This window comes from Musca domestica, unplaced genomic scaffold (assembly GCF_030504385.1).
Source record: "Musca domestica strain aabys unplaced genomic scaffold, Musca_domestica.polishedcontigs.V.1.1 20, whole genome shotgun sequence".
Classification (NCBI taxonomy): domain Eukaryota; kingdom Metazoa; phylum Arthropoda; class Insecta; order Diptera; family Muscidae; genus Musca; species Musca domestica.
In genome coordinates, this window is record NW_026712250.1 from 390,742 (window position 1) to 450,033 (window position 59,292).

Sequence of the window (59,292 nt, forward strand, 5' to 3'; positions counted from 1 at the left end):
CCCACAATTAGGACAATTTTTTGGAGAACTTCGAAAACAATTTTAAATATTCAACCAAAATACCCCACTGTCCTAAATGCCACATTTATCCGCAATAATATTAAGATATATACGTACACATAAACATGTATTTATATACATATACATATTATTTATTTTAGAGACATTCTTATTATTATTATTTTCCCATTATGAAATTAAACAAAAAAAAAACACCAGATTTTTGGCAGCATTTCGGACAAAGAACAACAAAAACCCCGCAACAAATCGTCAATAAAAAGAAACCACAGCAACGACGCCAAAACAAATGACGTAAATTAGCGACAAAGATCAAATCGTTAAGCGAAATGAATTTTTCATTCAGAAAATATGTGAAACGGAAAACCGAACTAAAAAGAAATTCTTTGATTTTTTTTCATTTCCAATTGTATTGCCACCAACCATCCCGCCGAATAAAGGAGCAGTAAATAACTTGAACTCAATCATATAATGCATTTTAAATGTTACGCATACGCCGAGTATTCCACAAACCTAATTGTGAAGAGAGAGAGAGAGAGAGTGAGAGAGAGAGAGTGAGAGAGAGTAGACGCAATTTGGAGTGTTTGACAACCCAATAATTTGTAACAAAATGTTATTTGATGTAGTTTAATCGTTAACATTATGGTCCTTTGAATGAAGACAACATTTTTCTGGTACAAGTTTTATCAGCTGAATCCAAATAATATCAAGCCGAAATTTAAATATTTCCAATTGAGGTTTTTAGTTTTTAATCATTTACCTTCTTAGCTATAAGCTCAAATTTCTTTCAAGAAATCTTTCAGAGTCGAAGTGTGTATACGGTATACGTAAAGAGTACCATGGAGAAGAAAAACGTACACCAAACTACATGAAAAGCAATTGTGTCAAGGCCTACATAAGGTCGGACAAGAGGACTACTTTTGACCACAATGTGACTTTTTTTGTGATTTGACGTTAACTTCGTTGTCAGAAGGGCTTTCTGGCCGACCTTATATAGGACATACAGCTCTCTTACATATATCTTTGTTTACTCATGTTTGTATTTAATAATTAAAAAAATCATTTCTTTTGTAACAAAATATGTGCTTTTATCGGGTCTGTTTTGGTTACAGAGCAATTTTTATTAACAGGTATAACTTCTTTTTGAATTTAGATTCCAAACATTTTGGACGGTTGTAAGATTTTGTTGCTATTCTCAGACGCAGCAACTCCAGATTTTGACGATTGCACAAGCAAGCTACTCATTATTTGCTGCTACACATATGGGACAAAGATTAAAATTGTATTAGACTTGTATTAGACAAATTAAGAACACCCTCTGGTATATATCAAGAGTGAAGTCTTTAATTCAATTGGGTATATGGGGATACACAGTCCCATCAGCGGACTAAAAACAATTTACTCAATTAACTCGGCTGACGTATTGTTTTGGAAGAATTATCAGCAGTTTTGGCTTTTTCATAGTTCTGCATAGTTCTTCTTTCCACAGAGCAAGTTTCACACTTTCCCCAATCTCCCGCCATCATCTACCCACACATCCATTTAAAATTTACACTACGCCAGAAAGCACTTCCTTCCTCTCTTCTGCGCTGCGATCTTTTCTTTTTAACGGAAATGTTCAATCTCAGCACTTCCGAAGAGAGAATTGTTCGAAACAAAAGTCAAATCATGCCGTTGGTATGCGCCCTGCTGCCGTGTTGTTTTGTTTTCTCTGCTGAAATGTGGAATTGTTGTTGCTGTGTGTGTGTGTGTTCACCATCATCTCAGCTGCATATTGGCCAAAATAAGAGAAAGAAAGAAGAAAGTGGTTGGAGCAATTGAGAAAGAAGAGAAAAAACAACAGCTGTTGGGAATTTGTGATGTCTTCGGCTGTGCAGAGAGAGGGGGCCGTTGTCATTTTGGTTCATAGTTTTTGTTAGCCAAACAGCCAGTATGGATTGATCTTTTTTCGACTTTTTCTTCTTCGTCTCATTTTTTTGGGGGGTATAAATGAAAATCTGTTTTCAATGTTAGGCTCACTCTTGTCCCGTTTACTCAACAGAAAATAAGTGCTTTTCCTACATCGTAGGTTTTTCCCCGATCGAGAACAGGGCGTTTGCAAAGAAAATTCGGTGACAATAAAGAGACACAGAGAAACACGTGAATCAGGAAAAACCACAACAGCTACAGCTGAAAATAAAAATAAAGAATTTCTGCTTGTGAAAATTTTCAATGAATGAATGAATCTGTTCCGAAAATATTTGGTCTTCTTCCCGGTATAAAAATCAAAAAACACAGGCACACACAACCGTACCCCACACACACAGAGACCAAGGGGATATCGTACATGTGAATAATATATACATACGTAACATATGTCTGTAGCTATATCTGTGTGAGCTATACTCGATATGCAAGCAATTCTGGCAAAGTATGAAAATCTGAAAACTTATTAATAAAAGCCATCCACAACATTTGAAAAGACATCATTTGCGGAACGGTCGTCAAAGTGAAAAGATATTAATCTCTTAAAGAAAACCAAAAAAGAAAGGAAAAGAAAAATAACAAAAATACCTAAAAAAGAACAAAAAGTAGAAGCAAACATTCAAATAACATAAAGACAATAAATCTATTTTTCGTGAGACAATAAAACGCTCCTAAAAGAAACTGAAAACGAAATAGGTACCTACCTACCTACCAATCACATTTAGGAAAGTGCTGTGTTACCAACAAAGAAAGCATCCAACCTGCGCACAGCCAGAGCTCCCATTGACTGTCGACGACATCGGTTTAAGTGATATAATTTTTCGGTGCTTTTCTAAGTCGCGCGCACAGCGCCAGCCAACCGCACCAAAATAGAAATAGAAACCGAGCGACCGACCGGCCAACCTACCGACAGCAGCGGGCATCATTGTGATTGTTGCTGGCAGAGTACAATTATAACGGTTTTAATTTCTTTGCCCATTAACGACGACTCTATTCGACAGTCGCCAGCGAGTGTCTGCAGCAAGTTACATTTAACCGTGAGCGATTTAACGCACAAGCGCCCCTTACTTGTGTCGCATAGTGAAGAGCTGTTCCGAAGAGTCTAGTGTGCGTGTCGTATCTGACAGCTTGTCGTCATTCTTGAGACTAAGTTGCATTTATTACAAAAAAAAAAAAAAAAAAACGAAAAAACAAATAAAAACACTAGCAACAAAAACATTGTAAAGACACACAAACCAACTATTACACAAAGATTTCCGAAGTAGTCTTTTGTCAATTTCTGGTGGTGATTTTCTAAAGCAGAGATCTTAACAATGGCGGACTTATCACACGAATTGGGTGCATTGCGTTTTGTTATGGTAAGTTTATGCCAACTTTGCATTGATTCGCCTTTTCATTTGAAAAATTTTGGGTAAAATATTCTCGAATAGAAATGTTTAACCACTGGTAATTAAATAGAAATGTGTGGCATAGATGTCAATCATTGTCAGAATTTATTTTACAAAATAATTAAACAACAAAATCAATATTGATTAATCTATATTTATGATGGGCAGATGACTCCGAATCAATGCCATACAACAAATAAATACCGCATTGTGTTTGTCGACCTTTACCTTTTTTAAATATTAATTAACGGCTAAGGTCGATATGAATTTTCATTTGGGCGCCCACTGATGCATCATAGGGTGGATTTTCTACCTTATGTCGATTATCGAGAATAAAAATCTGATATTGAAGGTACATGGTTTTAGTTCGAAAATTTTGTAGCACATCGAAATAATGGTCGTGACCCACTCTTTATGCATATCAAAATTAATTAAGACCCTGTGATTACGCTACATCTTTCAGTTGTGATCGAAATGTCATGAAATTTTAATAGAAGGTGGGATTCTCACATTTGTCAATTCTTTGATAAATTAGCATATCATATTATATATCATATTATAAAAATAGGTACAAATTGAGTTCTTACGTGAGATCTTAAACTTATTGACAACAAAGCTATTACGAAAATTGTGTATTTTTCCAATGTTCTTTGGATTGACAGGGAGAACTCAAGGAATAGTCCCTCTCCAAATGAGTTGTTCAATAGTTTTTTTTTTTTTTTTAATTTAAGAAAAAATTGGAGTGGGGTTTTTCTTTCGTATAGTGATATAGGAGCATACCCAATATATTTTTTGAAAATAACTTTAAGAAAACTACTCGAGATAGGCTAAAAGAAGGAAGTTTTCTAAACACCTACTATTTTTTAAGTAATTGCCAGTTAGTCCGTTGATGTTGCAACTTCAACAAAAATAATGTTATCCTTGGTGGAATATAAGAGAGTAGAGACATAGGTATAACCAAATGAAAGCTCGATTTTGGGTATTTGCGCTTCAAACGAACTTACATGGCACGTCTGACCTCCTAGAAAATACGTTGTCAAAAAAAAAGTTTAAGCCTAAACGTAGCTCATCTTCGCAGTCGCACAAAAATACCTGTCCATTTTTTGTTTTCTAAATATAAACATACAAGATTGCTAACTAAGTGGCCATACTCGATATCGAATAATTCTATTATTTGGTTTCCATATAAGTTTCGTTTGGTGGCTTCTGTCAATTTTCCTATTCAGTTTTTAATGAAGTGAAGTTGGTCAAAAACAATAAATAAATACATGCTTTCTTCTCTTGGTCAAATTGGCAAATGTCATCAACTGGTTTGGTTCTGGACACACTTAACCCATTGGTCTACATTGGACAAGCTTTGCTTAATGGCCAGCTTCTAAGTCATCAACACGTTGTGGTTATTAAAATGAAATAATTCTGGCAAACAGGAATTTCTTTTGTCGTTGTGACACTCTCTCCAAACGCTCTATGCCCATAAACGCTTCCCATTTGCACAAACACAAACATGTTAATGTGTATTGTTGGTGTGGCTTGGAACATTTGGGAAATGTAACCTGTTGGCTGTGATGCAGCCAAGATATTCATTCTTTTTGAAATTAATGTAGGAAAATGGCTTTATTTTTCAACATTTTATGAGCCTAACTTTAAACAGGTCTACTCACCCCCCCCCCCCCTCCCTCCTTCTACCAAGTACACGAAATGCCCCAACAACTTTCGACCTTGATTAATTATGATGTCTGTTATCCACCGTTTCCATCGTGTCAGTCTTGTGCCGATTAATCCAAAGAGAAAGTGACCTGGCTGTGGCTTGGGTAATTAATTAGTGGAAACCCTCCAACAAAGCCAACAACACCTGTTGTTCGAAACAATGGTTGGAAATGGAACTGTTCACAGCCCTTTTAACTGTCATGCAATGGGAATCCCACCTTCATCAGAGATGCAGATGAGAAAATTCATAGACAGACATTGTTTTCTTTTGCCTCTGGGTCGATGAAATCTGGGGAATTTTCTTTGGAAAAGAAATGAATGAATAAATTATGAGAGATTTTGTGCAGTGGGATTGGTTACAGTTAGATTTGAGAATAAAGATAAGTGAGCGAAGAGATGTTTCAAATTGTACATCGCTTGATATTAGGTAAAAACTGGTTAGTGGAGCCGTTGAAAATATGAACATAAACTACGCAGATGAATAACTGCCAACGAAGATACATAGATGCCAAACTGTGCTGTGCACAAACCTAGAGATACATAATTGTAAAGGCACTGATCATGGATTATGATTCAAATATCGGAAGTAAATAATCGGAGCCTTTTTTTATTGTTATTCTGACCTCAAACCAAAAAAAGAACATTTTTACCGGAAGCACTCTTCATTATTTTTATGACAGCTAAGAAAATAACAACAAATCATCAGAGAGACTAAACAGTTTGTCAACAAAAATCTCACTGCAAAACATGTTGTCCAGTTTGGCCAGCCATGTTCTGACGCCATCAATATCCATGGGAGAATCATAAACACTATTCAATGATCCGATTTCATTAAGAAAACACCAATTCCCCTATACTGTATGTGTCTGCAGATATGTATGTATACTGCATATATCATCGGAAAACATTTTTTATCCAAAACAAATTGCGATCCCCCATTTCGTCGAGTATTTATAACTTGTTGTTTTTGTTGCTAGACAATCAAAATATACACTTGGTTGGTAAATAGAAGAAATAATAAAAAAAGAACGCTAAAAGTTGCCGCCGGCAAGATCAACGACGCCATTCCGTTCCGAGCCATATACTCGGATGGACACACAATGTTGTACATTTATAGCCTCGTTGACGGTCAATGCCAAGTGAACAGGAACAGCATTAGAGGCAAACGCCAACGGTGTGTGTTCGCTCACTCACTCGCTCGCAGTTTCATTAAAAAGTGTGCGACACTTTTTGGCCGGCTGTTGTTTTGACATGAAAAGTGGTAGCGATGTGCAGATTGTCCGACGAGTGTTGTGTGCCAAATAAACGGGAACAAATCTCGGTACCACTAGAGGCATTTGTCGATATGAAATCTCTGTTAGAGGTAGCAGTGCCAAGGGACAACCAGCCCTAGTAATATTTTTTGTTTTGTATTAAATCTAGTCTTGTATTAAATTCTACCAAAGCCCAGTTTACACATCACATTAGAGTCGTATTTTTGAAAAATACTCTACTATATAAAATATATAGTAGTATTATATAATACACTTATGCCATAAACATATCCAATTTTGCTGTACTGCACTCTAAATCGCTACTAATGGCTTACAAATCGTAGAGAGAAAGCCCTTGAGTGTGCTAAAATATGCCAAAAATAGAGGTGGAATTCGATTCGATTTACAAGTGACTCTAACATTATGCGTAAACTAGTCCTTATTTCCAATTCGACTGACTAATTGTTTGATCTTAAAGACGAGATTTGGGGCCTAATCAAGAACACTGGTATATCTGAAAGGAAGTTGTTGTAAAAAGATATTTTTTTTTTTTGTTTTTTTTTGAAAATTCATTCCAGATTGGTTATAAAGGGAAAAGAAAGTGTATAAAGTGTGTTAGTTTTCTTTTCTTATCAAGCGAATGGGTGGCTGTCTCAGAAGCATACTTTTGGGCGGTAAACTTACTACCTATTACATGTCATACTTGAGTAGAATGGCCGATACTGGAATATACTTTCAGTTATAATATAAATTGAAAGAGTTTATTCATTCATTAGGATGTGCAATTGACATCTAGATTAGGCTTAAATGAATGGTCGAACATATTTCTTTTGAAAAACCCCACCTAATGTCCCAAGACAACAAAAACAAATACGTTTCTTTCTTTCATGTGGCAAATTGCTTTCAATGTTGAAGACACCCAGCATTTGGCTCTGACTAACGTTAGTTAATATGTGCAAATATTTTCTTGGCATTGTCGTCAACACATGTGCGGCGTCTATGGCGGAAAAATTGAAGACACAGCAACAAAAAATGAAAATATTTTAATTCACTCAACCCCTAACGGCCGCCCACTCAGCCCCCTTTCTCTCGACTCATCTAAAGAATTCAAGTGATTTGCTTGCTCTTTAGCCACTCGGGCAAACAACAATAACAAGGAACTAAGAATGTGTGTGTGTATGTTTGTATGTATGTGCGACGCCAGTACATTAAAAACAATACGTAAACCGTAAACAGCAACAACAACAGCCAAAAAATAAATAGAATATTTCAAAAATTGATATGAAATGGTCAAGTGTTTTCCTTTTTCTGGTTATTATTCAAACAAAGGAAGAACGAAAAACCAAAGAAAAAAAAACAAGAAGAAGAATAAAACAAAACTATTTTATATGATTTGCAGATCTACATACACAGGGATACATATCTATGTGTGCATGTATATACATGCCACGCTCTTGATTTGTAAGGAATTCCCAATGATTTATTGAAAAACATTTGGAAATTCTTGAAATTCCGCAGATTAAAAAAGCTGCAAAATAAAAACACGAGAAAAACTGGGTTGACAGAAAAAGAAATGAATGTATTGGAAATCTTGCTCTTATCTCGGAAAAGCAATGGATCATTTTGAAAGACAATTCTCAATTACCGTGATAAAAATAAACCAACCCGGTTAATTGCAGCAATTTGAAAACGTTGACCCATTCTTTATAAGGACTGTGTTTATAACCTGAAATAAATTGGTAATATATATATATAAAAATCTGAAAGAAATCTTAAGCGCAAATATAAATGTTTGACGGACAAGCTCAGTTGTAAGCGGCCGAAACACATATGGATCGATTCAAATAGTCTTTAAATATGTCGATCTCCTCCTCAGTGGGAAAAATTAACGTCATTGTTTCTATCGTTTGGTCTTTATATTGATCTGTTCCAGAACTGCAAGAATGTAAAAGTTTTTACTACGATAACCGATTTTTCTTTTTATGAAATCGAAAAAAAATGCAAAAATAGCAGATTTTTGTAGGTTCTGGAACAGAGCATTTATTTTCTTCGCTAACTTGCCCACAAAATTCGTTAATTACATTAAATTATATGCCAATGCAAATTTGATGTTATCGATTAATGTCTGTAATACTGTTATTGTCTATCGCACTGCTGATAATAAGCTGGGAATACAACTAGAGATTGACAAATCAGAAATATTTCTAGGTCGGCATGGCCACTTTGTATCGAAAGAAAACCAATCACTTGCAGGCATTTATTTAAATATCTACCGGCGCCAGTACTTGTTTTTGTTTTTGTTTTTTTTTTTTTTCTTTCTTTTTGTCCCGATCATTGTTTTAACATCCAATCACAAATGTTGATATGATATATTGGCTCGTCGCTTCCCAAGTAAATAGCAATGATTGAAATATTTGGACAAAGGCCAAAACGATAACGAAAAAATCAAGCCATTAAACAAATAAGAATGCAAAAATATATTCTCACCTAGAAATGATGCCAGAAGTCAAAGTTTTACAAACCATTCTTAAGTTTGGAGCAAAAATGTAATATCTATGCTACAACATCTCCCATTAAGGCTGTTTTGCGAGTTGAAACAAACAATATCAATGATTTCATCCTCAGCGCGAACATTTAATTCCATTTGATTTGATTTTATCATCTCTTCGCCGTAATCATGTTAAACGCTCTCACATCCACACATAGCTCTGTGCTAACTGTCGCCAAATTTTCTGCATTTTTATTTGTTTTTGTCCGGCCATTCATTCATTCATGATGTCTAAAATAGAACATTTGGCTCTAGAAAGATTCAACTGAATCCCAAGCTCCCAAGTGTTATGGCATTGTAACGGCCAACACGCTTCGTACCATTGTTGCTGGCTGGCTAGTGTCGTGCCAACATCTATAAAGGATATGCACCTACCCATACGTACGATATGCACGGTACGTGTGAACCATTTTGTTTACCATTCACTTCAAGTGAAAAGAATTTGATTTATTTACGTCGTATTTGAGCGAGTGGACCGACACTCTTAGTCAAGCAGAAAAATTTGCCAATTTCATCGTCAGTCGAAAACTAAAGTAGATTCTCTTTTAGTTGGTGCAGGTTTCAAATCGGCAACGGTTTAAAATCAGACAAATATCTCAGATTTTACAAGTAGGTGGCTAAAAGTGTAGCTCTGCATGGGTAAAAATATTTGTGCGTAAAAATGCAAAGCAATGATTTAAAATTCAGTTGAACCAAATTTAAATCTACTTCTCCAAAGCGGTATCTTGTGATAAAGTGGGTTGTTCTCAGTTGTCCCGGATCATGAGCTCGTTAGCATCCCTTTAGAGCTGCTAAATATTGCATTTCATTTTTGGGTTGACATGCCAACCATCACATCAACGTAATCATATTGACAAATGAAACGTAATTACATTTTTAATTAAAATATTTATTTTATGACGCGGCCCCAAAACATCATCTCACGCCGTTTGTGAAGGTTATCTAATTCACGTTATTTTCTAAATGTTGCAGATTATGTATGTACCTACATGCATCTGCACTTTTGAATAGACAATACGCATAATGAATTGTATCCACATGCCTGGATTGTGATGGAATAGAAGCATCGAGTTACGATGAAACACACGGTGCTACCGCAACATAAAAATAGAAATCTGTAATCAGTTACCTACTTAGCAAATATTATTATTATTATTTTCTTTTTTTTTTTTTTTTTTTGAAAAATATTCGTCTTTCTTTTTTTGGGGTTTTCTTTATCAAAATCACATCTGTTAATTTTGCCAAATCTTTCAAATGGAACAATTTGTATTACCCCACTCTGTAGTCATCTCCATAATATTCTTAATTGTTTTCCCTTTTTCTACATTACAGGACTCGCCGCTCTCCTCAAAAGTAGCCATGTTTAATAATCAGGTCAATCAACACAAGCAATCGCAGCTGTTAAACCCCTTCTCTCAGACGGATGGCCGTTCTTCACCAAAGCCCACCTTTTCCAAGGATGAGTACGGCAAGTAAGTTAGAAACATCAGTGCAAAGCCCACCACGCGCGATACTAATCAAAGATAGCATTTTTTACAGACCCCTGGCAGGTAGTTTAACCGAAATGAGAGGACAGAAGGCCAACATCCACGTATTAAAGGAAATGTTGGAGCTTTGTCAAATTATTGATTCGGAGGGCTACAATGTTAAGGATGAACCAAGTATGCGGGTTATACCCTTCGGAGAGCTATTCAATGTAAGTTCAAACAAGGTCACACTTCGAAATGTTTCCAATAATTGTTCTTCCACAGATTTACAACTACATATCCGACAAAGTTGTGGGAATTCTGCTCAGAGCCCGAAAACACAAACTGGTCGAATTCGAGGGTGAAATGCTTTTCCAAAGACGTGACGATGATGTTCCGATTTTCCTGTTGAAACCCATTGCTGAGATACGTCGTGAATTGAATGACAAAATTGAAAGTATTAAACGATCGGGTAGTCCAGCTCCCCAAGCCACATCGGTGTTGTTGGATAAGAAAGCTCATGGCCTAGATGTTCCCAGAGGTGCTACGCCCGTATCACGTACGCCAACTCCCCAGTCTTCGAAGGCTGCATCGCCTGTGCGTGAACCCAAAAAGACAAACAATACGGCTCCTGCTGCTGCGCCATTGGAAGTACCAAAAATCCAACTAAGCGGTGAACCAGAGGCAAAAGAGGTATCCAGTCCAGAACCACATCCGCCACAGAATAATAACAATAACACCGAAACCCAACAACAAACTCAAGTTCCTGTCACTCAAGCGGATGCTCCCACTCAGGCAGAGGTTCCTGCAGCACAGACTGAAACAGCATCACTTCCAGCCCAAGAAACCGAACAGCACCCAACAGAGGAGTCGGCAAACAAAAGTGACGTGAACAATAACCCAGCCGATCTGCCAGTCGTCGAAGTCATTGAAGCTACTGCAATCCATGTCCGATCGACAAACAACGAAAATGCCCCTCCAGCCAGCAACGCTGAAACTGTGACGACGCCGGCGGCTTAAAGTCAGCAACACTAGTGTATTCCCCCCCTCATCTGAATAGCCTATCGAAAAGTACATTAGCTCCTAGGTAAACTAACTTTGCATGTAATGCTCGCACGCAAACCAGGCGAAGAGGCCGCAGAACGGTTGTATACTTCGCGGGTCCGCAGGGTGCAGTATTTAAGACAGGTGTAAATAGCTAATGAGTAGCAACGTAGCTGTATTAATAATAAGTTTGTAACCCCTAACCCTCCATCTGTTCCCTCCGTAGTAGATAATCGCCTCATATCATGTTCCATTAAGCTCAGATATAAAAAATATGTTTAATACATACATTCATCATAGTTATATAACGGATATTTATTTATATACTTCAATAGTGATATCGAAATTAATAAAATGTAAACGTGTAAAGAAACAAGTAAGAAGTGTACTGGTCTTTTCCTTCCCTTTTTCGACAAAGGGAAAAACGTAAAGGTATCGAAAATTACAATGAGACTGGATTCAAAGGTGGAAATCTCTATGGAAGAGTTTTCCAAAGGTGCATTATACCGACTGAAGTAAATTTCCATGAAAAAGGGCAACTGAAAAGGAATGAAACGAGTCTGCAATATTTGTCATATTTTCAATAACTATCACTTACCGAAATATTAATTTTATTTTGTATTGATCCATTTCATTTATATATTATACAGCGAAATACAACGAATACCATAAGGAGGCCCATAACATATTTCATTACTCACTACCGTACCCTAATTAACAACTGAAATCTTCAAGTAAACTATGGTAGAAACTGGGCAAGGCCCGATCGCAACACCACTATTTGCCCTCCCTAATTAAAGGAATGTCTGGCGAGCCAGTGCGAAAGTGTTTTTAATGAACTCATTCACAGCAACTAAAAAAATAGCCCGGTTGTAAACGAGTGCTATTCAAAAAACCAGTAAAGAAACTCTTAAAGTCGGGCGGGGCCGACTTCATGATACCCACTATGCATACTTAATAGAGCTTTACATAACAAATAAAAGTTTTTATGGGGAATTTGTGAGAATTAAATCATACCAACTATGATTGTAGTTATAATTTAAAGTCCAAAGCAACTAATCCTCCTCTGAATCGGCAAGCCAAGGCATTTGTGCCTGTTCAATTCGGGCGTGTATTACCCATTTGACGCACAATTAATTTGAAATCGGACGAAGATATGATATATATGGGAGCTATATTCAAATCTGAACTGATAAAATGTATCAAAGGTATTTCTGAGCTGTATTTGATATATTTCTCCCAATATTGTTGTTGCAGATTGCATATTACGGCGGCGGAGGACAAAAATAACAAATCGGATGAACAATATGTATGGAAGCTATAGCTATATCTGAACCGATTTCGATCAAACTTGCTACACTTGTTTTCAGGCCTAAGTTGGTCGTATGTGTAAAATTTTGGTTTGGTGCATAATAAAAGGCAAATCCGACGAAGATATATATGGGAGCTATGTCTAAATTTTGATCGATTATCTCCAATTTCAATAGGGTTCGTCCTTGGGTCAAACAAATGATTTGTGCAAAATTTCATCTGGATCAGACTCTAACTGCGACCTGAACTTTGTTTACAAGAAAATATGGACATAAGGACGAACATGCAGAAATCGACACAGAATGTAATTCTATGCAGATCATCAAAAGGAACCGTGGGTCTATCTCGTTTCTTTTTGCCTGTTACAAACAAATCCACAAAGACATAATACCCTGACACCTTGTGGGGTAGGGTATAATAAAAAGTGTCTACAACGCCATGGTGCAACTCTTTAACTATGGGATATCAAATCCGATACTAATGGATAGACTAGAATAACAGAAAACGACTTAGGTGTAGTTTATTTGGGATTCAGTTTTGTGTTTGAAAGCACTAATCTTTCACTGAGGCTTGGTTCTCGAACATTGCAATATTATGGACAATGACCCCATTAAGGATAAAATTCTAAGTCTTTTGAAAACAAGGTGCGCCTTGTGCATAGTGTAATAGATGGCCTGTCAGAAATTGTAACGTATATGACATACTTTTTCGACGTATAATACATGTGTCGAAAAAGTCGTAAACCTATGCAAATAATAAAGTTTTTTTTTGACAGAAACACGGTAATTGAGTATTTATGAAGCTTTTTATAAATTTTAATTAATGCCCGAACGTCTATCATCTGAGAAATCGTTCCATACTTTTCATAGACAGTGATCTTAAACCTGGCTATTTGGCAACAACAAAACACAGGTGCTCCATTCGTATTCTATGAAAAACTCAAATTAAAACTTTAAATATAGGCGCCAATTGTCAAATGAGATCCATATTAATAGATCAAGAATAATTTGGGCATGGAACACCTTGTAGGGCAAACTCTCGTATAAAACGACAATTCCGAAATGTTTCCCATTAACCCACAACAGCAGAATTAAGTCTTAAATGTGCTGCATCCCCCAGACATGTACCGTGTAAGAATAAAAAAACACATTTTATTTTATTTATTTTTTTACTTTGCTGCAAAAATCCAAATTTTATTGATTCCATTATCATAGTTGATTTCTTAAACGGATCGCATAGAGTATCGATCCGTTAAGAAATATTCAATAGTTCAGAGAGTTTTTCTTTTTCTTTTTTTTTTTTTTTCATTCGTTCACAGTGTGTGTGTGACACAAGTTTTCTTTGTGGATTCTAAAACGAATCCAGCAAACGCAGCTGTAAGAAAAATCTTTATAAAAGATATGTATTGAATTAAAAATTATAATGTATAATTAATTTACAATAGTAAAAAATAATTATGATAAGAACAAACAAAAGTGGTACAACAATTTAAAAATTAAGAAAACAAAAAATGATAATAGTAATAATTAGAGGTACAACAAAAAAAAAAAAAAAACAATAATTATTATAAGTGTGTAGAAAAAGAGATGCGATCGAAAATAATCTAATTAAGGCACAATCTTAAGATGTCAGAAATACGCGATTGATTGGTTGATAGACGACTGGTAAGACACATTGTTGTGTTCACACAGCTAAAGCTAAAACGTTAGTTGGAAAAGACGTTTTCGCAAAGGAAATTATTAAATCAAGACAATAGAAATTATTATTATGTGTGTGTGTATATATATATATATTCTAGAGGGCGGATTCTCAAGGAGAGGGAAAGTACTGCTAGGCATATAACAGAGAAAATTCTTAAAGATTCTTATTTTTTTCATGTTTTAAATTAGATCGTCTTAAAATTGTGGAAAATATGTATGTTTTGTGGTTTGGTCTGGGTGTAAGTGTAAATGCAAATATCACAATAATTTTCTTGTTGTTGTTGTTTTCATGGTTGATTTGTACGAATAAATAAATTTCATAATTTTTGTTGTCTCTTTTGTTTTAAGATCTAAAAGTTTTGTTTGTGTGTTCTCTTTTTGTACAGTTGTTTCATAAATTCAGGGATTTAAAATGTGAAAAATTAAAAGTTTTAAATAAAAATCACAGTTAATTTGTCAAGTTGCTTTCATTTGGTTTCAAAAAGAGGTTATTAAGTTTAAATATTATAATGTGTAATAGAAGTTTGCTTTTATTTATTAATAATAATTTTTGTTTTTCTTTAAGTTATTGTTATTATCATTATTATTGATATAATCATTTTGTAACTTGTCCATGTACTATATTAAATATTTTATATCTTTAATCGCAACAATAAATGTCTTTCTTTAATATAATTAAAAGATGAAAAGAAAATACGTTAAAGAAGCAAATTACTTAGACAAGCATTACGAGCGGTCTTTTAGGTTGTTGTTGTTTCTTGTGGTGGTGTCTACAAGCATCCTATCCAAGATATTAGTAGTAAGCTATAATAATTGATAGTTTGTTACAATTTTACATTCTCAGAGTTTAACTCACATCTACACGCTACATCTCTCTCTCTATCTCTTCCGAATTCTAATATCAGATCTTTCACATCTAATTTGATATAAATTTAGAAAAATTGTAATGTACCGTTAGTCTAAATTAGCATTCAACATGAAAGTAGTTTCGTTTAGGCTTCTTTGATTGCCTACCCTTCTCCGTTACAACACTATTTGTACATAATTCAGAGAATATACTTTCGGATTGATTAACTTTGAAGGTTTCTTTTGTGGTTATCATCAAGCCATTAAGTACATTATTAATCTTAAAGTAAATTCTTCCGTAAATTATATTGTAATAATAATTGGTTAATTATCGGGTAAATATGGAAATACTATTGAAGACAAAACAAATACAAAATCTTACAAATAGATTTTTATCTCATCGTCTAAATACAAGAGAATACAAATCTTGTTGATTTTAGTTATATGACATATGATGATTCCCATTTAGATTTATTTCCTTTTTTGTTTTTCTTTTTATTATATTTATATATGTATTTAAAAATAAATGTATTATATTACAATACACAATAGTCGGGGGGGGGGGGGGGGGGGCCAAAATAATTTTAGATCATGGGGGTTTGTTTATTGAGTTGGTTTAATTAATATGTGCTTGTGTTTGAAGCCAAGCAATCACTTTTTATGCTTTTGGGTTTTCTTACAGGCTAAGGGAGATGAATGTGTTGAATGAATCCTTAAGTCTAATAATAAAATGATTGGTTAATTTAACTTATCGGCTATAACTTAAATCTAGACATATTCTAAAATTATGGCTTAAAATATGCATCAACTTACAACTATCAAATTAAAAAAAAAAAAGAATAAATCAAAACAGATTAAAATTGAATATATCAAATAAAATGTATCATATATTGGTGGCTTGCCTTTATTTGGGGAAAAAAAACATTTGTGAAATTCTTTTGCAGACAAGGTGGCAAAAGCAATTTTTATGCGAAACAAAATGCATTGCTAGTCCATTAGCAAGACATAATATATATATATATATACTCTAAGGGCAAAGGTCTTAGGATTATTCGTAAATGGCAATAATACAGTTATATGTGATCTTTTTTATACTTAATTTAAGAGAAAATATTCAAAAGTCAAGTAAACATTTTACAAAGCCTTCAAAAAACAAAGGAATATAATTTCATTTTTTTTTTTTTTGCAATTGTGGTCAAGGTTTCTCTATGGTCAAAGCTATAGATAGGAGTTTGTCAAATTTGCTGAAAAAACACTTAAGATAAAGTAGTTAAAAAAGGCATAAAAATCAAAACAAAAACACATTCTCATGTAAAAGTTAAAAAAAAGAAAAACAATAATTTTAAAAATAAATTCATTAAAAAAATATTACATATATCCTTATGTAAAAAATATATTAAGATTACAAACAATTCTGAGAGCTGCTAATTCTCCCTATCATATGTTTTTATATCATGAATGCAAGTTTAATTGTGTAAGGCGAGGAATATGTCCATGACGACATTGGTCGAAAATATAATTTCGAAAAAAAAAACTGCCATTGTAAAGGTATTGAAAAAGATTTTGAACTTGAAAAGCGGCATGGCTTAATATATATGCCTTTGAAAAACATTTTGTGTATGTGTGTGTGTGTGTCTGTTCCCGTACATAGATCTACTAAACTTTTCAATTTATTTAAGCAAAATTTTTAAAAATGGCATATCTAATAGATTTTTGCATGTTTTGGAAATGAGCTTTCCATGTTTTCCTAAGCGGCTCAAATGTCTAAATGCTATGCCTTTCATATTTAACAAACAAATTTAATTGTGTGTTCTAAGAAATTTCATTGGCTTACTCATACATACATCTTTCAACTTGGCATTCATTCATTCATTCAATATTACGACATACAAATTATATAATATATATATATATGTGTGTGTGTGTTTGTGAAAAATCTGTCTGCTTAAGTAACGAATTATTTCTGTTTACAATTTATTTGCAAATTGCTAAATACACATAAGTCTTTGTTAGCAGTACGGTCTTCTTCCATTCTTTACTTTTCGTTAAAACTTTGTTTGTAATTTCTTTACAATTTGATGTATGTAATAGAGTTTGATTGTTTATAGGCTGATACATTTAAAGCATGTTTCGTTTATAAATATTTGTTAAAAGTGTTGGGAAAGTAAAGCGAAAACTAATTGCTCCCAAGAGCAGAGGGATGAACAGAGAGATTTGGAGAGAAAAAAAGATTATCAGATAGTGCAAGGTTTACGCTTAGTCATGCTTTAAAATTATTCTTTGTGGCTTGCGCTTCGAATCTGCACTGGAGCCACCGCCACCGCCGCCGCCTCCATGTGCCGGCGATTGCTGCCTACTGCCACTGCTACCATGATTGCGCACATCCAAACGATCAAGAATGACTCTGCGTGAGTTTCCATTACCATTTCCCGAGATGTTAGCGCCGCCTCTGTTACCTGTAGATGAAGACGTCGACGTGGTGTTGGATGAAGTTTTCAAAACTATTCTGCGGTTGGAGGAACTTAAGCTTTGCTTGGATGTTCCACCGCCACCACCACTATTACTATTGCCACCGCTGCCGCGCACTTGGAAATGCCTTCTAGACAATGCTTTGGCAGCTGGCTCAGGTGATGGTGTGCGTGAGATGTCTCTTCTTTTGCTCAACGCATCTCTAGGCGGCGATGCTTCCGGCTCCGAAGCTAATAAATCATCCTCGTCAAGCAAGAGATCATCCTCATCGTAGTCCAATTGCACTTCGTCTTCACAGCGTGAGGATAAACGCCTTGGAGGTTGATGGTGATTTTGTGGTTGCGGCCTGATAGCTGCAACGGTTGCCGACGAAGACGACGAGGACGATGTATCTTTAATGAGGACTGGCTTTATGACAGCCGTGTTATTTGCGAGACTACTTGAATGTTCTCTGGCCGAACCCGACGATACATTGTTAGCTAAATGGTCGGTCAAAGTTTTCTTGGCTTCGGGCAATATTTTTGCCGTAGGTATAGTTTTTCTTTGCGTATTCGCGTGTTCATCAAAACCGTCTGTGGACTGCGTTTGTGGACGTTTTTTCAAAGAAATTATTTTACGTTCTGGCACAACTTCCTTAAATTTTTGGGGTGGCTGCTGCTGCTGTTGTGTCTGTGATTGTGGCTGTTGTTGTGTTTGATCGTCCTTATGAGGATGAGATGAATTGCCACGTTTTTCCTAAAGAGTTTGTTGAGAATAAATTAAATGTATCGCAATTTCTTAGTATTAGTGAATATAGTGAAGAAGTTCGCCGACATGACACGATTTGTTTCCGGCATAAAGGAATATTTTTTGTATAATGAAATTATGAATAGTTAAGTAACAAATCACGTTAAGAAAATAAATACACAAGTGTTCATTCATTTAAAAAACAATACATTAAATAAAAATAAAACAAACTAAACCTCAATTCGGAAGTTGTTTTTCTTATTTTCCCTTCGCTTAAATCGTATTCCTATCAACTGTTTATCCTTGATTTAGTCACTCACCTCGTATTGTTTTTCTTCAGCTGCACGACGACGTTTCATTTCTTTGTCTCGCATTATTTGCTCTCTTAGCGCCTTCTGTTTTTCAATTTGCAAACGGTAAGCACGGGTCTCCTCATCCTCATCAACCTACGAAATGGATACATTTATTTAACATAATATTGTATTGGTGATTTTTGAACTTTGCATTAAAATGATGAGTTTGACAAACAATTTTCCTAAACAATTCTTGGTTAACACTCACCTCCGCTTTATCACGATCATTGTTATACCGTCCCCGGTTATTGCCGAAATTACCAGCTCTGTTGCCAGGCGAGGGAGATTTACTACGACGACGTTTGCCATAGTTGCCACCTCCTCCGCTTCCTTGATAATCACGATCTCTGCTGTTGCCACGTCTGAAACGATTACCGCCCCCGCCTGCTTGTCGATTATTGTATGCTGGTCCTGGACGATTACGGTCTCTTTCACGGTCATCTCTATCACGACTTCCGGCACGGCCTGGTCTCATGTTGCCATCGTTATTTCCGGACCGATCACGATCTCTTTCTCGGTCTCTTTCACGTTCCCTGTCACGATCTCGCTCACGATCGAAACGATCATTTCGATTGTTGTTTGGGCCCCCATTCGGATGGCGTTTTGGTGGAGTATAACTTCGTTCCCGAGACATGCTGCGTGATCTAGTCCTTGAGCGACTCCGTGGCGACCGGGTGCGCGAACGTCGGGTCGGTGAAGTTTCTCTAGCATGGCGTCGTTTTTCAATATGCTCCCGATTTTTATTAATGAACTCTTCTTGCTGACGCAGCAACTCCTCGTCGCTTTGTATGCGCGGAACCTGTCCACCACTATTTATTCCCATATACTGAGTCTCCTGTATAAATTTACTTGTGGCTGCTTCAACACCTCCCTTAAAGTTGGGATTTATTAAAACCTTCCTTGGAGCTATCGCCGATGCTGGGGCTGGCTGTGCAGGAATTTGCGGCACAGGTTGTGGATTGCTCCCTGCAACTGCCGATTGGTTAGTTCCAGGTTGAGGTTGTGGCCCGGGCACCGCTTGTGGCCGTATTTGCAATGAAGAAGCATTCATAAAACTAACTTGTCCGGCCATAGCGTGAGGCGGTAGTGCTTGTAATGGTGGTCTTTGCATTCGCATCCCCGGTCGCATACCTGGCGGGGCATTACCGATTGGACCATCTGGTCGAAACAAGTTTCTTGGTGCGCCATATGGATGGTTGAAGGCTGCAGGGCCTTGATTAGGATTGTACTCATTTGGTGCTTGCGCATACATGCCACCGGGGTTAGGATGTCGAAAACCTCCCATTGGCCCCGGTCGGAAGCCAAATGGATGACGAGGTCGTTGATGGGGATTGTTGTGATCTAGGTTGGGGGGTAAGGGACCATGAGTGGGATTGTGCATTGTATTGGGAGGGGGTTGTGAGCCAAAGGGATTAGGATTGGTTTGCTGTGGAGCTAAGAATTGTTGACCTGGAATAAGAGGATTCGTGGTAGCGTGTGTTAACGTAACTGTTGCTAAGTTGCCCAAAGGCGAGAAGTGTGCTGGTGACAGCAAGGATATATTACCATGGTGGGGGAATCGCAGGGGAGGGCGGGGAAATAGGGGAGAGGGACCTCGCATAGGATGACCTCGAATCAGTGGGGCACCATTTCGTTTCTGATGAGGAACATAGCGACTCATGGATTTTTCTAGAAAATAATATGAATTATAAGTTAGTTAAATAATAAAAATAACAATAAAAATAATAATAATAACAAAAATGGCTTATGCTCAAACGTAGTTTTTACAGACCCTGATTGAACGTATCGCTCATTGACGCAAAGTGTCATTTTGCGATGTTTCAATGGAAAAATGACACCATGGATTATTAAGATGATAAACTATTAATATTTTTAGGTCTTTTCTTTACGTGAAATAGTACAATCCCGCATCGATATGAGCGATGTGTTCATTCAGTGCTGGAGAGTTAGGAACAATTGAATGGCTTCCCCAAACGATATTTGGTCCTACCTGGTGACTGTTCATTGCTTTGCTCAAATGTTTCTCTTTCATTCGTCGTCTTAATATTGGTTCGCTCTTCGCGTTCTTCCTCGAAGTCTTCACGCGGATCAGAAATATCACCATGGCTCAAGGTAACACTAGCACTTTCTTGGGAACTTGGTATGGCTGATGAAGCACTCGAGTCATTTGCCAAGCCGCATGTGGTTGAGTTCGACACCGTCGATGATTGCTCCACATCCAATTCCTTGTTTGAGCTTGACGATACCTCTGCGGTAAGCAAGGTATCATTGGGTACAGATGTGGTCGGTATGTTTTCATTGCACGCCGTGACATCTTCATGTTCACATTTTTGGGCTAGCGCTGTATCAATTTCGGCATTGCTCTGCCCTTGTTTCTTATTTGTGACAGCCGTTTGTAATTGGGGAGATTCTTTTAGTTTAGCTCCAACGGCATTATTTTCATCCGCACTTTCTAATGTCTTCTTATTCTTATCTTTAATTTGAGATTTGACCCATTCTTCGGCTTCAGATTTTATTTTTTGTTTTTCCTCCTTTGAAACGTCCTTTTCAAGATCTAGAAAGAAATTCGGTTAGTACTAATGCCATATAAAAAAAACAAAGCTGAGTAGGGTGGTGGGCGGTAAACGCTCACCGCCACACACAAACACACGATTGCACTTACCTTCATCTGAAAGCAATAGCTCGTCCTCATCGGCACCATACAAAACTTGATCATCTATAACATCTCCTATTTCATAATTTAATAGGTCATCACTATAAATAAAAAAAATTGCATAGAAATATGAAGAAATCTCTTTTTCACTTCTATCCTTGTTAGGTATATATAGAAAAAATCATTGACACGCAGAAAACACTGTATGCAGTCAGATTTTTCACAATTTTCATAGCTGATTTTTTCTCACTATCACATAAAAAGTTGCAAAATGTTATTGTGTTCCTAAAATTCGGTATGTCAATCACACATTTCTTTACAAAATAATTATTTTATTAAATGATTTTGAGCCAGAAAATAAATAAATAAAATGTAAAATATTTTACACAACTCACTTTAAGTCAGACATTTTGATAATGCTGGCTAAAGGTGGCAAACAATCGATGGCAAAATCGATACTTTGTTTTATAAATAGGTATGGATTGATAATATTTTCTATCGATATTATCGAACGAACTGATCGTACCAATGGCAATGACAGATGCCCTGCCGCAGAACATGCAAGAATCTGCAATTTTCTGATATTTTTATGGAAAAATCGGTTATGGGTTTTTATGAATTTTTACATTTTTGCAGGTTCTGAAAGCAGGGCATGTATGATTATGTGGAGAAAAACAATCACTTCGACATGATAACTTATTTTAAATGTTAAGAAACTGTGGTCATTTAGGCCGTATTTACACGTACAACATTTTCCAGAAACAATGCCAATAAGAAAATGAAAGAAACTTTTCTTTCCCTCGAACATTGTATGGGTGAATTGGTGTATCCCAGCGCACTCACACTAATTTTCTACAATTCTTTTTTAAAGCATTAATAAGAACTTTTATTATTACCGTCGTTTTGGTGAAATTTTGATAGGCATTGTTAAGAGCTTAAAGAATGCTGAATCAAAACACAATACAAGTTAATCGATGAAAATGAAACGGGGACTCAAAATCAAAAATGGATTACAAATATACGTGTTTGCTTCTGAAAAATATTAATTTCTATTACGGTGGGATTTTTTTAGGAATATATATAGAGGAATATATAGTCTAAAACATGCCTCAACTTTAAGAACTACCCGAATTCGCCAGTCCATATATTAAAATCTACCAGGTTATAACGTTGTAAAAATTGTTAGATTTTAAACTTCATGCAATTGTTATATTTTGCAATAATATTATAATATTTATATTATTTTAAAAACTCTGAATTTCATATGGCCAACGTATTTGTGAAAAATGCCTATGAATACATGCGCCTTATTTGTGTGGTGGAAAACGTCGATGAGTGCGTCGAATTTTAGGTAACGCTGTATGTGTTTAATTGTGTGGTGAAATACGTCGACCGAGTACGTCGAAATTTAGGTATCGCTCTATGTGGTTTACTTGTGTGGTGAAATACGTCGACCGAGTACGTCGAATTTTAGGGAAGAATTTAGTTTAATAAAGAAAGTCAAAGTCAGAACAAGTCGTTTTCCAAATAGAAACTGCTACGTTTGAAAATAATTCTCTAATTTTGAAGAAAAGTTAAAAAGCAACAAAATGAAGTTCATGTATAAGGAGGAACATGTTTTTGAGAAGCGCCGTGCTGAAGGTGATAAAATTCGCAGAAAATACCCCGACCGTGTACCTGTAAGTAATATTTTGTTGTGTGTTTATATGTATTTTTTCTTTGTGTTGTCGATTTTTTTTTCCTAAAAGGCGAGAAACTGTCCCAAGTCATTGTAGGAGGTCAAATTAGATAGAGTTTGCAATGACAAATAATGAAAATCTTAGAAAATTTAAATATATTCTACAAAATTGCGTCATAAAAATAATGAAATTACAGTTGGATCAGAGGGCGAAGCCGATGTGAAATTCTCGGCGGCGGCGGCTAAGCATAAAAAAGTCGGCGGCGGCTAAAAGTCGACTGCAGCCGAAAGAAAATCGGCGGCGGCGGCTAAAGCAATATACGGCCGGCGGCGGCTAAAAGTCGGCTACAGACGACGACTTTAACGTGAACAAATAATTTCGGTTGTTTTAATAACTGTCAATTCATTTAATTTAAAATAAAAATGAAAATATAAGTTTATATGCACATTTGTTGCTCATTAAAAATTAATAAAAATACTTTAATTTGATAAAAATGGTTCGACGACTGCCTTGTTATCGTGAACAAACAATTGTTTCTTTACTGTTGCCGGATGCAGGCTGCTTCTCTTTGCATTTACACAATTCCCGGCATATGAAAATGCTTGCTCTGAAGATGCTGATGTGGCTGGAATTCCAAAGCACATATTTGCTACAGTAGCAACATTTGGAAAGATCTATAAAAAGTAAATGGTCAAAACGTAACCTGCTTAAAACAAGTTTAAGATGTGAATCTTTAACGTACTTGTTTGTTCTGTCGCCACCAATCTAGAGGCTCAACCGCCTCGACTTTCATTTCCAAATATTTTCTTATTTCTAACTCTACGTTATTTTGTACATTAGAAGGCGATGGTCCCATAAATTCCAACATTCTTTGACGACTAGCTGATATTTTCTGCAAGTAAAATATACGTCAGTTAAGTTTACCTTTACATTTATTAAAACATAATACCTGTTTTTTTGCATTTGGTTCAGTGCTCGTTGATGGCTCATTTAATAATGTGTCATCGATTTCCTTTAATTTTTCAATTTCTTCCATAATCAAGTTCTCCTTGGAAATTGGGGACAGAACATCATGCACAAGTTCCAAGGAGTTTGGCGATTGTTTGGGTATCTGTAGTATATATTTATCTAAAACAGGCCAGTTTTTTTGGCATGGGTCCATAAGCGCAGCTACAACATACATTCTATATACTTTGAATCGCTTCGTGAAGTTTTGCACAGCGAAATTGCATAAATTGATTGTTAATTCAAAAGACGCTTTTTCTTCTTCTTTCTTCAATGAGGACATAATGGATTCCTGAAAATAAATACACGAAGATATCGTCGGATAATCTTGGCCTTGAAGGTGTTTTGTGGCGTCCTCAAAAAATTTTAAAAACGTGCCAAATTCCGTTATAATTTGCTTTTCCATTGTCCCAATCACTAACAGTTCCTTTTTAGCTTTAACTAATGCTACATTTATAGTGGATATATTATTCGTATAGCTTTGAATCATTGCAAGCAGAGAGTTCCAACGTGTTGCAACGGAATTTTTCAAAGAGGTGTGGTGCTTGACGTTTAAAGTTGCTTCATATTGTTCAGTAAAATAGTCATCTCCATGTGGAAATTGTTCGCAACTATCCAAACTCTCCAAAATTATTTCAACCTCTGTAAATATTTTTTCTAAATCGTTTTGTTCCTCCATATTTTGAATATTTGATATTTCTTCATAGCTATACATTAAGCTGCCATAATTTTTTTTTAATTTTGATATTATGTTATTAATATTTTCAAATGACTTGTTGTTTAGTATATCTTCCATCAAAAATCTGTGTAAAACATGAGCCATACAACCATATCTTGGTATATTTTTAATTTTTAAAGCTGAAACGATGTTGCTTCCACCATCAGTAACAGCACATATGTTTTTTTCCAACAGATTAAATTCACATAAAGCTTCTTCAATTTTTTCTACAACTGCTAGTCCAGTGTGAGGTCGTGGAAAGATCTCTGTCTTGAGCGTTACAATTTGCATTTGAAAATTTTGGCAGAAATGCACTTTTATGTTTATGTAAGACAAGTGCTTATGTTTATCTGACCACATATCCAATACAAGTGTAACATTTTTGGGCGACTCTTTAAGGCTTGTTTTTACGTGGTCCAAATATATGTTATAAACATCGTTTAAAGCCGTCGTAGCTATTGTCCTATCTGTGGGGAATATAGCCTTTGGGTTTAAGAAAGATACCAATTTCTTAAATCCTGGCCTTTCAACAATTTTAAACGGTTGCAAATCCCAACAGCACATTTCGGCGACCCGGCGAGCATTTTGTTGTTTGTTGTTACAACTTGTTGAGGATTTCAATGCATTTTGTGTCATTGTTGAACTTTTCAGGTTATTTAAAGATTTCACGTCCAAGTTATGTACAGCTCGTAGATGGTTCATATAATTTGTGGTTGATGTTGATTTTCCAAAACTAAAATCATAAACATTTACACACATGCGAATGGAAAAAATTAGAAATTCTTACCTTTTTAAATTGGTCTTTTCATCCAAACACAATTTGCAAAATTTATATTTTTGAAGAATATGCCTCTTTTTAAAATAGAGATCACCAAAATATTTCCAACACATTGATATACCACCTTCATTTACAACAACCTTTGCCAAATTTTTAAATTCATTTTTCTTTTTAAAAGGATCTTCATATCGAGATACATCTGCATATGGAGAAATATTGATTTCAGTATCAACAGATTCGTCAGAATCGGATTCTGATTTAGTCAAAACTGTTTGACCCTTTCGGTTAGCGGAAAAATAATTTTTAATATTCCTTTGGCACATTTTGCATTCTTTTCTTTGAACAAGCAAAAACACAACGAATCTTTGGCAAAAAATATGGTTGCCACTCCATAAAAAATTCGTAAGTTACAAAAGGTTGCCAAAGGTTTTGTGATAAAAAAAACAAATCTACAAAGTCATAATACCCTTACCACTATGTGGTGTAGGGTATAATTAATATAAATAGCCTACACGTTTTAGCCTCTCGAAGACGAGCGCACAATGTAAATTATCGTCCAATAATGAGCATTATAATATGTTAATTTATCGATAAGATTAAAAGACATATTTATACAAATTTGCTGTATAAATTTATATTTTTCAACGGCTTAGCCGACTCAGTCGGCTAAAAATTTGAGCCGATGAGAGCCGCATACATCAGCGGCGGCTCAGATCACTTAAAAAAAGTCGGCGGCGGCTGCACGCCGACTGCGAGCCGATCGGCTTCGTGCTCTGTGTGCGCAGTAGCTGAAATAGAAAATAAGCCAAAACAAAACAAATGCGTAAACAACTACCTAGTCCATTTTTAGTATAGAGCTTATAATATGCATAGGTTATTAAATAATTCTCGTTAGGATATTAATTCTGGCAAATGTCAATGATTTTACTTTTCGATGGCCTTTGCGCATTCATACGAACAACATACCTACCTACATGCAAACATGTTGACTCATACAAAATAGTGATTTCAATCGAACTTGTTTAACTTGCTATAGCAATAGCAAGTCAATAGTAGATAACGCAAATATCTTTCGTTTATACTTTGTTCCTTTATTAAGTGCCTATGTTGTCCGTATTGTTGGCTGATAGTATACTAAGAATGATGCTTCGCATAATTTATAGATCTCGAATGATTCTCATAGCAGACAGCCAATCTCTAGATTTGTGACTTTAAATAATGTATTCCTTAGGGAAGGGTTCTTCTTCGATGTTCTTAACTACCTTTCCAAATAAATTCTCTATCCTCTCAATTCCCTACTTGTTCAGTTATGGCAACATTTTAATTACATAGTCTTAGAATTATTACATGTTCGTAGTCGTTGTCTATTCTCTATTTGTGTTTTGCTTTCATTTTCAATTTTGCCTTACGTATGGAATGTGCCGTACACATTGGAATAACACCTCACCACTACAACAATATTAATTTCATGACTTTGTGAAACAATAAAGTACGAAACGTGATATATCGAAACTAGGCGTAAAGAGCAATTTGTTGTCTGTGCACTTATTTACAAAAGAATTGGATTTGTTTACATGTTACAACAATGTCTTTCTTACAGAAGTAGATGGAACCACGTATGAATTTCAATAATAATAAAATGTATGTTTCTATTTTTTTTCTATTCTAGGTAATTGTAGAGAAGGCACCCAAAGCACGAATTGGCGATTTGGATAAGAAAAAGTATTTAGTACCTTCAGACTTGACTGTTGGACAATTTTATTTCTTGATTCGCAAACGTATTCAATTGCGACCAGAAGATGCCCTATTTTTCTTCGTGAACAATGTAATTCCACCAACATCGGCCACAATGGGTTCTTTGTATCAGGTTTGTTGTTTAAATGGTAGACTACTGCACATGTGCACTATTCTTATTTGCCTTTTCTCGATTTTAGGAACACCACGAAGAAGATTATTTCCTTTACATTGCCTACTCTGACGAGAATGTTTACGGCGGCAGGCGCTAAATGCAACATTTGTTTGTTTGCTCTGGAGTGTGATTAAAAAAAACTGAAAATTACAAAAACAAGTTAAAATTAAGCACGCATATATATGAAAATTCTTTGTCTGGAGTCTTTGCGGCAAGAACGATTAAAAAGGAACGCTAGAGAACATTAACATATGTGCAAAAAAAATATATATATACTGATCTTTTAAACGAATTCGCATCTAATCTTAAAAAACACTTAGTTATAGTATTAGTTATAATTCATTACTATTATCATTTCAAAATTTCAAAAAGATATGCACATTTTCTATGAGCATATTTACTATCGATTTTGTTGGTGGAAGAGTTTATTGAGTTCCATTATAATTGCCTGAACACGTTTTAACTTTCTGGAGCGGTTTTCCAGCCTCTATTAAAATGTGCATATTATGTATTTTTTACAAATCATAAGTATATATTTTTAAATTACCCATAATGAAAGTATAAATAAATGCCTAGGATACCTATACGAACATGTCTTCTCATTCTTATTGTAATAGTTGTTAGCCGGAGAGTTCAGACACAATTTAAATATCCATACCTAATTTCTGTTCCTCAAAAAATATAAAACGACAAAGTATCGTACAAACAAAAATATATTTGGATCTTAAGATATACAGAAAAATAACAATAAAATTGGGATAAAAATAAAGAACGTTATAAAAATTAAAATAGACTTTACAAAGCGGACATAAATTCAAAATATGTACACAAAGGTCCAGAAGAACGCATTGAACACTAGAAAGGACATTGGGAACAATACACGGGCCTTGGCATCGATCCATTGCGATATTTGTTGGGGTGTAAGCGTAGTCCAGCCGTTTTTACTTTCCCCATTATTGCCATTGCTGCTGTTGCCATCTTCCAAGAGGCCGACATCCATTTTTTGGCTATTGGGAGCGGTGGTGAAAGATGTCACCTTCGACACATTATCCATTTCGGTCTCATTTTCATTGATTGTGGTAATTGGAAAGTTGTGCACCGTTAAGTAGTTATTGAACTTTGGGGCTCCAGTCAGGGAAATGCTGTCGGTGCCCAGAGTACCTGTTGAAAAAGAACGCGAGCGTGCTTTCCGCCTTGACAGCCGCGGTGAAAGAGTTGATTTTAAGATGTGCCTACTGCTCATAGATTTTACATCCACATTCTGCTTACGCCTCCAAATTGTGTTGACGAAAGCAAATTCCAATAAACTGCCAAAAATAAAGAGGGTGCACCCGAGAAACCACACCTCCGACACTTTGATGTAACTCACCTTGGGCAATGTTTTACCTATAAATACTCGTCAGGATAAGGACAAATCAGAGTAACAAAAGTATTTTTACCAACCTTGAGCCGATGCTAATGTTATGAAAGTCAGCATTGTAGAGGTCCCTAGCATAATGCGGGGAGGCGCCTGGTCAGCTTGCAACCAAAACGAAACCCATGATATTCCCACAATCAACATTGATGGCAGGAAGTAATCCATGATGTAGAAGCCTACTTCTCTCGTAAAATGTACTGTAAACCCCAACGAACTGTAATTACCCGCAAACGCTCCGTGACGGAGATCGTTCAAGTCTGCATTAATCACAGTCTCATTGCTCCAAGCCTGTTGTAGAATGTACTCTGTCAGATGCAGATCTGGATCGAAAGTGATCGGCCGCTTCTGTTCCCAGTGCAATATCAATTCCGATGTATTGTACATCCAGCTTTCCAAATACGTAGAGCAGTGCTGCTCGTCAAAGGGAAATTTCTGCAAATTCATCCAGCAGTACAAGGTGGCCTTTATTCGACTGGAAATGATTACCGTTCCATCGGGAGAGATTGAGGTTAGAATATCTTTTTCATTGGTGCCCATTATGCTGGAATCTCTTTCGTTGGCTAAAAATATGTGCGGTACCCATAGATTATCACGTAACGGCTTTTCGCCTAGTATGGGTTGCTTGCGTTTGGGCGCAACTTTGCGAAAAGTCAAACGAGGATCGAGAAAACGCAGTTGCAGGAGAGCATGGATTTTAAACTGCAAATCGTGGGCTTCCAAGTTCTGCATAAAATAGACATACCACCGAACGTAAACGTCCACAGGAAGTCGATTGCCTGACTCTGAATATGTAATTGGCCTCTCCAGGCGATCGTAGCGGCAGCCATGTGTTAACCTCTCAAGCAGTTGCGTTTGGGACAGGTTGTCGGCGTCAAGGAGAGTAGGACAATCTGGTTCGGCACAATTTGTACAACAAACAAAAACAAGCAGCACTATTAATTTTCTCATTCCTAAAGCCGGGAAACAACACAATTGACCTTTAACAAGTGCAACGAACACACAGACTACACGAGATGTCCAGCCAACACACCATTAATAATAACCTGTTGAAAACTAACGGTTTTTGTATAAGACTAAAATTTGAGATGGCAAATCAATTCAATTCCGCTCATTATTCAAATCGTACAAGTCGTAAGCTTGATGCCAAGGTTGGTACATTTTACAGATACAGAGCCCATACCTTGCCAACACATAACAAACATGTCTTTTGATCTCCTTACAATTGTATGCATCTTTATTTAGAAATAAATAGTATATAAAATGGAATTAAATGCTCGCTTATGAGAATCTCAGAGTTACAGTTCCCCTCCTCTATCACCTTTAACATCCTTGTTGGGTTTGTTCTTCCCAACAACACCTTGTACGGTTTCCTTCAAACATTTCTTGTCGTTTTCGTGCAAAACTTGCTCGGCACACAAATGGTCGATTAAACCCTTCTGATCTTGTTCATGGAAATACCATTCGTAAATTGCGTCCTCATATGTCTCCAACATATCCTCGCACTGACTCTTCATGTGCGTAACTTCTACGGGCGGTTTGTCCCACAATTCTAATGGTATTCCCAAATCCACTTTGACTCCTTTATCCACCAGTCCATGTAATGTTTTAAATGTTTCAGACATGCCTTTGGCGAAACGAGTGCTATCGCTGCGTTCCTTGTGCAGGTTGTACTCCAAAATCCTGTCACAAACATTTTCCAGTGATTCCAGCAAACGTAACTCACTTCGACGATACTCTGTCCTCTTTTTGGGCTTGACGTCATCTACGGAGTAGCTAATTTAGACGCAATTAGCAACAAAAGGCCACTAGCTTGTACAATCCATCCCTTACCCTGTTTCAATGACATCGTGAGACTTGCCGGTCTCTGAAAGACGTTCTTGTAGTTCTGTGGCAAGGATCTTGCATGTCTCACACTTGCTGGCAAATCGTACTCCCTGTTCTTCCTCGGGAGTTGTGGCAAGAGCATATGTTGTTAGAGAAATGCATATAACCAGCCCGAACAATTTCAACATATTGCTTGGAATGGATTCCTTTTCCATTACTTGGATATCAGAGAGTTCAATGTAACTATTCCGTAAAGAGAACCATTGGAGCTATATACGGCTCTTTCGTTCATTAGATGGACAAAAGGCAAATTAAACAGGTAGACAACCTGCAGAAATCAAAAATTTTTAATGAAATTATTTTTAAGTAATTTATTAAATATTCTTTTATTTTTGTTAAACAATACATCGCTCAACTCCAATGAGTGTCATTCAAAAACAATGTCCATGCTGGAGCTTCATAATTTGTGACATGTCAACTGGCTGTCTTGTAGATTTAAAGAAGGCTAATCAGTATGATTCTAAACGTCTAATCAGTCATGGAAGGGAGTTTCAAACTATGAATTTACAGAACTTGAGACACACTTTTTGGCAAAGCTAGGATACCTATTCGAACATGTATTTTCGTTCTCCGTCTAATGGATGGTGGCTGGAGAGTTCCGCGACATTTTAAGGGTATGTATTAAGCATCCCTCTCACCTCCTCCTTCCTCCAAACAGATTCCAAATGATTGGCCTTAAATTGTGATATCCAAAATGAGAGCTGTTGATTAGATATGATCGCGGGTTGATGATACGATGTTCATCTATTTCCAAAAGTTCTCCTGACGTAAAGTGATTTTATATAGCCAGCTTGGCATCGTGGCATGGCATATACTTTGACATTAATCACCATTCCTATTTACACCAACTGCAACATGAGGGGAGCGGCAACTGAATGATTCGATCGGCAATGTAGTTCTTAAAACCATGCCACTCGGCTTTGCTATAATTTATGATGAATGTGAAATTTTCAGCTTCCAAGAATAATAATTTAAAATACATCCTCGTTAAAAATTGTTCGATGCACATCAAGGTCTTGTAATGACCTCCATTTAGCGATATTCCTCAAATATAGAAATTTTGTATGTTGGGTTCGTAATCATTAAAAAGGCAATCTGATAAAAAGTGTTAGAGATTTTTAGGGCACCGGGTTGGGCCACAATTTAGGTTTTCACATGGTGAAGGGTATAACAAGTTCGGCACGGTCGAACTTAACACAGTCTTTGTATGTATATTTTACATCAACTTTTGCAATAGGCATTATGCAATCCGTTTATGCTATTGAATGGCAAATTAAGTAAAAAGTTAAATACCAGGGGGATGCTCATGGGTAAAATTTGCATCACTTAATTTTGAATGAATATTATGAATATTGATTATTTGATTTGAATATGTTTATTAGTAAACAAACAAATAAAACAGAAAAATATACATTAATCATATATTTTTAGTTAAATACCTATTCGATTGATGACTTTGCAAACTTTTAGAAAATTTAAGAAAAACAATCGCTGATAGTGTTATCAGTGAAATACACTGTGGACCGTTAGAATACTGCAGATGGAATACTTTGCGTTTACAAATGTGAATTAAGTGAAAATTAAACGTTGATATGAGATCCTAATTGCCCAGTCATTCTTCACTAAGTCCTCCAGGATGTAAAGAGTCTTCCAGATGGAATAGCTTGGCATCTGCTCACCCTTAATATACACATTAATTTGTTACCTTTTACAGATGTGGTGCGAATGTCGCACATAACACCAACACCAAAAACCAGATGATGATGATGCTCGAACAAACGTACAACCATAGTTTGTATTCATATGTATACATACATACGAACGGCCACAGAATCTTTCGACTTAATAGCGCTGATATTTCTGTCTGACTAGCTAAGATTAAAATCATACAGAGCTCCATCTCAAACAAAGAAAGCAAATACTTGCAGTAATCATTCGGAAATCGTAAGCTTTAAAATACGGACGGGATACGAGCTGTCTTACGTAACGAAAAATTGAAGTCAAACGAATTCCAGTGGTTTTTATTACCATCCATCCTTCCATCTAAACAATGTAAAAGTCTGTTCCCAGTTTAATGTAAATTCACAGCTCAAGTAAGCATTCGTTTCAAAAGACCCACAAAATAGTTCCAAGATGGAGGTGTATACATCGGATAGCAGTGATACCGATTCTCGTGAACAAAAGACTCTGGATTACAGCCGAATGAACCTCCAGGAAATTAGTCTAGAGGATGACCTTTATTCCGAAACTAAGCAACGACTTAAATCCCAAAAGGACATAGAAATTCTTCTGCTCAACCATAATCGACTGAAATATCTACCGGCAACAATAAAAACCTTTGTCAATTTAAGAACTTTGGATTTGAGCCAGAATTGTTTAACGGAATTACCCGAAGCCATAGCCCAACTGCCATTTTTGGTGACATTAGTGGCGAAGAATAACCAACTGACAAATCAGTCTTTACCCAAATCATTCAATGCCTTGAAAAGTCAACAGAGCCCACTGAAGGAACTGAATTTGAGTGGAAATCTCCTCACACACTTCCCAGAACAAGTTATCGAATTGAAGCAATTGAAGTACCTATATATTGGCGGTAACCAAATAACAGCTATCAGCAAAGACATATGGAAAATGCAAAGGTTGGTTTCAATACACAATTCAAGTTGGTTTTCACATAATACCGCGATGGTGAAATTAGTTAATTGGCGTAAAAAACACGTTTGTGTGTATTAACAGTACATACATATACACATGTTTAAACTGAGTAATAATAAACCCAATTGATAATCTTTTCAGTACGGGTCATCAATACAATGAAAAGTCTCTATATTCTCCAAAATCTGTTTATTGATACGGCTTGAGTATTGTTTTTTCGCTGTCTTTATATTTTGCAGCTTATTTTCCTTTTTTGGTTTCGCATGTCTCCAACTGGAGTGAAATGTCTTATGCCATTCCAAATTTCCAGAGATTACAAGGCTTAAAACAATAATTTTTCAATAATCTTTAAAGCAGAACTTTACGGCTAACAACCGACATTTCCAATATACCGCTCGAGTTCTTAAAAAAAATTAATTAATAATTTCTTATTTTAGCCTTCAGGTCCTGTCGATGGGAGGAAATCTTATAACAGAAGTCCCCGAATCGGTTGGGCTTTTAAGTCAACTTCAGGCTTTAGTTCTCTGTGATAACCTTATCGAGAATCTACCCACAAGCATTGCCCGTTTGAAAATGCTGAAGTCATTATTGCTGCACAAGAATCGCCTAAAACATTTGCCAAGGGACATTGTAGCTTTGAAAAACCTAGCTGAGGTACCCAAACACATATACCACTTCAAAAACATATGCATTTATAAATGGTTTCCTATTTACAGCTAAGTCTACGTGATAATCCATTGGTCGTGCGATTTGTTCAAGATATGGCCCTAAATCCCCCAACACTAATGGAATTGGCCGCAAGAATTGTTAAAACAACAGGTGTAGAAGTCCAGCCTGGAGATGTACCTCAAACTACCCTTGAATATTTGAAGTGTGCAAATTGCTGTGTGAATCCGAACTGTAAAGGTGTGTTCTTCGATAATCGTGTGGAACATATAAAATTTGTGGATTTCTGTGGCAAGTATCGTGTTCCCTTGCTTCAATACTTATGCTCTTCCAAATGCATCGAACACGAGGAGGATCCCAGACGGCAGTCTAGTAGCAACGCAAGTGGATATATGTTGCGAAAGGTCTTATTGGGTTGAATGAAAAATAACGATTAATTGTTTATAATCTAACTGATAGCAAAAAATATATATACAGCCGAGCATTTAAGGCTACGAAGGTTTTTTATTGCTAGAATATATAAAGGGTTTTGTTGTCGATTGTTATGTAAAATACTCGATATCATTATCGGTCAACCCGTTTATATCATTATTAAAAACCCTCTTGGAATGTCAAAATGTATCACAAGCCTTGTAGGAGGCTACATGGCACATGCAAAAATTTTAATGCCGAAGAGCCACATGATTGCGAAGGGCGTGTTACGGCTGGGATGCAGTCCATTTTGTCTCTAGATCACTCATTTGTTGGAAAGTAGTTTTGATACTCTGTCATGGCATTTTTACAATTAATATTTTTCAGAACTGCAAGTATGTAAAATTTTTAGTACGATAACTGATTTTTCCTTCATGATATCAGAAAAAGCAAAACTAGTAGTTTCTTTAGGTTCTGGAACAGAGCAAATATCAACTTCATTATTCAAATTGATAACATGACTGTAAATATCTGCTACATGTGTGCATTTAAAATTTTATGCAACAAATATTTGTGTTATAAATTAGTTTATATATCTACAAAAAAATCGAAAAATTAAATGCACAACGTATGAAGAAATTAATGAATTTTTCGAGATTCGGGATGTAATGCTTCAAAATTTTAGTATAACCACTACTTCATATCGAAAAACCAAATTTGAGACAACGCTTGAGATTTTTATTATGATTTTAGCATTTTGAGCTGATTATGAAATTATATAGTTGAGAAAAAGCAAAACTAAAGTTAACAGAAAAGCTGTTGGAAAATGATTATAACCATCAGCAACTGGTGAAATACTGCGTTCTTCTGCATTTGCGTTTGAATCTTGCTCTCAATATTTTCAGTTTTGATACGAAATGTAACTTGATGTTGTCTTTTTATCAAAAAGATGAGAAAGGTTTTGAACATTTTTATACCGAGAATAAAAAATACTGGAAACATTTGATGTCCTACCTTGTTTATAATCAATTAAATCGAATATCCGAATATCTGCACTGTTCCAACACCTGTAAGATTTTTTTTTCATATCACAAAAGGGAAAAACAGTTATCGTAATAAAAAGTTTTACACTCTTGTGGTTCTGAAACAAACCAATACATATGTATGTCGAAATGTGTAATTTCAGTGGATTTGATCGGAACATTCCTAGTTTAGATAATTAAGAGGTATCGATGTTTATGAGCTAGACCTAAACGTAAACAGATATGTTTTTGGAGAGAATATATAAATTTTGAGTCCCTGACCAACAACCCGCTGGCAATGAATATTCCAATTAACTCAATTTCGTTAGTACATTACTAATTATAAGCTTACAAGTGCAAAATGTGTACCTAAGTAATGCGAAGGAAACCAAAAGTAAACGAAAAGCGACAGTTGCTAAAAACAAAAATACACCACCAAAAACCAACCAACAAAAAAGTTATACGAACCGGGGACTGGGTAGGGGTTAGTCTTTAGTCATTGGTATATGATTGTAAATCTGGAACTAGTATTATACCATCTACAGGCAAAGCAAAATGCGACAATTGATTACCAATGACATCCTCATGTTAAAGTTTACAGATGTTTGCACTGTGGAACTAGTTACAGTAACCCTGAAAACCGACGAGTTTCCTGTGCCGTACCAGTCCAAATTACTAGCGGTAAACGAGTTGAAAAATTATTATTTTTAATTATTGGTCTGTTCCAGAACTGAAAAAATGTAAAAGTTTTTACTATGATAACCGATTTTTCCTTTATGATATCGAAAAAAAATTGCAAAACTAGGGGATTCTTGCAGGTACTGGAACAGAGCATATGAGAAAGAGATATGCCAAAGATATCAGAACGGCAACGAAGCTGGTTATAGTTCCGATAGTTCATTTCATGGAATAGTTCCTCTGAACTAGTTCGCCTCAGAACATTCAGAACGACCATGGTAGAAGAAGAATTATCCCACCTTGAGAACGACACAACTCGGTTTTTCCATGTCCATCACTCTTGAACTATAACTCCTGATTCCTGTCCTTAGTGTATACGTTAGTCAAATTTTAAATAAGCTGATTGAAAATGCCGCGCGTTTGAGAAGTACTTTAAACTATTCTCTTTTAACCTCATAAAACAATAGAGATAATTCTAGTCAACGAGAAAAACAATCATTCTTTGTAGGCAAAAATACAATAATTCACAATTTACATAACCTACTTAGGCTTATCGTTTTTGATAGTAATAGATTCACTTAGTATTTGTTTATTGCTTGTTAGCTTTAGTTTTGTGTGTAGACTGTTGTGGGCTAGACAAGGCGTCATTCATTGTTCGCCCTTAGATTGTTGCTGGTAGTTGTGACGTTGTGCCATTTAAGTCTTATCTTGTATTTGGTTGAAACTTTCCAAACACCTGTTCGGGGGGAAAGTAGATTCTATATCCTGTGGAATTGCATCAAGAACAGGCTTTGCCCGTATGTTACCATCCTTGGTAGTGACCGAATTGTCCGTCAGTCTCGACCCATTATCCACTTGTTTATTAAATGTCGCCTGGTGCAAAGAGTCTTTGTAGTTGGCAAATTGTTAAATCCGTCTACAGAACAGGCATATCGTTAAACAGACAATACTCGGCGACATTGATTAACTGCAAAGTCCCAATTCAAAACTTGAGTCATACACAAAGAAATTCTAGCAGCTATTTTCACAAGTAAGTGCTTACATAGTTCGCCTGGGTGTACATACATATCGACTAAAACGAGCTTTTCTTTGAATTGTCAAGGTATCAGAGCATAATGGATGCTCCTCCTGAGGTGTTTAAGGGTCTGTTGGACCGATTTAATGGTGTCACCGTGGACTCGCATAAAGAGTTCGAAGATGCAGAAAATTTCCCCGAAAAGCTGGAAAGTAAGTGTATAATCAGTAATTCGATGTATCTGCAACAGGTTGTGTGACGATTCTTATTAATTACAGAATCTTTGCAATATTGGAAGGCGCAAAAACGGCGGGCAATTTGGTTTAGTGTAAAAACAGAACACTCTTCTTGGGTGCCTCATTTGACAAAAGTAAAAGGATAATTATTTCTCGATAATCTTATAAACAAATGGATCATGTTTGGCTAAATGAGGTATTCTTTATTCGTTTTTAGGCTGGTTTTGAATTTCATCATGCCAAGCAGGGATATGTGGTCCTTTTCCGATGGCTGCCCGAGGATGAATATGAAAATATACCCGCCTATGCACACACAATGCTAGGTGTCGGTGGCCTCGTCGTCAACGAAAACAATGAAGTGTTGGTGGTGTGCGAACGTTTTTCTTTAATACCAAACAGTTGGAAATTACCCGGGGGATATGCCGAGCCGCAAGAAAACATAATTGATGCCGCCATAAGAGAAGTGCGCGAAGAAACAGGCATTGAATGCGAATTCAATACCGTAATAAGTTTACGCCATGCCCACGGTGGCATATTTGGGTGTTCCGACATATATTGCGTGGTCGCCTTGACACCCAAGTCATCAGATTTACGTCGATGTGAGCGAGAGATAGCTAAATTACAGTGGATGCCGATTGCAGAATATTTGGAACATCCCAATGTCCATGAAACCAATAGACACTTTATGAGATGCTTCCTGGACTACAAGGAGCGCGGAATACGTTTCACATGTGAGATGGGGAAACATCAAGTATTGAAAAAAGAATACTGTCTGTATTACATGAAGCCCATTGCTAAGGATCAAGACACATCGGAACAGAGAGGAGAATTATAACATTGGCGGGGTAACATTTTTAATCAGGGAATCTAAAATAAGTCTTTATGTATCTGTTTGTATATATATTGTTAAATAAATATATAGTGCAATTATATTGATGTGATTTCGAGTATATCTGCCTTTTCATTGCTTTCTCTTTTGCAAATTGCAATTAGAATGTCGGAAAAATTGGGTCACTTAAACAAGGTGGATTGAAGCGGAAGTTATTAAAAGGGTAATTACAAAAACGGTAATGTAAATATTACGTCAATTGACTCGGGATATATTTTTGCTTTCCCTAAGCGCCTAGAATATATTTGTTCCGTATATGCGCAAAGCGCACGTGTCTATACAGGTATCCAACTTTCTTGTTAGCATTCCCCATTATGATTGTAAACAATAAGATACCAAACACTTTTCATTTTTGTAAACAAATCGAAGAAACTTTGTAAACAAAAAGGCAATTGCACGACCGCATGTCCTTAGAAAGGACGCGAGTGAGAGAGAGTTTTGTACAACTGGGTTTATTTTTGTTTACAACTACTTTTATGAACGTTTGTCTACACAACTCGGAAGGAAATAACTAGTACGTCTCTCGGAGAGACATTGTGCGTAGAGAGAAGAAGCTTTTGGGGAGAGCTAATGCTATTGCAGCAGCATAAATGCCGGCTCTAGACAGTATCCATAGATAAGAAATTTCCCTTATCAACAAAGAGATGCTGTATACACGAATGTATCATTGTTGGGAGACATGAGAAAAAGGAACCACTAGAAAGTTAATCAGCCAATAACGTAGAGAGCAAAGTTCAGCTCAGTTCACATACACAACCAACAGCAGTTGGTATAAAAAGCAAAGTCCTGTGTGTTGTATTAATAGTTTGGAAACTGGAGAAAACAGAAAACTATGCAGGAAGAATTCAGTGTAGGAACCTATCCGAAAAAATATATTTAATAATTTACATACAAGTAGTATTGGGTGGTAATTTGGATCTGAGGAAATATTAGAACAACATTTGCACACATGCTTACTGAAAAATACCAATAACACGGGATATCTTTACAAAAATCTTCACAAAATAAATACTTTCATTAATTTTTCACAAAAAGAATAGAGTATAAGTCGAAATGGAGACATCATATCAAGATTTAAGCGAACTGGAAAAATCGGTAAGTACGTAGGAATTAATTTCTTTTTTTATCGTTGACATTTTAGCTTTAACATTAACATTTGACCTATATAAGAAGTGTAGTAGTTACACCCAATGGTGGCATCATCATGCCATTGACACCGTCCATATCTTTTATTCGGTACGAAAGCGATAACGAATTAGATACTTTATTTATAAAATCTGTTTTTTTTTTAATGAGCTCAAATGGAGAAATTTCATTCATATCATTGTATTTTGATTACAATTTAAGGTGGCTCATGCTGGATCCCAGTTAAATTGCATGGCACATAAACTTCACGAAGTCGAGCAGCGTTGCCTGGATTGCAATAGCTTGGAGGAAATAGATGACACTTGTGTATTAGAGTTGTTGGAGTCAATGTCGGAGGTACACATTTTTAGCGTTCATTCCGTAGAAGTGAAGTGATCTAACGATTGTTCCTATGTTTACAGGTTCGCAATGAATATATAAATCTTCGTAAGGATATACAAGAGGTCCAGCAACTTCAGCGTGACGTCACCACATCAATACGCTTTCAAATGCGGCAAATGCATTTGACATATCAAGTGTTGAAAAAGCGCTTGGAAATCAAAAAGGCCCGAAAGTAGAACTAATGTAGCGCCAGAGAAGGAGTATTTTTTTAAAATTACTTTATGCACTTCGAGTCCCATTCAGATTGCAATAAAAACAAATGGTAAAGGCTGTCTTATTCAAAGTGACCTCTCAATATATCGACATGCATTTCAGAACCCCACTCGCAGCATTTGAATCGATTTGCTAGCATAATTTTACACCTTACACCATCTGTTATTTGATATAAAAAAAACCAAGAAAGAAATGCCTTAACATCATATACGGAGTCTTGAGTTTGGACGAATCTCCAATAACGTGTACACATGTATGAGTGTATGTTTATTTATCAGGTTGTGTTTTTTGGAATATGTCAATGACGAATGAATGGATCTCCTACACTAAGTTGACTTATTTTATAATGTACTCTCAAACGACGTGTATTAGAAAGGTTTTAGTTTAGAAGACCGAGTTTTGTAAGAGTCGTATTTATTCTAAATTACTGTAGGAATTAAATTACATACTTACGATAAGACTTAAGACATATGTATGTATGAATTTATACCTTGTCTTCAATGAGCACTATTTATTAATTATGTTTTTTGTTATATGAATGTAGTTCCCAACATTAACACTCTATTGTTTGTTTGGGCACAAAATTGTAAAATAAAAGCAAGAATATCTTGGAAAACTCATATTATGGCGTTTTTCTACTCAGTGAACTTTCAGGTAAAACGCACATGACTTGGATTTGGATGCAAACGAACAGCTGAATAGAGCAATGGATTAATACTTGCTGTGACTTCTGTGGGAGTGTATTGAAAATAAGCCATGTCTAAAATTAGCAGCTGCCAGCCAATAACAGGTAAAAACTGATACCTAAAGGAGTCTTCTTGTGTTAAACAAATGTAAACTACATTGACAGAGTGCTTGCGTGAATTAATTTTATCGAGTGTAATGCTGTTATGGTGGACCTAGCCTCATCTGGATAAAATCTATTTCCAACAACAACAAAAAATTGTACAAAACCATTTTTTATTTATGTCTTTTTATTACAAAAAAGGGAGAACTAAATTACTGTACACAAGAAATTCACTTTATCTCTTTCGAGCGACAAAAACTTCAAGATGCTTCAAATGACCAAATATTCACCCATTGTACTGTATTTAAAAATGTTATTTTCACTAAGTTTACATGTGTATTTATTTTCAGCTAAGGATATAACATTACAAAATAAATTAATGAAAATTAGTCTTAATGGTTGTTCTGGTAGAAAAATATTCGTTATTCTCTCAAACAAAACAGAAAATGAGTTCATTTTTAACAAGAAAACAAAAGGAAATAATTGATTGGTATTATTTGTATGTATGTAGGTATGAAGAATGTTGTTTGTATTGCAATGCGTATGTCAAACATTTAGGCGTTGCAGCCAATGGTGTCCAATCTTTGAACGCACTTTACTAATCGTATCAAATACTGACATTCTTACGGCCGCGTGATATAGATCCCCTATACAGACGTTATTCCTCCCGGATTGCTGGTGTGGATTTTATCGTCTCGCATTGGATAATCTGCATCATGCATTGGCCATTTAAGGTTTGACATACTGACAATCTTACTCTGGTTTAAATAATGGCATACGTTTGGATATCAAAAGTATACAGTATGATAATGATTCGCCGATGAGTGAGTTCACCGATTTGACCGTTTATATGGTTATTATTACAATATATAGTCATATGTAGTAGTGTATGCTAATAGTCTATGATGTACGATATATTGGGTGCCCGGTAGCTAATCTGATTGTCCTCCTCTTCATCGGAAGAACACAAGTCAATTGTATCGACGATAATTTCCGCCGATGGACACGATGATATTTTCCAGTTTGAACTGCGGCAGTTGTCCCGTGTCAGTTTAATGTTAAGTTTGGTGCTTGGGTTACTCTGTTGCGCTTCGTTTATCTTTTTCAAACGCACCGATATTGGCTTGCAGCGTCTCAGCAGATTTGAGTTGAAGAGTAATACATTTTCGGTTCGTCGCTTTTGAGAGAACTGGCGACGAGGAAATATATATAGATGGGTACTATAATCTTGTGGCTTTTTAAAACTACAATGTGGCGTGGAAGTGGACTGCTTTTTCTCCAAAAACTTGGGTCGTGTCGTCAATTTAGACAATAGTGGCGCCTGGCAGAATCGTTCTATTCGATCCAGGCGTTCGCTGAGATATTCAGGTGTAATGGAAGTTTTTGTTGATCGCAATAGAAGCTGACCGGCAGGCGAAGAAAGGGGAATTGTGGGACAACGCCATACTGAATGCACAGCCCGACTTCGTCGCGATATCCTTTTTTTCTTATCTACAATTTTAAATCGGCTATCCACCTTCAGGTTTTCAGTTGGGGTTCCATTGCATGGCGTTTCTATTTCTTTAGTTGTCTGTACGGGTTCTATTGGATTTTTGGCTGTTCGGCATTGCAGGTTAAAGTTTAGTAAGAATCCGATGCGCTGTTCGTTGTCTTCCAGTGTATTGCTACATTCGGGTTCAGGCTCTGGAGTGTCACAAAGGATGACGTCATCATCGTCCTCTACACTGCAGGTCTTCTCGTGGACCAAAATTGCTTCCTTAGAATAGAGTTCTGCGTCACAATTATCACAAAGATATATGTCAAAGGGGGCAGGTTCCACCATCTGCTGCAACGAGTTTACTGCTGAGAGACCATTTTTCGACTTTTGCTGGAGTAGACACTTCCTGAGCCTCTGCGGCTGGTCGTAGGACATGTTTTCATTGCGAAACGTTACCAATAGTTTGTTGCTCCTGCGATCGAATAGTGACGTCGTGGAATTGTAATTGTTGATGAAGCGAAGGCTTGCGTGTTCATAGGAGGACAAGTCATTGCAAAATCTCAGCAGAAAAACACTTTTGTGGAATTGGTAACATATCAGAACTACTTCTTTCAATTTCCCAACCCAATTGCCGTGAAATGTCTTCGGCTTCCGTAGTGGAATACAAAACGGCAAGTCTTCGGGCCACCATTCTGGTTCGCTGCACTCCACCTGACCTTGCAAATTGATGTGGCCCAAGGAACATTGCACCATAAATGGTATAAATTTTTCTAACTGAGACTCTGTGATTTTATCCAATGATGTCGGGTAGCCGTTTGCAAAAAGCAGCGGCAAGTTCGATATCATATTGTTCTGTTGGATCTCCTCCCGCTCGTCCATTTGTTGGCTCTCTGTAGTTTCTTGTGATGAGTACAGCAAAAGATGTGTATTGTTTTGGAGAAATCACTATATCACGTTGTCGTGAAGCACAGTCGAATGATACGCACAGCCAGCAACGGTCAGATTCTGGAAAGGAAAATTGCATCAGTTCAACACCGCCAACTTTATCATACGGAGCAATGATATACTAAATATCTACGAGTAATTACTTAATTTTTGGGGGTATTTAGAGACAAAATGATAATAACGATTCCTTTTTCCTGTCTCTCACTTTGTTAGATAACCTCAATGTTCACCGGACTAAATCACTTACAATTACAACAAATACAAAAACAACCGAACATCTCATGTTAACCATGGAAAACACAGAATATGCTATTTTAGAAATAGAAATTATTGAACTGCCAAATTAATAGCTAATCTTTATCACAATGTTCCTAAATCAAGGAACGCCCTTATTTCCACATTCTTTCCAAACTTTATTTTTTGGAATACGGAATATACTAAATATTTTTTTATGATGAACCAACGAGCTGTGGGAATTAGAAGAAATTTTTTTGCAACTTATGCCTTGTGATTGATTCTATTGTATGTACGGCTCCCATCTTGCTGTAAGTCATTCCTAATAAATAATGTCCAAAACTAATCTTCCACTGATGATGCTGCCGCCTACTCCTCTTACGTACAAGGCGCAAAATGTTGTGGTGGCAAAAATCCAACAGATCCTGGAAATTGCAGTTTAAAAGAGTGCATCGCGAAATAAATTACATTTCAGTTACTGCTCCTTTACGGGTTTTGTTTTGTAGAGAACTAAATGTACATGAACAGCGAAGTCTCCGAGACGGGCCGTACCAAATTAGCTAATCAATCGAGGACGTGCGGAAATAAATCAACAGAAAATTACGAACATTCCGTCAAACATATTTCTATTTTCATGTTTTTTTTTCTAAAAAAAATTTATATTTTTTTGTTAATGAGTGCTTAGTGCTCGATAGTTTCTGCTTAACTCGTAGCCGAAAATGTAATCGACCACCGATTAATCGATATGGTTTTCACGCACGATAGACACTAATAAGGCAGATGTAATGGGTAGCCCATCGATCCAGCTGACTGGAAAATAGGTGAAGCAATATTAAAATATAATAAAAATAATTAATTTAGATGGAACAGTTTAATATAAAGTTCACACGGCCGTTCTTTGTTGTGACGAATTGCTCATGCGATTTCCTGTTTAGTCTGACTAGGAGACATGGTAGAAGAATACAAGTAGTCACCTGAACACGGCTGGGAAAATTAAATGTCCAAATCCAACCAAAATCAATCTTTCGGGATATTATCCGCAAAATAATGGGCAGTTGTAATATTCAAGTATAAATCTATCATTCATTTTTTGTCACTGTTTACTAGACAGCCGATGCAGTGTTTTAAGAAAACAAGGAAAACGATATAGTAGGTAATGTGAATGCAAAGCTGTATTATATATTATGGTATATTTTCTGAAATATACAAAGCCTGGTAATGAGTTTGGTGAGATGCGGCAAATGGAGTAACTATTGTTTACGCCTTGCTTGGTATAAATTTATTTGGCACAATAAAAAGGTGTAGTACAGCTTACCGCCGATTACAATTTTACCTACCTTTTTGAATACTCATTTGGCAATAATCGATAATCGACAATCGTCTTATGTATCGCTAATAATCAGTGCAAAAAATTTTCTTTTTTGCTTCAAACAAATTTTCTTCAATCCTATTCTTGTTTGTCTGGTGGAATCTTCTTTGTGGATTTGTGAAATAGCTGGCTTGGGTCTGTTCAGAAGCTGAAAGTTTGCAGTTTTGTTATTTCCGAAAATAAATTCCCTTAATTTGTCGGCTTTCTTTTGTTTTTGATTTAATCAACCGATTGCAGCAAAAACGGCAAGTTTTAGGAGCGTCGAATAAAAAAGGAGGCTACTGAAAGTGTCTGTCGGTCTCTATACTTAAACTCTAGGCACAAGGGAAGCTTGAAAAAATTAAATTAAACTATTCCTTTGCCATCAACGTCTAATCCATCCATCATGGTTACTATGGAAAATGCAGAAGAGGTCATGCAAATTTTGGACCGTTTCACGCGACTCAAACAGAAGGAAATCCCAAAAGAACTGGATGAATATCTGGGTTATGTGGCCAAAACCGGAGACACGGTCTTCAAGTGGTCTTCATTGAAATATCTGTTCCGTGAGAAACTCTTAAATGTTATAAAAAATTTTCACGACTCCACGCCGAGGATTGACGGTAAGTTGACGCATGTAAAAACCTATGTACATACATATGTGTAGGTACACAATTTAGAGCTCGTTGAACCGGCTTTTGTGCATTGCACTACGACTCCTTTGAGTATGAAATCGGTTCAAGAGCTTTCACTTTAATCTGTAGAAGAAATCTGAAAAAAATTCCTGCGATAAAAAATTGGTTTGGGGTAGAAAAACGTTCAATGCTCTAAAACAAGAATTTACCAGTTATTAACAATGATTCTAATGGGGGACCAACAACTAGCTAAGCTTCTTGAACAATTTCTGCCGCAAAAACAATGTTATAGCTAAAGCCAATTTTCTTTGGTTCGTTTGCTTTTCTATAAAAAGCAACAACTCATCGTAAAAACACGCGCAGAAACTCCAAGTATTTAAACAATAAAGCCCGGCTCTAGCATACTCACCATAGTCGCTAAAACGGAACATAAACCCATTTAAAGTCTAAATGATCGCTAGTCAATTTAGTTTGTTTGTCTTGTGTTGCCCAAGACATTACCCTTCCCTTTAGTGTTTGGAGTGTTGGTATGTTTGTTCGCTAATAGCCGAAGACAAAAGCTAAGTGCATGTGTGTATGTATGTATTTATTTTGCCGGCATTGGTTTTAATGGTATTTTGTTGTCTCCTCTTAATTCATTTAAGCTAGAGAAATAAAATGAAAAATGTATGTATTTTCATGTACACGTGCGGAACTCAAGCATTTCTTTAACATTCTTCACAGAAATTCCCCAGTACCCCAACGTTGACCCATTCAATTATGAGAGCATGAAGTCATCTCTGCTGGAGCGCCTAGAATTGTTCAATGCAGCACCTTTCACCATACAACGTCTATGCGAGCTCTTGATAGATCCCCGGAAGCAATACAGCCGCATTGACAAGTTTATGCGTGCTCTGGAGAAAAACATTCTTGGTAAGCATATGTAACATTTGTCCGTGAACCAGCGATGCTTTCAGATGCAATTTATTTCGATTGAAGCATTTTTGGTTAATGTTTTATTCTCTGGTATTTTGTATTCATTAAATATTTTCAGTAGTCAGTACCGTCGAACCTGGACGCAAGAGAACCGAATCTGAAAATGGAGACTCTTTGGACTCGGTGGTTAATGGCGACCTTTCTTTGGATGTAAATGTCGACATTGAAATGGAATCCGATGGCCTATTTAATAACTCGGAAAATACAAATGGCAATGGAACTGCAACAAAAGCTGAGGTTGAAGCAGCCAAGGAAGATGTCAAGACAGAGGAAGCAGAAAAATGTGTTACAAAGAATACTCATGCTAATGACGATGATAACTTACCAAACCCTAAGAAAGCCAAACTGGACTTGCCCGAAGATTCCAAAGACGACATGGAGGAATCAAACAAAACTGATGAGTCCGTGACGAAGGAAAGTACCGAAGAAAAGAAAATGAAAAGCGACGACGATAAAACAACTGAATCTACAATCGTTAAAGAACAAGAACCAAAAACGAGTTCAGAATCCGACAATGAATCCGAAAAAGGAACATCAGAAACACACGAAGAAAAAGCCGAAGATGAAAAAGTAACCGTAAAAACAGAAGAGCCCGAAAGAGTCGCTAACAAAGATGAGACAGATAGTGACCACACATGTTCTAAAATCGAGACGAATAAAGCAGAAACTGAAAATAATTCTGAAAAAGAAGAAATAAAAGAAGTTAGCGAAAAGTTGGAGTCATCAGAAGAAAATAAAAAATCGCAAGACGATAGCAAGAACTCTGCAAGTGAAGCTGTCATTGAAGAGATTTCTGGAGAAGAAACAGAAAAAGACAATTCGCGGGTCGTCGAAACGCAGATTGCAAAGGAGGAAGAAAGTAAGAATAATCAGAAACAAAAAGAGGAAGATGCAAATGTGGTGGAAAAACAGGAGGTAGAGATCGGGGAAAAAGATCAGCCTAAGCAGGTAGACCAGTTGCCAGAAAAAGGGGAAGAAACAAATGTTACAACTAAAGAAAACGACCAAGCCGAACAAAAGACAGCGGATGAAGCAACAGAAGAAAAGGCGATAGAAACAGCCACTGCAGAAAAAGAGAAGATTATTGAAAAATTGGAGGAAACGGCACAGGAAGTGGATTCTGAAAAGAAAGCAGAAGAATGTAGTCAACAGAAAACTGATTTGACACAGACCAAGACTGAAGATGTAAAGACTGATATTTCGGCCAATGCCAGTGTGGAACAAAATACAGAGTCTGATGCAGCCATTTGCAGTACCACCGAAGTAGCAATCGAGAAGAAAGATAATGCTGACGAAGTGGCCGCACCAACATCAGAAACATCAGAGGTTGTGCCCACCACTGAGGAGAAACTAACAGCGGCTGTATCGGAGACGAAAGCAGAGTCTATAACAACACCAACACTTGCCCTAAACGACCAACCAATGGAAGATGCCGCCATAGAAGAGGAGCCTCCATCTGTTGACGAAGTTGTAATGGACGAAGCACCAGCTACGGAAGTCTCGACTGCAGCTGCCATGGCTACCGAAGAAGAGCCATCATCCACTCCATTAGCCAAACCCGAAGAAGAATCTTCTGGTATGGAAGTTGACGACACAAGCCAGGAGGCAATGGACCAGTAATCAGTTGAAACTCCAACAACCAGCATTCACATTTCAGAAACTATATTTAAAAAATAGACTAGAAACGCTATGAGCGTTAAATAGTAACCTTAAGCAAATACGACACAGTAGATCAACAAGGAGAACTTTGGAATTGAAAAACAAGGGGTTTCTTCTTGTTTAACAAATTTATAGTTTTGTGTTAATTCCACGCGACAAAAATTCCTTTTTACAATCTCTGAAAAATCTCAGCATTCGGACTAAGTATTACTGCTATAATAGTTTTTTATGTCGAATTTGTAACCCTCTTGTTTGGACGTCATGCTGTAGATTTGTTTTGTGTTTATTTATACGACAACTACAAGTGAAACATAATCTAGTGCATAATTTGTAACAAACAAGAGTAATAATAAACATACACACAATTGATAAACATATTACACCAAAAGTATTTTCCTTCTGGCATTTTAGTTAGGAAACCGTTTACAATGGTTAACTTGATTCAAGGTAAAAAAGTTTCAATGTTTAGACGTAGAAATCATATTTTGCATTCTTGAGGGAGACCTTTTTTACTATTTTCAAATATTTGAAGTATAGTTGAAGATTTGCAGTTCCTAAAAATGCTTATCTACATTCTTCTAGCATGGAAATGAATAAGACTTTCTTCACATTTTATACAATATACATTTTATAATTTATTTTATATGATAAATAAACAAATTTTAATACAATAATAAACTAGAAAGACCTTAGATTTAACAACTCGTACATACAAACATTTTCATGTGGGCTGCTGCTGCATAGACTGAGAAAAACTTTGATGTTGCTTTCATTAAATTTTAACAAAACAATAAACAGAAAAAGAGAAACATTCATACATAATTCTAAAACATAAAAGTAGCAACTGCTCTGCTTAAAATTAGGCTAATAGGATAGAAGGATGGAAAGCAATTGTGTTCAGCTCCAGGCTTGAACTTTTTAGTTATTACTGAGATACATGTGTATTAGTTTCCCCTTTGGCCCTTTCCTTCAGTGGACACAAGGGTAAGCATTTAAACTATTCAACCCAAGAATCATTGCACTCTTCCTCAGATTCCAGCCCTCTCCAGTGCCGACAATTGTTGTCCCAATCGCTCCTCTTTTGCCTTTCGCTCTGAGCTAAGTTTCTTCGAGTGTGTGTAGTTTTGCAAAAAGGTCTGTACATCGATTTTGCCATTTAAGAATTGCTCAACATGCCGCTCACATTCAGTGTCAGCATTTGAAGCGGCAATCTGTAATAGCTCTCTGATGTGCTGAGGATTGTATTCCTCAGTCTTTTTCAAATACTTCTTGTTTAGTTCATCGCACTTTTCCCCCAAATGTTTTAAGGTTGTCACATCATCGCTTAACTTGCGTTTGAGCTCGACAAGGTGCGTTTCTTTGGACTCGTTTTCTTTTGAAATGTTCTCAACTTGATTTATCATCGAGTCTAGTTCTTCGTTGAGTTGCTGAACAACGGACATCTCCTCGATAAAGTCGTCGAAAAACTCCGGATCATTATCTAGTTGTTTCAGCTCGTCCAACGAAAGTGTGGACAAGTTGGGAAAACTTGTATCATTAAGCCGGGGAGATGACAACTTGATCGGATCGTGGGGTGAAGTTTCTTTGCTGCTGTTGGCACTGTTGGAAGCACCGCTACTAGTACCGCTGTCTAGAGATTTGGCCATTTGCAAGGGAGGATAATGATGAGAGTGGGGAACATTTACTTGTGCTGAATTGGCGCTGTTGGCTGGATTTGGACTTTGCGATTTAATAACTTGTGGCGGAAAGCGTTCGAATTCTCGTATGACAGCCTGGACGACACGTCCTAAATCGGAATGTGGCGAATACTAAACAAAAACAAAACGAACATGTATTTCAAATTATATATTTAACAAAATAGTAATTGTACACATGTAAAATTATTTATCCTGGGAAATGAAATACACTGACATCATGGTCAATTTCCCAACAAGTTTAAGGTCATAGATAACGTCATTGTGATTATTCAAAGCTTAGTTTCCTTGAACCTTCGCAACTCAAGGATGCCTTCTTGTGCAATTTTAAAAGTCACAACAAAAAATGAATACAGGAAACGGTACTAATGTCCTCCAAGGACACAGCGGAACGAATTTCACATACCTTTAAAAATACAGCACATGTTATTACTCACATTTACTAGACCTGGAGCTGATTCGATTTCTCCTGTCGCTGGATTCACCCAGTGATGCTGGATAATGGGAGAAATGATCAGTTTGGGGCGTTCGTTAGGAAAATTCAAGCCCAACAAAACAGTCAGCATAAAATTGCGACCACCCGACTCAAAATGAACGCAAAATTCCGCCAGCTCTGAGACTTCAACGACACTGTAAAATAATAGTCAAAGATTATTTTGTTTCAAAATACAATCGCGCGGGTGCGAAACTTACTTGTCGTTAAATATTTTCAGAGTATCAATTTGACGTCGAATTTGATGCAAACGATGTTGAAATGCCATTTTCTTGAAATAAACAAAAAAACATTAATTCACTCTCTGGTGTCTGTTTTTGCATCGACGATTATCGATTATCGACTTTTAAGTTCAGCAGTCAGCTGGACGTCAACACAGTACAATTCAGCTACTACTAACTACATTCATGGTAGATGTAGTAGAATACAGGTAGTCACATCAACACAGCTGCTGGGACAATAAACTGTCAACCCAATTTTTATATGGACAATTTTGAATGAAATTTTATTTAAATTCTTAAATAATGTTGAAAATGGATATCATAAAAACCTCCGATTGTCGTCGTATAAGAAAGCAAGAAAAAAACATTCTAAAAATGTTGACATATCAATGTTCCCAAGCGTTGATGCATCTACCTATATGATGATTCTTAGGGTGATAAATAAAAAAAATATAAAAAAAAATATCTAACGCGGGCGTAAACGTTTATAAAAATATATGCAAAATAAATCAAATTCTAAATATATTCTTCAAGACATAAGAAGATGTTATGATATGTGTTTTTCATGAATATTGTCATTGTCAAACAAATTAGGAAATATATGCAAAAATAAATTAAATATATTCTTATACCTACAGGGCCGTTCAAATGATGCTATAACATGTGTGTTGTAACAAATTGAAATCTTTTTCAAAATTTAAAATAGTATGTTTTAACATTTCTTGTTCCACCAGGCTAGCTGTATTATTTTATCAAGGGTTGTATAGTTCTACGAAGTTGAGAACTGGCCGCTTTTCAATCTGCTGAGCCCTATTGGATGGCCACTTTTCGACGTCTTGAACCCTGCACAGACGGTTCTTTCATTGTTTTGCGTGGAGTCGACTTGGTGGTTATTTATATAATAAATTAAATAATTAAGCCGGGAATCATGTCCCTATTTCAAATGAAATGGCTTAGGCGGTTGGTGAGACAGAACACAAAGCCAATACCAGAGCTGGAGGCTGCCCTGTGGAAGCGTCGCCTGAGTGTGGTGTATGCACTGCTGGCCTGGAATGCCTTTGGATTTGTTTGTTACATGGCGTTCAGTGGAAAGAGTGATTGGGCTCACTATCATGGATTGAAAAGCGACGAAGAAAAGGAAGAATCACAGGCGGTTCAATTTAGTAAACGCCTAAATGTTGAAAAGGGGAAAATTATACGGTATTCTGGTTTTAAGAAGGTAGAGGAGCTGGAATTCGACAATACAAAAGATAAATGAGCCCTTGGTTATAAATCGATGTAGTTTTGTTTCAATAAATACGAGGTATATTTACCATAAACGGAAATTTGGATTGGAACTGTTATTACCGAGCGTAAAACCACCAGTACTCTTCCCTATAGACCGGACCTGCATTTCAAAGAATGCACAGGTCATTCTCTTGGCGAATGCTCGTCATAGAACACAGTATGCTTTACCCTCAAGCAAATAGCACATTCGATTCCAACCGATATAACGATACGAGCTACAAAACTAAATAAAAGACCATATTCCTTACTTTCGATGAAAAAAATAAGACTTTTCATTTCAATAGCAATACTGCATCATTACTCTATTCCAGAACTGCAAGAATTTATAACTTATTACTGCTATTATTTATTTACCCTCCTTGATATCGAAGAAAATTGCAAAACTGTTGCGTCGCCACCTTCAAAAGCATCCATTGGTTGATATACAAATACCGCTTAATATATTGTTGGATGATTTTACATGAGGTAGTATGTGATGGAAACCATTTATACTCGTAGCGGCATACGTCGATTTGCTACATCTCAAATTTGAGCAAACATTTTATTGGGATTTTGACTGGATTTTGAAAATGCACACAAAAGAACTCTCTATGAGAAGTTAAAGTATAACAATTTGATTTAAAGCAGAAAAAACGTGGAATGCTATTTGACAATGGACAGACTATAGTCTATTTCAAGGTTTATTTTAATTAGATATCCTTTTTTTGATTACAGTATGCATTTTTGATTCCCTTAACATTGGTTCAAGGCATAATACTGGGTGTAGTTAATAACATGGTATGCCCCAGCTTTGCAAGAATGTAAAAGTTATTACTACAATAACCGATTTTCCCTTTATGATATCGAAAAAATGCAAAACTTGTAGATTCTTGCTGATTTTCAAACAGAGCATATACAAGAAAATTGGACTGATCTTAAGCCTATTGGAGTAGTTTTCTGAACAATATATTCAATTGGAGCAAGATATTGCTAGATCTCGACAATACATTGTATTCTAGACGAAAGGCCTTCTTCTTCTTCAAATGCGTAAAAAAATCAACTCAGTACCAGTGAAGGTGGTGACTTCCAAAAGGATTCACAAGAAGAATATAGTGCAGCCAATATTTTAGAACAAGGTGAACGTATGCAGTCTACTTCAAATGCAGGGAGAGTGAGGGTAAAGGTTCTTAAATCCTTTATTCCTATAACATAAATTCTGAAATGAAAATAGGGACACTATAATGAACGTATGCCTTCCACGTCAAATGCAGGGGGAGTGAGGGTAACGTTTCTTAAACCCTTCATTTCTATAACATAAAATCTGAAATGAAAATAGAGGCACCATATTTGGTTGGAAAGGAATCAATGTTTTTAGATTCTTACCATGATCCATCTGATTTTATAATCAACAATAATTTTTTTAAAAAACAATAATAAAAAAAAGCAAGTATCATACACTTTCATTTTTTGACATTTATTGTCAGAATTCAGTTTAAATTTGCTGACAATTACCGCAAGAACGTAAAAGTTTTTACTCCGATAACCGATTTTTCTTTAATGATATCGAACACAAATTGCAAAACTAGTAGATTCTTTTTTTTTACAAATTTAAATAATTTTTCATTCAACATTTTCAATTCCAAAATTGGTTTGACAGTTCATTGTCCCAGCGGCTGTGTCGATGCGTCTATCTACTAATATTTTTCTACCATGCTCTGGAGCAAACCAAATATTACCAATTTAATACACCTTGCCTTGGTCTATATCTGTTTCAATTTACGAACTAAACAAAATGAAATAGTACGGAGGTGTGTAAATGCTGTGTTACAAAGCGAGGCGCGCAAATTATCTGTCAAACATTGCGGGTTATCAGTTCACTGTGCGTTTCGTACGTTTGTTGGTGCACGCCATAAACAAATTGAATTTATCTTGGAATTAAATTGTAAATATTAAGAATAAAAATTGTCACAAATGGATAAGTGCTACCTCTGCAAATCAAAAAAAGTTGACGATATACAATATGGAGAATTCTTGAGAAATGCAGAAATGGGATTTGGGGTTCATACATTTTGCCTGGTAATATACGAATTGCAAATGCTGTGGAATTTTAGTGTTAATTCGTAGCTATTCATTTTAGTATTTATCCTCAAACCTAACACAAAATGGACAGGATGATGAAGGCTACTTGGGGTTCTTGAAGGCAGACATCAAAGACGAGGAAAGACGTGTCTCCCATTTGGTAAGTAAGAAGAAGGTCGCGTAGGCAATAGTTGAAATAGTTGATTGTGGTGTTTATTATTTAGAGGTGCTGCTATTGTCGCGAAAAATATGCGAATATTGGTTGCTGTGAAAAACGATGTCACAGGGCTTTTCATCTGATTTGTGGTATGGAAAATGGGGCAGAAAACCAGTTCTGCCAGTCCTTCAGATCTTATTGCCATGGACATAGGCGTAAAGGACCTAAAATTCCTGAAGCGGAGACTACGTGCACAATTTGCTATGAAAAGCTACTCGAGCCTAATACGAATAACAAGAAATGGAGAATTGTGCAAAGTCCCTGTTGCCGTAACGGCTGGTTTCACAAACTGTGTCTACAAAAATTCGCTAAGACTGCGGGTTATTTTTTCAAATGTCCACTCTGCAATGATGCCAAAGTGTTTCGTCAGAAGCTGCCAGCTCAAGGAATATTCATTCCCAATCAGTAAGTATCAGGCCGTCAACCATCTAATGTTGTTCTTTATCAAATTTAAATGTATTAATTCGCAGAGACGCTGCTTGGGAATTGGAACCAAATGCATTTGTCGAACTTTTGGAGCGCCCCAGTGAATGTGCCGCCACAGTATGTGAAAATAAAAATGGGCGCAACTACACATCCCATGCAAATCCGTTAATACTATGTGGCACGTGTGGTTCTACAGCCATGCACAAGCGGTGTCTACCCCAACCCAATAAGGGCCGTTTTTACTGTGCAGATTGCACCATTGCTTTTCATCAACATGACCGAGATGATGAAAATGACGATGAAGCCGAAGAAATAGATGTTTGCCATGTTAGCGACAATGAGGATTTGAATATGGTTCAAAGGCTCTTTGGCCACGATGAAAAGGCAGTGCATGGGGATGATGACGATTTTTCGGATGCTGGAATAAGGATATCCCATCCCCACAGGTCTAGAATTTTAAGTAGCGATAGCAGCAAAAGCGATCTGCCCTCGCCGCGAGCATTCACAGCCAGTTTTAAGGATGAAAGGCTCGATCGTGACGATAACACACAATGCGATCGAGCACTGCAAAGGGATGATGACGATATTTCTGATGTTGGAATAAAGATATCCCATCCTCGAAGGTCCAGAATTTTAAGTAGCGATAGCAGTAAAAGCGATACGCCCACGCCACAAACGTACACTCAGAGTTCCAAGTACGAAGAAAGCTCTGCTGCAAACAAGAAAATTGATACATGCTTTTTGTGTAAATCATCGAATAAGGACGACATCCAATATGGGGATTTCTTACGTAGTGAAGAGATGGAAATGGGAGTACACACATTTTGTTTGGTAGGTTGTTTTGTCATTGTGTACTTGGAACGTTGAATAATTCGGGGTTCTATGTACGGTCATTGTTTTAGTATTTATCTTCAAATCTGACACAGAATGGTACGGATGAAGAAGGTTTCCTTGGGTTTTTGATAGATGATATCAAAAAGGAAGAGATCCGCATTTCCCACCTGGTAAATAAGTTAAATAGTTTTTTGAGACAGCAATTGAAAATATTTCCGCCTTTTGAAAACTTTTTCAGAAATGTTTCTATTGTCGAAAAAAATATGCAAATATTGGTTGTTGTGAGAAAAAATGCCGTCGAACATTCCATTTAATTTGCGGCATTGAGAATAATGCCCAAAATCAATTCTGCAACTCTTTTAAGTCCTACTGTTTTAACCATAGACGCAGAAGAATCGGCAAGCCACCACCCACTGCCACATGTTCCATCTGTTATGACTTATTGGGCACTAAAAAATGGGGGCTTGTTAAAAGTCCATGTTGTTTTAATGGCTGGTTTCATAAATTTTGTCTTCAGAAATTTGCCAAGACCGCAGGGTATTTCTTCAAATGTCCACTCTGCAATGATGCTAAGACCTTTCGACAGAAACTACCGGCACTCGGTATATTTATTCCAAACCAGTAAGTAAACCTTTTGATATAATACTGTCATTGCCCAAAGGGTGCCAAAGAGACTTTTTCCCTTTCTAGAGATGCGGCCTGGGAATTGGAACCAAACGCATTTGCTGAACTTTTGGAACGTCCCAATGAATGCTCAGCAATTGAGTGCGAAAATAGAGAAGGACGAAGACATTCATCAGCAGCTAATCCGCTTTTGTTGTGTAGGACTTGTGGTTCTACGGCAGTTCATAAGAAATGTCTACCGAAATCGGATAAAAACAGATTTCATTGCAAGGACTGCACAATCGCCATGGTTGAAGAAGAGGAGGACAGTGGCAGGTACAGTTTGAATTCCGAAACAAATGGTAGTGACAATAAGTTAGGTAATGCGAGTTATCACGAAAACATGGCGGTTATCAACGGATTGATGGGAGATGATGAAAATTCCTCGGATGATGAAATAAAGACACAGCGACGTTATAAAAACAGGTTGTGGAGTGTAGATTCACAAGCTCAGGCTGGAAGTAATAACAAAAAGCGCCGCCACAAACGGCCGAGTACCATATATTCAACAGACGATGATGATGATGAAGTAGAGATAATATGTGACAAAGCAAATCCATGTCAATCACACGAAAGTTTGGAAAGTCTCGTTCCCGTGAAGAATGAAACTAACCCTGGTGGAAACAACAGCGGCAAGGAAAAGTTATTACGTTGGGGTCGCATCATAACAGATTCCAGTGACGACGAAGTGACGGTGGAAGTTATGCCGGCAGAACAGGACAAATCCAACAAAACACTGAATAGCAAAACAGCGCCGGCAAAGCCGATCAAAAATGACGAGGAATATGTACCGAAAAAATTACCTAAAATAATCAATGACGGGATGAAAACGAGCTCAAGTGCTACATTATTAGTGTCATTTGAGGAAGTGCACAAAGAAAATCCTAACAGAAGCCACAATAAAATAAGGAGAGTAATAAGAAGTGACGAAGAAGACGATGATGTGAAGAAAGATCATATGAAGTCAGTCAACATTGACACAGAATGTTCATCAAATGTTGAAGCATCATATAAAGATAGTGTTGGGAATTGCAATAACAGGAGTTCCGTACGTGACTTCAAAACCTTTACACCAATTGATGGTAGTAGTGATGATGATATCGATATCCACAATTCCAAGAATTCGAAACTCAAAACAATGCAAGAAATCCGTGAGATAAGTACTGAAGAAAAATCTGACGAAGATGATGATCCGTTAGAGAACTTTACAAAACTTGTCGAGAGACAAAAGGATATTAGTTGCATCGCTCAAAGGACCAGAACAAGAGTAACTAATCGAAGCTATCCAGAGGAGTATTCCAAAAAAGCAAACAAGGCTTTAAAGACACGAAAGACTATTACATTTCAAAATCAAAAGCAAGAATCTTCTACCAAACATGATAATTTGGACGTATCTTGCATTGCGAGAAGGACTCGGCGTAAAAGCACGGCATCTGAGCATGTTAATTCGAAAGATAGATATTCAGGTTTGTCTGCGAGTAAACAGTTGAATGCCCCTTGTGTTACTATTAGAACACTCGGCAGGCGGAAAACGGTGTGTTCCGAAACGGTAACAGAAAAGAAAAGACGGGAAACTCAAGAAATACACGTTGGAAAGTCGTCTAGTTCGGAAACTATTGAATCATGCCATTCTTATGAAATATCTGCAGTGTATGACAAAAAAGATCAAACCGAAGAAGAAAGTGAGGATTGCGAAAACGACAGACAAAACGATGGCAAACTCAGCCCCTTTGAGTTGTCTTGCATTGCGAAACGGACAAGAAGACGTAAATCTTCATCTCAAACCGAGGACAAAATTCCGACTTCTTCTTACTCTTTGGCTTTGTCAAATCGATACAATCACGCCTGGCCCAGGCAAAATGAACTTGTGGCATTTTCTAAATTGAGAAACAAACAAAATTATTATCCAAGTAATAATCATCATCCCCATGTTAATAATCGCAAAAGAAACTAATTTTTGTTTTTTCTTTCACATCAATTTGGTTTTCAACAACAATATATACCCTCATATATATATGAAGAAGACAGTTATACTAAATAAGTTTTATACCGTGTATAAAGTGATGTTGAGCCCTAAATGGGCACCCCTTTTTGTAGTTGTAGTTTTATACTCTTACATATAAGTTCAATAGAAATTCCATTATTGTGACTCTATGATAGATTATTGTAAACAATGTTATTTACTTTGAATACCGGAACAATTTATAATATACCTCTAGTTCATACTGTTGTAATATAAAAATTATGTATTTTTTTCGTTGTGTATTACCTTTTATTTTTATAAATAAAGTAAGCCATTCGCATTTATTATCATCTTGCAAAAATAAGCATAGATTTAGTTATAGCGACTGGGTTTTATTGGGCTACGTTTACATTGGAGTTATTTGCCACGATCTGTTACATATTGAACATGGTAGAAGAATACCGGTAGATGCATTACCGCTTGGGAACATTGATGTCAAAATGTTTTAAATGTTTCTTCAAAAATAAGTAGATTTATATATGTGTTCCTATACGACGACGATCGGAGGTTGTCCGAATATACATTTTTTTAACAATTTTTACAAATTTGAATAATTTTTCATTCAAAAATGTCGATTTCAAAATTGGTTTGACAGTTCATTGTCCAGCGTCGTGAGTCGAAGCGTTTACCTATATTCTTCTACCATGATTTTGAACGTATGTTTTTATACATTTAATGCATGTGAATATTTACAAGGCACTTAGTAAAATTCAAATAAAAATAATCAACATCCCAGCAGCCTTCAAAAACACGCAAACTATTCTGTGGTCCTGTCCACCATCCACAAGCGGTAGTGTGTTTTGCGCCATACACAATTCTTTGAGAACGCATAAACACTCATTGCAATTTCTTGCAAGCTAAGAGTATGTTTACACTAATATACGGAATGGATTACAACTGCCAGTACGTATAATGTAATCGACTCTCAAATCCAGTGGACACTCCAAACGATTGTTATGTGTGTAAGGGCGTTTTTCATCAAATGTCACCTGAAAAATCAAACATTAATGTAAAAAAGACGAACAGGGCATATCAAACGCATTTCCAACTGGCTTTAGTCATCGGCTGACTTTTTCGTAAAAGAACAAAGGAGCTTTAGGTTAAGTTAGTTCAATTTCGGGCCATAATTTATACTTGATAACCCTACGAGTGTTTGTTCGTTAAAAA

General features: G+C 36.5%; 14 protein-coding genes across 28 annotated transcripts; 8 read left to right on the top strand and 6 right to left on the bottom strand.

The window, feature by feature from the left end:
- Window positions 1-2,040: 2,040 nt before the first annotated feature.
- Window positions 2,041-11,772, top strand: LOC101899217 (hypothetical protein). 6 transcript variants are annotated; one of them, XM_005177260.4, is made up of 4 exons: window positions 2,041-3,341; window positions 10,212-10,351; window positions 10,419-10,575; window positions 10,631-11,772. In XM_005177260.4, exons 1-4 carry the CDS (start codon window positions 3,297-3,299, stop codon window positions 11,363-11,365), a joined length of 1,077 nt encoding a protein of 358 aa, XP_005177317.2. In that variant the 5' UTR covers window positions 2,041-3,296; the 3' UTR covers window positions 11,366-11,772. The 6 variants fall into 6 exon arrangements, with proteins under 6 accessions (XP_005177317.2, XP_019895700.2, XP_058978269.1 ...); XM_020040141.2 differs by lacking the exon at window positions 2,041-3,341 and adding an exon at window positions 8,579-8,689; XM_059122286.1 differs by lacking the exon at window positions 2,041-3,341 and adding an exon at window positions 9,252-9,274.
- A 4,056-nt stretch (window positions 11,773-15,828) lies between these two features.
- LOC101899397 (serine/arginine repetitive matrix protein 2) lies at window positions 15,829-21,889 on the bottom strand. 2 transcript variants are annotated; one of them, XM_011298157.3, is made up of 7 exons: window positions 21,843-21,888; window positions 21,457-21,548; window positions 20,785-21,348; window positions 20,340-20,462; window positions 19,003-20,243; window positions 18,762-18,887; window positions 15,829-18,450 (listed from the first exon to the last, which is right to left on the bottom strand). In XM_011298157.3, exons 1-7 carry the CDS (start codon window positions 21,854-21,856, stop codon window positions 17,503-17,505), a joined length of 3,108 nt encoding a protein of 1,035 aa, XP_011296459.2. In that variant the 5' UTR covers window positions 21,857-21,888; the 3' UTR covers window positions 15,829-17,502. The 2 variants fall into 2 exon arrangements, with proteins under 2 accessions (XP_011296459.2, XP_058978267.1); XM_059122284.1 differs by having other exon boundaries at window positions 19,003-20,462; window positions 21,843-21,889.
- A 1,001-nt stretch (window positions 21,890-22,890) lies between these two features.
- On the top strand, window positions 22,891-28,122 carry LOC101899569 (gamma-aminobutyric acid receptor-associated protein). The gene is made up of 3 exons (XM_005177262.3): window positions 22,891-23,126; window positions 27,297-27,494; window positions 27,562-28,122. Exons 1-3 carry the CDS (start codon window positions 23,037-23,039, stop codon window positions 27,631-27,633), a joined length of 360 nt encoding a protein of 119 aa, XP_005177319.1. The 5' UTR covers window positions 22,891-23,036; the 3' UTR covers window positions 27,634-28,122.
- Window positions 23,484-26,387, bottom strand: LOC131802294 (zinc finger BED domain-containing protein 4-like). Its single transcript, XM_059122288.1, has 4 exons — window positions 25,637-26,387; window positions 24,076-25,582; window positions 23,869-24,018; window positions 23,484-23,800 (listed from the first exon to the last, which is right to left on the bottom strand). The coding sequence occupies exons 1-4, from the start codon at window positions 25,948-25,950 to the stop codon at window positions 23,606-23,608; spliced, it is 2,166 nt and encodes a 721-aa protein (XP_058978271.1). The 5' UTR covers window positions 25,951-26,387; the 3' UTR covers window positions 23,484-23,605.
- Window positions 28,123-28,231: 109 nt separating the features above from the next.
- On the bottom strand, window positions 28,232-29,998 carry LOC101897389 (pH-sensitive chloride channel 2). The gene is made up of 2 exons (XM_005177346.4): window positions 28,980-29,998; window positions 28,232-28,922 (listed from the first exon to the last, which is right to left on the bottom strand). Exons 1-2 carry the CDS (start codon window positions 29,899-29,901, stop codon window positions 28,351-28,353), a joined length of 1,494 nt encoding a protein of 497 aa, XP_005177403.1. The 5' UTR covers window positions 29,902-29,998; the 3' UTR covers window positions 28,232-28,350.
- Window positions 29,999-30,158: 160 nt separating this feature from the next.
- Window positions 30,159-31,032, bottom strand: LOC101899730 (protein canopy homolog 4). Its single transcript, XM_005177263.4, has 2 exons — window positions 30,784-31,032; window positions 30,159-30,726 (listed from the first exon to the last, which is right to left on the bottom strand). Exons 1-2 carry the CDS (start codon window positions 30,990-30,992, stop codon window positions 30,249-30,251), a joined length of 687 nt encoding a protein of 228 aa, XP_005177320.2. The 5' UTR covers window positions 30,993-31,032; the 3' UTR covers window positions 30,159-30,248.
- A 1,676-nt stretch (window positions 31,033-32,708) lies between these two features.
- On the top strand, window positions 32,709-34,652 carry LOC101899902 (leucine-rich repeat-containing protein 58). Its single transcript, XM_005177264.4, has 3 exons — window positions 32,709-33,476; window positions 33,930-34,146; window positions 34,209-34,652. Exons 1-3 carry the CDS (start codon window positions 32,971-32,973, stop codon window positions 34,575-34,577), a joined length of 1,092 nt encoding a protein of 363 aa, XP_005177321.1. The 5' UTR covers window positions 32,709-32,970; the 3' UTR covers window positions 34,578-34,652.
- A 1,849-nt stretch (window positions 34,653-36,501) lies between these two features.
- On the top strand, window positions 36,502-38,470 carry LOC101900069 (uncharacterized). Of its 3 annotated transcripts, none has more exons than XM_011298158.3 (5): window positions 36,502-36,773; window positions 37,192-37,299; window positions 37,372-37,496; window positions 37,563-37,654; window positions 37,738-38,470. In XM_011298158.3, exons 3-5 carry the CDS (start codon window positions 37,385-37,387, stop codon window positions 38,353-38,355), a joined length of 822 nt encoding a protein of 273 aa, XP_011296460.2. In that variant the 5' UTR covers window positions 36,502-36,773; window positions 37,192-37,299; window positions 37,372-37,384; the 3' UTR covers window positions 38,356-38,470. The 3 variants fall into 3 exon arrangements, with proteins under 3 accessions (XP_011296460.2, XP_011296461.2, XP_005177322.2); XM_011298159.3 differs by having other exon boundaries at window positions 36,502-36,696; XM_005177265.4 differs by having other exon boundaries at window positions 36,502-37,299.
- A 328-nt stretch (window positions 38,471-38,798) lies between these two features.
- Window positions 38,799-40,769, top strand: LOC101900245 (uncharacterized). 2 transcript variants are annotated; one of them, XR_225474.4, is made up of 4 exons: window positions 38,799-39,504; window positions 39,757-39,891; window positions 39,957-40,198; window positions 40,252-40,769. XR_225474.4 is itself a non-coding variant. In XM_005177266.4 (3 exons), exons 1-3 carry the CDS (start codon window positions 39,463-39,465, stop codon window positions 40,110-40,112), a joined length of 333 nt encoding a protein of 110 aa, XP_005177323.1. In that variant the 5' UTR covers window positions 38,799-39,462; the 3' UTR covers window positions 40,113-40,769. The 2 variants fall into 2 exon arrangements, 1 of the variants encoding a protein (XP_005177323.1); XM_005177266.4 differs by having other exon boundaries at window positions 39,957-40,769.
- A 490-nt stretch (window positions 40,770-41,259) lies between these two features.
- LOC101900467 (uncharacterized) lies at window positions 41,260-44,306 on the bottom strand. Of its 5 annotated transcripts, none has more exons than XM_005177268.4 (2): window positions 44,061-44,306; window positions 41,260-43,418 (listed from the first exon to the last, which is right to left on the bottom strand). In XM_005177268.4, exon 2 carries the CDS (start codon window positions 43,290-43,292, stop codon window positions 41,829-41,831), a length of 1,464 nt encoding a protein of 487 aa, XP_005177325.1. In that variant the 5' UTR covers window positions 43,293-43,418; window positions 44,061-44,306; the 3' UTR covers window positions 41,260-41,828. The 5 variants fall into 5 exon arrangements, with proteins under 5 accessions (XP_005177325.1, XP_005177324.1, XP_011296463.1 ...); XM_005177267.4 differs by having other exon boundaries at window positions 43,979-44,306; XM_011298161.3 differs by having other exon boundaries at window positions 44,145-44,305.
- Window positions 44,307-44,992: 686 nt separating this feature from the next.
- LOC101900887 (serine/threonine-protein phosphatase 4 regulatory subunit 2) lies at window positions 44,993-48,586 on the top strand. 2 transcript variants are annotated; one of them, XM_011298163.3, is made up of 3 exons: window positions 44,993-45,563; window positions 46,299-46,487; window positions 46,612-48,586. In XM_011298163.3, the coding sequence occupies exons 1-3, from the start codon at window positions 45,347-45,349 to the stop codon at window positions 48,168-48,170; spliced, it is 1,965 nt and encodes a 654-aa protein (XP_011296465.2). In that variant the 5' UTR covers window positions 44,993-45,346; the 3' UTR covers window positions 48,171-48,586. The 2 variants fall into 2 exon arrangements, with proteins under 2 accessions (XP_011296465.2, XP_005177327.2); XM_005177270.4 differs by having other exon boundaries at window positions 44,994-45,563; window positions 46,609-48,586.
- Window positions 48,587-48,858: 272 nt separating this feature from the next.
- LOC101901174 (vacuolar protein sorting-associated protein 37A) lies at window positions 48,859-50,753 on the bottom strand. Its single transcript, XM_005177272.4, has 3 exons — window positions 50,597-50,753; window positions 50,341-50,533; window positions 48,859-50,017 (listed from the first exon to the last, which is right to left on the bottom strand). Exons 1-3 carry the CDS (start codon window positions 50,662-50,664, stop codon window positions 49,238-49,240), a joined length of 1,041 nt encoding a protein of 346 aa, XP_005177329.2. The 5' UTR covers window positions 50,665-50,753; the 3' UTR covers window positions 48,859-49,237.
- A 680-nt stretch (window positions 50,754-51,433) lies between these two features.
- On the top strand, window positions 51,434-51,942 carry LOC101901345 (uncharacterized). Its single transcript, XM_005177273.4, has one exon. The coding sequence runs from the start codon at window positions 51,546-51,548 to the stop codon at window positions 51,873-51,875; it is 330 nt and encodes a 109-aa protein (XP_005177330.1). The 5' UTR covers window positions 51,434-51,545; the 3' UTR covers window positions 51,876-51,942.
- Window positions 51,943-53,746: 1,804 nt separating this feature from the next.
- Window positions 53,747-58,355, top strand: LOC101897555 (uncharacterized). The gene is made up of 7 exons (XM_005177347.4): window positions 53,747-53,959; window positions 54,021-54,122; window positions 54,187-54,584; window positions 54,650-55,436; window positions 55,508-55,609; window positions 55,678-56,060; window positions 56,130-58,355. The coding sequence occupies exons 1-7, from the start codon at window positions 53,855-53,857 to the stop codon at window positions 58,054-58,056; spliced, it is 3,804 nt and encodes a 1,267-aa protein (XP_005177404.3). The 5' UTR covers window positions 53,747-53,854; the 3' UTR covers window positions 58,057-58,355.
- The last annotated feature ends 937 nt before the right edge of the window (window positions 58,356-59,292 follow it).

Bases quoted from the DNA above. Each gene is read 5' to 3' on its own strand.
- LOC101901174 (XM_005177272.4), bottom strand. From the start codon at position 50,664: ATGGCATTTCAACATCGTTTGCATCAAATTCGACGTCAAATTGATACT. The intron at 50,534-50,596 runs GTAAGTTTCGCA...ATTATTTTACAG, and splicing joins CTGAAAATATTTAACGACAA to TGTCGTTGAAGTCTCAGAGC. The intron at 50,018-50,340 runs GTGAGTAATAAC...GTTTTTGTTTAG, and splicing joins CAGCTCCAGGTCTAGTAAAT to TATTCGCCACATTCCGATTT.
- LOC131802294 (XM_059122288.1), bottom strand. From the start codon at position 25,950: ATGTGCCAAAGGAATATTAAAAATTATTTTTCCGCTAACCGAAAGGGT. The intron at 25,583-25,636 runs GTAAGAATTTCT...TTATGATTTTAG, and splicing joins GAAAAGACCAATTTAAAAAG to TTTTGGAAAATCAACATCAA. The intron at 23,801-23,868 runs GTACGTTAAAGA...TACTTTTTATAG, and splicing joins GGTGGCGACAGAACAAACAA to ATCTTTCCAAATGTTGCTAC.
- LOC101900245 (XM_005177266.4), top strand. From the start codon at position 39,463: ATGGAGACATCATATCAAGATTTAAGCGAACTGGAAAAATCG. The intron at 39,505-39,756 runs GTAAGTACGTAG...TTACAATTTAAG, and splicing joins TAAGCGAACTGGAAAAATCG to GTGGCTCATGCTGGATCCCA. The intron at 39,892-39,956 runs GTACACATTTTT...CTATGTTTACAG, and splicing joins TGTTGGAGTCAATGTCGGAG to GTTCGCAATGAATATATAAA.
- LOC101900467 (XM_005177268.4), bottom strand. From the start codon at position 43,292: ATGGACGAGCGGGAGGAGATCCAACAGAACAATATGATATCGAACTTG.
- LOC101901345 (XM_005177273.4), top strand. From the start codon at position 51,546: ATGTCCCTATTTCAAATGAAATGGCTTAGGCGGTTGGTGAGACAGAAC.
- LOC101897555 (XM_005177347.4), top strand. From the start codon at position 53,855: ATGGATAAGTGCTACCTCTGCAAATCAAAAAAAGTTGACGATATACAA. The intron at 55,437-55,507 runs GTAGGTTGTTTT...TCATTGTTTTAG, and splicing joins GAGTACACACATTTTGTTTG to TATTTATCTTCAAATCTGAC. The intron at 56,061-56,129 runs GTAAGTAAACCT...TTCCCTTTCTAG, and splicing joins GGTATATTTATTCCAAACCA to AGATGCGGCCTGGGAATTGG.
- LOC101899397 (XM_059122284.1), bottom strand. The intron at 21,349-21,456 runs GTAAGTGCAATC...ATTTCTTTCTAG, and splicing joins GCTATTGCTTTCAGATGAAG to ATCTTGAAAAGGACGTTTCA. The intron at 20,463-20,784 runs GTAGGACCAAAT...ATTATTTTCTAG, and splicing joins AAGCAATGAACAGTCACCAG to AAAAATCCATGAGTCGCTAT.
- LOC101899730 (XM_005177263.4), bottom strand. From the start codon at position 30,992: ATGGAAAAGGAATCCATTCCAAGCAATATGTTGAAATTGTTCGGGCTG. The intron at 30,727-30,783 runs GTAAGGGATGGA...CGTCTAAATTAG, and splicing joins CACGATGTCATTGAAACAGG to CTACTCCGTAGATGACGTCA.
- LOC101900887 (XM_005177270.4), top strand. From the start codon at position 45,347: ATGGTTACTATGGAAAATGCAGAAGAGGTCATGCAAATTTTGGACCGT. The intron at 45,564-46,298 runs GTAAGTTGACGC...CATTCTTCACAG, and splicing joins CTCCACGCCGAGGATTGACG to AAATTCCCCAGTACCCCAAC. The intron at 46,488-46,608 runs GTAAGCATATGT...AAATATTTTCAG, and splicing joins TCTGGAGAAAAACATTCTTG to TAGTCAGTACCGTCGAACCT.
- LOC101899569 (XM_005177262.3), top strand. From the start codon at position 23,037: ATGAAGTTCATGTATAAGGAGGAACATGTTTTTGAGAAGCGCCGTGCT. The intron at 23,127-27,296 runs GTAAGTAATATT...TTTCTATTCTAG, and splicing joins AATACCCCGACCGTGTACCT to GTAATTGTAGAGAAGGCACC. The intron at 27,495-27,561 runs GTTTGTTGTTTA...TCTCGATTTTAG, and splicing joins CAATGGGTTCTTTGTATCAG to GAACACCACGAAGAAGATTA.
- LOC101900069 (XM_005177265.4), top strand. From the start codon at position 37,136: ATGTCGCCTGGTGCAAAGAGTCTTTGTAGTTGGCAAATTGTTAAATCC. The intron at 37,300-37,371 runs GTAAGTGCTTAC...TGAATTGTCAAG, and splicing joins TCTAGCAGCTATTTTCACAA to GTATCAGAGCATAATGGATG. The intron at 37,655-37,737 runs GTAAAAGGATAA...ATTCGTTTTTAG, and splicing joins GGGTGCCTCATTTGACAAAA to GCTGGTTTTGAATTTCATCA.
- LOC101899217 (XM_005177260.4), top strand. From the start codon at position 3,297: ATGGCGGACTTATCACACGAATTGGGTGCATTGCGTTTTGTTATG. The intron at 3,342-10,211 runs GTAAGTTTATGC...TCTACATTACAG, and splicing joins GTGCATTGCGTTTTGTTATG to GACTCGCCGCTCTCCTCAAA. The intron at 10,352-10,418 runs GTAAGTTAGAAA...CATTTTTTACAG, and splicing joins TCCAAGGATGAGTACGGCAA to ACCCCTGGCAGGTAGTTTAA.
- LOC101899902 (XM_005177264.4), top strand. From the start codon at position 32,971: ATGGAGGTGTATACATCGGATAGCAGTGATACCGATTCTCGTGAACAA. The intron at 33,477-33,929 runs GTTGGTTTCAAT...TTCTTATTTTAG, and splicing joins GACATATGGAAAATGCAAAG to CCTTCAGGTCCTGTCGATGG. The intron at 34,147-34,208 runs GTACCCAAACAC...TCCTATTTACAG, and splicing joins CTTTGAAAAACCTAGCTGAG to CTAAGTCTACGTGATAATCC.
- LOC101897389 (XM_005177346.4), bottom strand. From the start codon at position 29,901: ATGAGAAAATTAATAGTGCTGCTTGTTTTTGTTTGTTGTACAAATTGT. The intron at 28,923-28,979 runs GTTGGTAAAAAT...GAGTATTTATAG, and splicing joins AACATTAGCATCGGCTCAAG to GTAAAACATTGCCCAAGGTG.